The sequence below is a fragment of the Hyaena hyaena genome, unplaced genomic scaffold (assembly GCF_003009895.1).
Source record: "Hyaena hyaena isolate Hyena2069 unplaced genomic scaffold, ASM300989v1 scaffold_413, whole genome shotgun sequence".
NCBI lineage: Eukaryota > Metazoa > Chordata > Mammalia > Carnivora > Hyaenidae > Hyaena > Hyaena hyaena.
In genome coordinates, this window is record NW_024081047.1 from 1605150 (window position 1) to 1677238 (window position 72089).

Below are 72089 nucleotides of genomic sequence, written 5' to 3' on the forward strand. Positions count from 1 at the left end.
GATTTGCTAATTTGAATGGTTTCAGGTCCAGGATTATAGAGGTTGTTCGTAACTGGTAAGTACCTACCTACCTGGCCCTGGGGTTAATTATGGCTCTTATAGGAGCTCAGGGTCTGAGAGCTCAGTAGGGGGAGTAGTTTGGAGGATGAAATTAATTAGCTGTTCAAGAAGAGGAACTGGCCTCTAACTAGTCAGAACCTCAAAACTAGGTCAAGACAGCATGTAAAAAATAAAGAAACTATATCACATCTGTGCTTAGTATTGTATACAGGGTATAGCAGGTGTGTGAGAGGAAGCACTACTATTAAGCTCTAGAATACAAGGACTGATTTCTGGCAGGACCAAATTCCCATTTATACACAAGTGTTCTGCAAGGTGCACAATAAAGAGAAAATAAGGTATTGAAATTACTTCAGATTCTGCTTTAAAAATTCTGCATGTGTTTCTGCAGGCTATATCTCTCTATATACTTTATTAATTCCCTGGGAATATCTACTTCTGTCTTTAAAAGCAACCATATTGAGGGGTACCTGGGTGGCTCAGTTGGTTAAGCCTCTGACAGGCTGAGGTCATGGTCTCATGGTTCATGAGTTTGAGCCCCGCATCAGGCTCTGTGCTGACAGCTCAGAGCCTGGAGCCTGCTTTGAGTTCTGTGTCTCCCTCTCTCTCTGGGCTTCCCTACTCATTTCTCTGTCTCTGTCTCTCAAAAATAAATAAAAGTTAAAAAAATTAAAGAAAAAACTCCACCTAGTCAGTAGTAATTTTTAAAAAACCAAACATTTAAAAAATTAAAAAAAAACCCAGCTGTATTGAGATATAATTTACATATCATAAATCTTATCTGATTTAAGCATATAATTCAACAATTATTAGTAAATTTACAGAATTTTGCAACTGTTGCCACAATCTATTTTTAGAACATTCCTTCTATCCCAGAGAGATTTCTCAGGCCACTTGTCATCAGACTGCTTTTCCAGTCCCAGTCCTAGACAATCATTAATCTCCTTTTTGTCTGTATAGATTTGCCCTTTCTGGACATTTCATATAAATGAAATTATACAATAAGTAGTCTTTGCATCTGGATTTCGTGTCTAGCTTTGACTTAGTATAAAGTTTTCATGTATGGTATAACATATATCAGTATTTTGATTTTTTAAATGTTTTTTATTTATTTTTGAGAGTCAGCAGGGGAAGGTCAGAGAGAGAGAGAGACACAGAATCTGAAGACAGGATCCAGCTCTGAGCTAGCTGTCAGCACAGAGCCTGACCCGGGGCTCGAACCCACGAGCTGTGAGATCATGACCTAAGCCAAAGTCAGATGCTTAACCGACTGAGCCACCCAGGCACCCCCTATGTAAGAGTATTTTATTCCCTTTTCATTGACGAATAGAATTTCATTGTATGAATATACTGTATTTCATTTGTTCATTCATCAGTTGACACACATTTGAGTTATTTCCATTGTGAGGATATTATGAACAAGGCAGCTATAAACGTTTGTATAGAAATCTTTATGTGAACATATGTTCATTTCTTTTGGAAACATACCTAGGAGTAGAATTACCTGGTCATATGATATATGTTCCCACTAGTAGTCTACAAGAGTTCTAATTTTTCTACATTGTCACCAACACCTGTTATTGTCTCTGTGATTTTATCCATTCTAGTGCTGTGTGTGAACATTTACTTTTTAGCATTGATCTGATAGTGGGTTTGTAACATGTCTTTACTATAGAAGTCAATTCTATTCCCTGAAATGAGAAGATTATCTTCTGTCTTGGAGCTTGTTCACCAACCTCAAGGAAAGCCATTTGGTTCTGGGAGATGGGAGAGTACCTGTGCACTCTTCTTGCAGGGTTCCAGAACACATGAGGCACATTTCTCTATTGATGCCCTGGGTCTAACCAGAAGCTCATGAAAAGGTCATGTGATAGAGAGGAGAAAAGTGCTTACTTCAAGCTTCATCTTTGACAATGACGCAATGGTGACAAATACCTGAGAATTAATCACTTTTCCCTTATTGTCAATAGTTAATTGGCAGCATGTAGCAGAAATGCTTGGGAGTGATAGACGATAGACCTAGACAAAGTTCTTTGTCTAGGTTCAAAATGGACTTGTTAATGGGGAAAGAAGTTGGTGTAATCAAGTTTAAATTGGGAGTCAAAATGCAGATCTCTATTCATATTAGGTCACTACTTACTGCACCCTTGAACACGTTCTGGGATTTAGTTGCCTTAGTTGTACAATGTGAATGGTATAATAATCAGAAGATTTCATACTTGTGTTGTTGACAAGCCTTCCTACCTTGAAGCCCAATCTGTTAATCAGAAATAGGTACATTTCTGTGTTTGAAATGGAGTGAGAAGCCAAACTCTTAAATGTTTCGCTTTCTCCTGGGGTAGTGCCACTAGAAACCCCTAGGAACCCGCCGGAAGGAAATCACTGACGTTATCATCGGTAAAATCCCCACTCAGCAACCAGGAATGTATTGGAAATCTATCTTTCCAGTCTTAGGAAAAGTTTTCCTCTGTTATGTTGTATGGACTTTACTGCTGCAAGCAAACTGTTGGTATTAGGGAAGCTCAAAGCAACTCATTCATATTCTACATAGAATTCGTATGCTCAAAACAACTTATTAATAATATTTTGCATAAAATTCAAACAATACAATGCTACTAATAATCCAGACTATCTTGTAAGGCAGAAATTGTTCTGTAAAATGTTGAGAGAGTTTTACCCAACTTAACTCAAAGGGTTCGAATAGAAGTGCTTACAGTTTTTGTAATGAAATCTCTTAGGAGGAGCCATTTTTAACATCTCCTTCTCATAATGAGCGGACTTCTTTTCATAAATTTACCAAACTAGTTTTGACAGCTAATACACACCCATTCCTGAACCAGGTGCTGGGGAATCTATTTAATTGATACGTAATTTTTTTTTTTTTTTTTTATGTAGGGACAATTGTCTCAGAAGAATACTCTGGTACAATTTATTGGAAGAGGTCTAGCTATTGTTAATAATATTTTCAGATTTTGAGAATTATGATGATTCTCCTTTACTTATGTGATGAAATCAGCTGCTGGTTGGCACTCAGCTATCCTGGGAACATTCTTTGGGAACCCAGAGCAGCTGATAGTATCACAGCTAACGTAAGAATAAGAGGTGATTTGTGCTCCCTTATGGGCAAATGGGTATGATTAAGTGGAAAGATGTTGCAATTAATAAAAAAAAAGCGAACAAACAGAAGACATGATAAACAAAGGATTTTATATACGCTGGGAGATTACCTTACATAAGTTTTTCAGTCCTAAGAGAGAATTTAACTGTTTTTCCCATTAGTGCAGTTTGATTTTCTATGGTGTACTCATTAAAGTCCAAAAAATGCTAGAATGGCATTTTTACCCCAACGTACATTTCTGTTTTCTTTTTAAGAGAATGGGAGACTTCCTTTGGATTCTCTTCACTGTCTTCTGTGCCTCATCTCTTCACTCATCTCTAGTGCCTCAAGCTTTGTCAGGTATCTAGAAATAGGGAATTCAAATAGCATTTTGAGGTTCAATAAAATGTATATTTTATCCAATGAAATACATATATATATTTATGTTTACATATATATAAAACTTGTGTGTTCCTGTTTCTACCTTTATATATTTGGAATAATAAAATTTCCTAACATCAGATACCTTATAGAGATGCCATTGTTATTTTTTTAATTACTTGCAGAAAAGACTAATTTATGTAAAGCCCATTATTATTATTACCTTTAAGTTATATTATTCATTACTGAGGTAACTAACTTCTTGGATATGAAGTTATCTCATACCTTAGACTAGCAATAAAAAGTAGCTATGTTTTATTCAGTGGGCAGTTTTTTAATAATATTTTTTAAATGTTTATTTATTTTTGATAGAGAGAGAGCATGAGTGGGTGAGGGGCAGAGAGAGGGAGGCGGAGAATCTGAAGCAGGCTCTGTGTTGACAGCAGTGAACTCGATGTAGGATTCAGCTCAGGAACTCAGGAACTGCAAGATCATGACCTGAGAGGAAGTCAGACGCTCAACCTACTGAGCCACCCAGGTGCCCCTCAGTAAGCGCCCCTCAGTAGGAGCACCTCAGTAGGCTCAGTAGCCCCACAATTTTAAAGTTGAAATTGTGGAATGTTAAGGAAGTAAACATACACATGTTTACTTGTTCCACTGAAAAACATTACCAGGAAAAAAATATCTTGTCTTCTATCTCTGAGTTGTTATCTTATACCTTTCAAAGGGACCTGGTTGATTATCCGTAATCCAGTGTCTAGACTGCAAACAGTAAGGTTCACTCTCATCATTTTGCACTCCACTGAGGTGCTTTAAAATGTAGAATTGTTTTAACTATATAGTTGTTGCCTTCTTGATTTTTAATTTAAAGAATCTAGAAGAATATCACATACCATGTGGATGTCACCTCATGTCTTTTGAGGAACACAGGTTGTAGAAAATATGTTCATTAATCTAAGTAATTACCAGGAACAGCAGTCCCAAAGCAGGAACTGAATAGATATACTGGAGAGAGCACAGGATAAGGAGTCAAGACTCCTGAGCTCTCATTCTGGTTTTATGGCCAGCCAGTCACATGACTGGGGCAACAATACTAAACAATTGGCCTGGAACCCAAAATGTACACCATAAATACTTGGTGAGTGAATGGATTAACTCAGCCAATGTTTATTACGTGTCCACCATATTCAAGACACTGTTGTAGGTGTTAGGGTGAAAGTAGTAAAGATTCATAGTCCCTACTCTTATAGAGCAGAGATTCTGATTAAAGAAGATAGACAACAAAGCAAGTGAATCTATGGTGTGGCAGAGCCGGTAAGCATTGCTATGCAGAAAAATAAAGCAGAGAAAGGTGGTGACATAGATTGAATGTTTATGGTCCCTGCAAATTCACATGGAACAATCTCCGAAGTGATAATATTTGGAGGTGAGACTTTTGGGAGGTGATCAGGTCATGAGGGTGGAGCCCCCATAACTGGGGTTAGTGCCCTTTGAAAAGAGGCCCCAGAGGGCTCCCTCACCTCTTTTGCCATGTGAGGAGACAGGCAGAAGATAGCTGTTTATGTACCAGGGAGAAGGCTCTCACTAGACACTGAGAAATAAATTTCTGCTTTTCATAAGCTACCCAGTCTATGGTATTCTATTGTAACAGCCCAAACTAAGACAGGGCAATAAGAAATACCAGGCAAGGAACAGTTACTGTATCATATAGGGTTGTCTGGAAAAGTTGACATTTGAGTAGACACTTCAAGGAAGTGAGACAGAACACTGAGTCAGAGAGAACTGGTACATAGGCCCTGGGCAGGAGTGTTATAGGCAGGTTCAAAGAAGAGTAAGGATTTGTATTTCCCTGATGATGAGTGATGTTGAGCATCCTATCATGGGTCTGTTCATCATCCAGATATCTTCTTTGGAAAAGCCTCTATGCATGTCTTCTGCCCATTTCTTAACTGGGTTGTTTGTGTTTTGGATGTTGAGATGGAGAAGTTCTTTACAGATTTTGGATACTAATCTTTTATCAGATATGTAGTTTGCAAATACTTTTTCCCATTCCATCAGTTGCCTTTTAGTTTTGTTGATTATTTCCTTTGCTGTGCGGAAGCTTTTTGTCTTGATGAAGTCCCGATTGTTCATGTTTGCTTTTGTTTCCCTTGCCTTCGGTGACATGTCTAGAAAGAAGTTGCTCTAGCCAAGGTCAAAGAGGGTTCTGCCTATATTCTCTAGGATTTTCATGGTTTCCTGTCTCAAATTTAGGTCTTAATGATAGAGAATAAACAGAAGATTGATGAAAGAAGGTGGGTGAGAGAGGGGCTAGATGGCCAATGGATATTAAAGAAGGCATTTATGATGAGCACTGGGTGTTGTATGTAAGTGATAAATCACAGAATTCTACTCCTGAAATCAATATTGCACTGTATGTTAGCAAACTAAAATTTAAATTAAAAAAGTTTTTAAAAGAAGAGTAAGGACATCAATGTGGCTACTGTGTGATGAGTGAGGGGAGAGAGGAGGGAACTAGGAATGTGTCAGTAGCAAGATATAATACCTATAGGACCGAAAATTGACTTTCAGATGTAATGATATGGTGGTATTGGGCTATCTTAATGAGAGTGGTTTCAGTGAGGTACTGGGGAGTAAAAATTCTAATTTGGCTTTAGTATGAACTAAATAGAAAGATTTTGGGGTTGGGGGCAAAAGTCTGAGCAGAGAAGAATGATCTATCTGATTTATCTCAAGAAGAGGTTCTGAAGAAATAAGGACAGAAGCAGACAGGCTTTTACAGTGATGCAGGAGAGAGATGATAATGGTTTAGACCATGACAGTGGCATTGGATATGAAAGAAGTGGTCAGATTCTACATGTAGTTTGAAGGTACCTGCAGTAGGATTTGCTAATGGGTTAGAAGTTGGTTTTGCAAGGGGGAGAACTCAATGATGGCTTCCAGACTTTAGTTGTGAGCAACTAAAAGAATGGAGTTGACATTACTTGATATGGGGAAGCTTTAGGAAGGGCAGGTTTTGGAGTGGAGGAGGCCATATCAGAACTTTAGTTTTCTTTTTGCCATATGAAGACATCCACTAACCATCCAAGTGGATTTATCAAATAAACAGTTGGCTGTACAAATCTGAAGTTCATACAAGAAGTTGAGACAAGCACAGTAACTTTGCGAGTCATCAGCATACAGAGGAAATTTAAAGCCGAGAGACTAGGTGGTATTACTTCAGGAGTGAGTGTAGAGAGAGGAGATAAGAGGTCTGAGCACAAAGCCCTAGGCTACTCCAATGTTTAGAGTTTAGGAAGATGGTGGATATACAACAAAGGGAACTAAGGAGAGGAAGAGGGAATAATAACCCCAAAGAAGACAGTGTTTCATGAAAAAAAGAGTCATCATCTGTGTCAAATACTGCTGATAGATTTAGAAAGGGCAGAACACTGACCATTAGATTTAACAACGTGGTAGCCATGAATAAACTTGATAAAAGTGGATTTAGTAAAGTTATGGAGTGAAAAATTCCAACTAACTGCTGGATACCATACAAATGACATTCTCTACAGAGCAGTGCCTCTTTACCCTCTTTCAGTGATGCAATAATGAATGTAACATGGTATGGGCACTTCAGAAGCTCATCATTTAATCAGGAACCACACCATAGGCAATTATGTGGTGATATAACAGAAATATTTACAAGGTGCAATAGAATGACTGATGTTTTTATTTGTTTGTTGTGTTATTGTGAACGTATTGGTTTTTCATATATTTGATATGATTTGATCCATTGTAGTCATTTTTTAAAAATTGTTCAAATGACATTTCTTTGGTTGGTGGGAACCCCTTCAAGTTTGCTTCTAAGTCTTTGATAATTTCTTTGCACTCTGGTATTATAAGAGGTACGAGACTCATCTTGTAAATATCTTGCTTCGGAGCTGGAGTCATCATCTCTCTAAGGAGCGTTTGTTCTTTTCAGTGGCTAATATTATTTGGAAATGATTATCTGGGCACTTGAGGTTCATCTTGCTACCATGTAAACTCCTTATTTTTCTAGGAATTTTTAGTGGAATGATAGAAAATAAGTATTTTAAGAGAAAATACTCTGTGGGTTCATAATAATATTTCCAATGCGATATAGGATTCTGTAGTTTCTACTTAACTTCTTTGATTTAATATTTTTTTTCACCAAACAAATCATGGTTTCTAATGACATTGACATTAGGTTACAAGGCATTCAAATTGCAAAGTGAAGCTGAAAGGCCCTTCTTTCTATAGATCACTGTGGGGGTTAAGTGATTTGAAGACTCTAGGGTGCACAGTATTGTTTGGCATGTCAAATGAGACACCCCACTGGAGGATGGCCAGTAAGAGTTTTGAATGACACCAGCCAAGGTTAGTGTAGGTTGTTTATATGATTTGGAGCTAAATATGTTCTTATGCAAGCTTAATTCTGAAATTCATGCATTGTATCAGAAGGAAGGGCTGTACTCTGAATGAATGGAAAGAAGGGAAATTTTGTTGCTTATCAAATACTGGGGGCTTTACAGGAAATTCTTGTTTTTCTTTTTTCCCAGAAAATCAGACTTGTGAACATGTTGCAACCTGCTAGATAAAGGAGGCAGCTACTGAGTGGAGCAGTATTTTCTTATCCAGGGCTGGGTTTTTAAAATGCTTTATAGAGTTGGAGGTGGGGAGTCTGTTTGTATGTGCATGTGTGAGCATGTGTGCATATGTGCATGTGTGTGTGTCGTGAGGTAGACGCAGGATGGTACAGGTGATTTTAAAAATTCCTCCCAGTGCTCAATTTATAAGCATCGTAGTTTAAACAGCATGATTCGTGTGGCCGCTGGCTGGAGGTGGTAGTTAATAGCTTACTGAGACCAGCTTATTATTATTAGCAGATAGGATGGAAGGGACATATTTCTTCATATCCACATTTTTTAAAAGTTTATTTATTTATACTGACAGAGAGAGAGAGAGAGAGAGAGAGAGAGAAAGAGAGAGTGAGAGCACAAGCATGAGAGGGGCAGAGAGAGAAGGACAGAGAGAATCCCAAGCAGGCTCCGCACTGTCACCCCAGAGCCTGATGTGGGACTTGAACTCACGAACTGTGAGATCATGACCTGAGCTGAAATCAAGAGTCAGAAGCTTAACCTACTGAGCCACCCAGGCGCCCCTCTTCACATCCAGTTATCAGGTCCCTTTGCACACCACCTATTTATTACCAACCTCTAAAGAGGAAGAAAAGCATTCAGTATCCTCATTTTGTTTTCCCCTTTTGACTTGATACTAAATGTGGTCTTACTGCTTACCCCTAATTTTGGCACAGTTGATTTCTTAGGAATCACAGTATTTGGAAAAAGATAAACTAGAAATCCTTTTGACTAATTCATAACTCTTCTAAGTACTAGAGTTAAAGGTTGGGGCTAGCTCACTTCATGGGAAGTGCTTTTGAAGAGATTCCGCAGTTAAGGGTGAACATTGGGGATGGGAAAAGCAGGCTATTTCCCTTGCTGTCCTTAAGTGGCCAGTTGTATTAGAGGAAAGTTATCATAACACACAGTGATGGGTTCTCTGGATTGACACCAGCCTGATTTATTTGTTTCCAACTGCTGTTGTGAGCTGAATAGCTTATAATTTGTTTTGGATATATTGAGGTTTATCTAAATTTATTACTCTATTTTCTGTGCCTTGATCTATTGAACTGGTTTACATCAGAATGAAAACTTAAAGTTGACATTCAAAAAATAATTTCTCAAGCAATAGTCTTGGAAACAAATAAATGCTTTTCTCTATAGTGATTGTTTGGCTCACACTTTTCCTGGTAAAGGCAAACTTAAAATGTTTTTTTTTAGACAGAGTCCATGCCTGTTAGACAAGATATCTGTATGTAAAACATGATGTTCTATCTATAAAACAATGTTTTACAGAACAAAATAGAAAAATAAATCTAATTTCATTATAAATCACTTTCCTCTTCCATTAAAGAAAAGCCACTATACATCCAGGTGATCTGAGTTCAGGTCATGTTGTCCTATTTATGACAAGTAAGATGTGGTGTTTCCCTACACCACTGAGTTCAGAAGAGCCTTTGAGCTTGAGGAAAGATAAGAAGTGTACTACCAGAAGATCTCATCTCATTGCTCTCACTGACTGTAATCTATGAATGAAAGAAAAGAAGTCAGTTCAGTAAAGAATTATAAAACCAAGCAATTTGTTAGAGGGAAAAAAAATGTTTGAAAGGTTTCAGAGGATTGCATTATTTATCGAGAACAAGAGAAAATTTAAGACTGAAAGAACAATTGCTTAAAATTATTTTAGAGATAGTTGGAGAGAGGGAGGGAGGAAAACCATGAGAGACTCTTGAATGTTGAGAACAAACTGAGGGCTGATGGGGGTGGGCGGGAGGGGAAGGGGGGTGATGGGCATGAGGGAGGGCACTTGTGGGGATGAGCACTGGGTGTTATATGGAAACCGACTTGACAATAAACTATTTTTAAAAATTATTTTAGAGAGTATTTTTTATGGATGTTTCATTCACTCTCTCTACACTATTTGGCCCCGTGTACTAAGCGTACAATGGTGAATAAGGTAGACAAGGACCCTGCCCTTAAGAGGTTTGGCCTGGGAGAGCCCCCCACCCCCAAATCACATAAGCAATGAATAAAGAAACCACAAATTGTGATAAGGGCTGTGAAGGAAGCATGCAAAGGGCTCAGATAGAAAAGAAAAGAAAGAGTCCAATAGGAGAGTCCTTTCTTTTTGGTCTCAGCTTAAATGTCCGCTTTAGAATGGGTATCACCTCTTGAGAAGGTGGCGTTTAAACTGGGACCTGAGGGGCACCTGGGCGGCTCAGCCGAGTGAACATCCGACTTCAGCTCAGGTCATGATCTTGCAGTTCATGAGTTTGAGCTCTATGTTGAGCTCTGTGCTGACAGCTTGGAGGCTGGAGCCTGCTTCAGATTCTGTGTCTCCCTCTTTCTCTGCCCTGCACGCTGTCTTTCTCTCTCTTAAAAATAAATTACCATAAAAAAAGAATAAAACAACAAAAGTAAACTGAGATCTGAAAGGAGCTAGCCATGCAAAAAGTGGCAGGCGGTGTTGGGGAGGAACTGGTCTAACCTCTTTGTACATGCAAAGGCCCTGGGGCAGGAAAGTGGTAGGCTTTGAAGACCCATAGGAAAACTACTGTGCCTAGGTGATGGAAAGCAAAAGGGAGAGTGACTCAAGATGTGGGAACACAGGAAAAAATCTACATCATGCAGACATCATAACTCATGTTAAAGACTTTGGACATTATTTCAAGTATAATGAGTTTATTGAGGAGTTAAAGTAGTGACATGATCCTACATTATTTAAAATATTACAATTTCATGAATATGGAAGTGGAGAGACCAATCAATAGACGGATACAATATCCAGATGACAACAGTTCTCCCCGCCTCAGGTAGAGGCAAGGGAAGGAGAAGAGTTCATGGATTTGAGAGACACAGTGAAGTAGATCCCTGAGGTGGAACTTCCCAGTGCGTTGGGCATGAGGAGGAAGGAAAAGGAACCAATCGACCTTCTTTCGAGTTACTGGGTGGCTGGTGGGACTCTGCATAACAGGGGCCATACTGATAGTGGAGGGGTGGAAAGCAGGTGTGGTAAGAAAATGAAGAGTTTTATTTTAGGTATGTCAGGTGTTCTATGCCCATGGGACACCCATGCAGAGGTATCAATTAGGCTGCAGTAAAGAGAAATGTGAAGGGGTGCCTGGATGGCTCAGTCTGTTAGGTGTTTCAATTCTCGATTTTGGCTCAGGTCGTGATCTCATGGTTTGTGAGGTCAAAGCTCCGCACTGGGCTCTGTGTTGACTGTGGAGCCTGCTTGAAAGTCTCTCTCTCTCTCTCTCTCTCTCTCTCTCTCTCTCTCTGCCCCTCTCCCACTTGCATTCTCTCTGTCTCCTTCAAAAGAAATAAATAAACTTAAAAAATGTTTAAGATGGCAAATAAAAGAAAAGAGAAACATGGAGCAGTGGCAAGGGGTGGTGGCTGGGTTAATGATATAAATGTGGAAGTCAGCAACTTCCTCAGGGCTGTGGGAATGGGTTTAATCAGGTACAAAGAGAAGGGCAGAGGGAAAAGACCAAGGCTCAATAGGGCACAGTAGAGGCTGGGTCAGGAGCCAGAGGAACCTAAGACGGGATGGTCAATGAAGCAGGATGAAAACCAGGACATAGTGCACAGGAGTCACGGGGGGAGAGTTTAAAGGAGGGAAAGGTGGTCAGCCATGCTGGTTGCTTGTTAGAGGTCTCCAGCACGGTGTAAGAACTATTGAGTTTGACAACACTGAGTTTTGGGTTACCTTGACACAGGTGTTTCAGTGGAATGGTAAGGCTGGAAGACCATTTGCATTAAATTGAAGAATTAAATGGGAAAGAAGGTCATGGAAGATAACCTTCCATCCTACTCTTTTCAGACCCGACATGTTTGATACATGGAATAATTTTATGACAGTTAAAATCAATTTCCTCTTTAAAAGAAATGTAGACTCTCCTTCGAAAGCATTTTAAAACTACTCAGCTCCTAATGTATCTGGAGTGCTTAATGGAAAGTCCAGCTACCAAAATGTATTATGTTATGTGACTTAGAATTTAAAATTTGTCATCAGTTACTAATTGTAGAGTTTGCCTGCCTTACCCCAGTCATCTCACACAAAAAGTTAAATCTGCATTTAAGTGACACGAGCTGGTGAAGTTAGTAAAGAAAGACGCGGAAGCATACCCCAACTTCCAAGGAATTTGCAATTTAAGCTCAAGCGGCCACCTAATATTTATAGAAAGTGATTCTATCGGTAATTCTCTCTTATAATTATCTCAACAAATCCCTCGTTGTCCCTAACATGGTTTATTATGTATAAGGAAACTGGTCTACATAACTAACAAATTAAATAGAATGTTATTTCCCGCACAAAATATGATTTGTAAATGTTTGATTATATGTGTCTTTGTAACAACTTTTCAGAGGAAACAAGATGAGGAAACAAAGACAGGCACGAAAATTAACCAAGTTGTCTCTTTCCTCCTCCTTCTCCCCTCCTCCTCCTCAGTCTGTCCCTCTCCCCTCCTGTCTAAACCCAATCTCTCCTTCCATGAATCCATCTCTTCACACTTTCTCATATTTTTCTTCTCTCAAATATCTCCCTTCTTCTGTATCTCTGCCCTGTCCCTTGCTAGCGGTTTGCCCTCATCATTAAACTCTCTCAAGACTCTTGTGTGTTGATACAAAAAGTTGAACGCTTTACAAGCCCCTCAAGTCTAAGAAGGGTCAAGTTCAATTCACTTAAATACTTCTCTTTTCACTTCTAGCATACACATATGCACATCCTTTAAAATAATTACATGCTGCCCTCCAGTGATCCTGTTTGTGCTCTATAGTTAAGTCCGGAGGGGAGGTGGGCGGGGGGGGGGGGGGGGGGGGGGGGCTACTTGGGTGATGGGCATTAAGGAAGCACTTGTGATGAGCACTGGGTGTTATGTGTAAGTGATGAATCATTAAATTTTACACCTGAAACCAATATTACACTGTATGTTAACTAACTGAAATTTAAATTAAAAATTGGAGAAAGAAAAATAATCAAATAATTACAGGCTGAGTTTTCCTTGTGAATGGCATCACCCATGCTCAAGGCCTAGGATGGGGGTTGCCTGGGTGGCTCAGTCAGTTAAGTGACCAACTCTTGACTTTGGCTCACGTCCTGATCTCACGGTTTGTGCATTCCCCCCCACCCCTGCATCAGCACAGAGACTGCTTGAGATTCTCACTCTCCCTCTCTCTCTGCCCTTCCCCTGCTTGCACGCGTGTTCTCTCTCTCTCTCTCACTCTCTCTCAAAATAAATGAATAAACTGAAAAAAAAAGAAAACCCTAGGGTGTATCACTGACTCTCTCTTTTTTCTTTTGTTTATCACTAGGTCCAGTTTATTTATTCCATATATCTCTGTGGTCCAGCTACATCTTTCCAGGACAATTACCCTAGTCTAGGGCACAATCTCTCTTACCTAAATCACCTATGGCCTTTTAACTGGGTCTAGAACTTCACTTCTGCTCTCCCCTATTGTCTATAGTGCATCCATGGTGATCTTTCTAAATGTTCCTCCTGGATTGAAAGTCCTTAGTGTCTCCCCATTGCTACCCAGGTCAAATCTGAATATCTTCAGTATATAAATCCTTTCCTGAAAAGGCTTTTTTTTTTTTTTTTTTTTTTAACTCTGTCATTTTCTCCTTGCCTCCAGTGACACACATACATATACACACACACACATTCCTTCAGAGGTCATATCCTCTTTCATCTTTATGCCATGTACATGGTGTCCTCTCTCCTGGAAGAACTTTCTCTGTTCTTGCCCTCTTCTGGCTAACTTCTATTCACTCTCAGACCTCAGCTTAAATGTAACTCAAGGAAGCCATCCTTAAGTACCATGGACTCTGGGCTCCTCTGTGCTTTCCTTTCAGAGCTCTTACCAAACTCTAAGTTGTGAGATTGATTTTTGGTCTGCTGACAGACATAAATGAACAGCTCCACTTATTTCAGATTTATCACTTCACTTTCTCCACAATCTTTTAAATATGTACTGAAAAAACGAATTTCCAAACTTGGCAATAGTATCAAATGTAAGCAATTGAATTAAAGATTTTCTGGTCTGAAAGTGTACCAGGATTATGCTTATCCATGGATTCTTGGTTATACTACTTTTCAACCTCTTGAAAACATCATTTTTGTAATACCACCTATAATGTATTACAGTGAAATTCAGTTTCAACTACCCTTCATGGTTTTCTTTTAGCCCACTTCCTTTGGTTTGCTAAAAAGTTTAAACTTGCAAGAACTAACTTAGTAAGGCATTTGAATTTGCCTGTTTATTATGTTAAATGTATTGTAGTTTTAAAATCTGCTTTGGGATTTATTTAGATTTATTAATGTAATTAATAGATTAGTCAACATGACAAAACGGTTCTATATTTCATGTTTAATAAAGTAACCTGTTTATACTTCTGCCAACCTCAAAGAACCCAGATACTCAACATTATAATAAATATCACTGTGATTAAGAAGCATAAAAAATCTAACCATGAGAGACTCTTGAATGCCAAGAACAAACTGAAGGCTGATGGGGGGGTGGGGGGAGGGGAAAGAGGGTGACAGGCATGGAGGAGGGCACTTGTGTGGATGAGCACTGGGTGTTATATGGAAACCAACTTGACAATAAGCTATTAAAAAATTAAAAAAAGAAAAAAGAGAAAAAAAAAGAAAAAATCTAACTAGAATGGCTACAGAGCTTATGATCCAGAATGTGTCCACCTGCTTCACTGTACTGCTATTCTGTTTTAAAATTAGTTTTTATATTTATTAAACTAGTATGTATACCTAATTTACTATAATAATGCTTATAATGAATAATAGATGCTTCCTGTTCCTACCTCAAATCCTTTGCTCTCATGAATAAAATACCCCTAAAATAATAACATTTTTTTCTCATTTTTTCATAGATTTTTCATTTTTCATGTTTTAGTAGTTTTCCTTTCATACTTCTAAAGAATATATGCTTACTACTGTTTCTTGATTTCTCAATTGGATGTTATTTATAGGCTTCCTATTTCTCTTTACTTTTTATTTTTATTTTTAAATTTTTAATGTTTATTTTTGAAAGAGAGAGAGAGAGAGGGAGAGAGAGAGGGAGGGAGAGAGAAAGAGAGAGAGCACGAATAGGGGAGGGGCAGAGAGAGAGGGAGACACAGAATCAGAAGCAGGCTCCAGGCTCTGAACTGTCAACACAGAGCCCGATGCGAGGCTTGAACTCAGGAACCACGAGATCATGACCTGAGCCAAAGTCAGATATTCAATAGACTAAGCCACCCAGGTGCCCCTCTCTTTACTTTTTAAATTGTGAAATATAACACATATACAGGAAAGGGCGTAAGATATGTATACTTAATGAAATAATAAAGAATTTTCTAGCCCAAAATGTCAATAGTGCTGAGGATGAGAAGCTTGTTATAGAGCACGGCATTGTATGAGTATATCCTCGAATTTGGCTCTTTAAATGATCACTGATGGAGTTTGAGGGTTTTTTTTCAAATTTTTATGGGAATAAACAATACTTCTATGAATTTTCTGGTATCTATTTACTGGTCATATAGCAATTTCTCTACAAGCAGAAATTTTAGTCCTAGGCTAGCATATCTCCAGCTTTCCTAGATGGTTCCCAACTGTTTTCCAAATGGAGATTAGATTTTTATCATAGAAAACTAAGATTTCCTTTTCTTGCATCATGACCATAACGTACTACTTTCCATCTTCCTTTTCTTCCAGTTTATTTATATCACAAATCTGGCCAAAACAAACTTCCATGTTTATTCTAGCAAAGAAAATTTACTTATATCCAAGTCATGTATCAATGATTTTATATATTTTTTTCTCTACAAGAAAAAAACCTTTGGGGGGAGTGGATTAATAATTGCCTAATTACTTTTTGTTTGACTTTCCATGGAATCGTCACTCATTTATCTGTATGCTTTCCTGGAATCCTGGAACTACAAAGCCCTATAAATATGGTAAAAGAGCAGTCAGTCTTTATTCTATTTTTTCTTTGGAGATATCCTTTCTTTGCTCTTCTGCTCCGAACCAGACTGACTGCCTTGTGGACGGTTGGACATAAGCCCCCCCCCCCCCCCCTCGCCATCATCTTGAGAATCGTTTTTTGAGTCTTTCCTGTTCTGGACTCACCTGTTTCCTGGTTTTCTTAATTTCCTTCCTTAGTTTGCTTAAGCATCCCTTGGTAGAGTAGCTTTACATTCTATCTTTCCTCAGCTTCACCTTCAAAATTCTTTCATTATGTTTTATTTCTGTGAACCTATTTTCAATTACCCAAGGCACTTTCTCGATCTTTGAATGCTTCTTTTGTTCATATAGAGCATTCTGGTTTTGCTTCTTGTTTCTTATTGCTCTGGGAAATTTTATTTTAATTTTCTTGAATTTTACTTGAGCTCCCTGTGCTTTTTCTGTTTCCTCAGTTCCCCCACCTGTTTGTTTGTTTCAGGTTCTGTCTTTAACTTTAGGCGTTTTCCTAAACTGTCTACTGGCCTTAGTCTGCTCATTCATACTGAAAAGTGTGGCAGATTGAAACTTCTACTTATGTGGGTGCAACAGAGCAGGAGTAGAGCTCATTTCGATGAGAACCTTCCTTATCCCCGTATTGATACCTATAGGTATCTTCTTCTTGAGCTGATTTTTTTCCCCCTGGAATAGAATCTTTGGTCTTTTGTCTGGGTTGTCTAAGGCTGCTCTTTTGGTTGCCTCGTGTGAGATAAGAGGTGAGTTCTGATTGCCTATGAGGCAGATGTTTCCTTAGTCCCTTTGAATCCAGTAAGGGACCTCATTTCCACCTTCAGCCTGTCTCCATTGTGACCAAGTCCATGGATAATCTGGCACAACTCTCCAGAGAATAAGCCACATGTCTTTTAGCTGACTAGGGAACACCTACCCATTGTACAGGCTAGAGACGAATGCTGGAGTCTAATCCTTCAGATTTTTAATCAATTCTTTTATTTTTGGCCTCACTTTAGACCCTTGCCTCCAAAGATACCTGCCATGCCTGAGTTTCTTCTGAGACGGGGAACATGGCACCCTGCTTCCCTGCAGACATTTAGTAAAGAGAACTGAAATCTGAATGCTTTGCCCTGTACCATCTGGTGTTTATCTTACACAATTTTAGTAATGTTTCTAAAAGTCAGCTGGTGTCTGTCCTTTCATCTCTACCTTCATGGGTTTACACCACTTTTAAATATTTTTTTTGTCATTTTAATGGAGTTTTCGGAAGGATGAGGAGAAAAGCATATATGTTTAATACACTATTATTAACCAGAATCTTTACCCTTTGCTACTGCTAAGGTAACATGATATATGATCCTGTATGATCCTGTATATATAGGAGATAAGATTCTGTATATATAGGAGACATTACTGAATGAATGGCGGCTGAGGAAATAGAGATATGGCATCATCACACATCACGCACACGTGCAATAGTTTCTCTGGTTGAAGCTCGTTGTATCCCAATCAGAGTTCATTCTGTCCTCAGAACTCTTTTCTTCTCTCCAGTTCAATTGCTGTGTCTCTTTTCCCTTAATATTTATCTAAGTCAAGGGTCAGCACATTTTTTTCTATAAAGGCCAGATAGTAAATATTTAGCCTTTGTGGGCCATAGAGTGTCTGCTACAACTACCCAACTGTGCTGTTGTCGTGAAAGGCAACTATGGCCCATATGTAAACAAATGGGTGTGACTTCGTTCCAATAAAACTTTACTTATACATGCAGGCCAGCAGGCTGGATTTGACCCTGAGGCATAGTTTGCTGATCTCTGATCTAAGTTCATGGTCATTCCAGCCAGAATCCTCTACATTGAGCTTTATTTCCACATCAACCTGCTCAGTATGTCCTGATGACTATCTTTTCAACAGACCAGACCTGTTTCTAGCATCCCTGCACGTTTCCTTCCTCAGCCCCTTGGCATTTTGACCTGTTCGTTGCAGGGGCTGTTTTCCAGTCTAACTGCTTTCTGCCCTGTAGTCCTCTGATGCATGCGCCACACTGCTTCCAAAGTAGTCTTACAAGCACAGAGCTCATCTTGTTATTCCTTGTTTAAAATACAGTGCTTTGCACGTATCTACACTGTAGGGCTTCCCAATTTTAGGTCCGTAAGAGCTATTTGAAGTCTTTGTTAAATTAAATACTTCTGGGCCTCACCCCAGAGGTTCTGGTTGTATGGATCCAAGTTGGAGGCCAGGAATCTGTGTTGTAAACAAGACATCTCAGATGAGCCTATGGTGTGCAGTCTGCAGACATTTGAGAGATACTGGTCAGGGGGGAAGGGCAAACCCCACCGTGTGAAACACAGCCGCCCCAGGCTGGCCTGTCTCTCCAGCCTGACCTCTAATGGCTCCCCCTCAGCATGTGAGGGGTCAGGCCCTTTCCCTGAAATGGCCATGTTGGCCCACCCATTTTGCTTGTCCCACTTGTAGTCATTTAGTCAGCTGTGCCATGGACTCTTTGTCTGCTTGACAAACTTCCTTTAAGGCTCAGGTACTGACTCCTCTGGTGAGTTTTCCTAAACTCCCTGATTCTTTCCATGCATGTATCTATGTACCAGTACCTATAACTTGTTAGCTGCCTTGTTTGCTTGTTTCCCTTATTAGACTGTTAATTTCTAAAAAGCAGAGATTATGTCTTCTGCATTTGTGTATGCCTAAATATTAGAGGGTACATTGAAATTGTATAGAAGTGCACTAGAAATTTGTTGATTTGATATAAGAATTAGGGGGATATTAATATATATTTTTAATAATATTAACCTGAGATAATTAAACTGAGGCTCTGAGATGTTCACTGACTTGTTTGAGGTCATATTGTCAAAACAACCAAGGACATATTTTCCCTCCCTTCCTCCCTCCCTCCTTTCTTCCCTTTCTTTGCCCCTCCCCCCTTCCTTTCTTCCTTCCTTCCTTCCTGCCTTCCTTCCTTCCTTTTGGTGATTTTTCCATTACACATGCTGTCTTCTTAATATGATGCACTAATTCCCTGTGCTCATGTGAACCTTAAATCCTGGAAGTATCCAGTGGGATTTACCAATTTGGGTATATTTATTCAATCTGTTGATTATTTAATGTTGTCTTTCTGAGGATGACTAATGACTGAAAGCAAGTCATTCAGAGTCATTGCTTTTATAAAGAGATTGGCCTCTGCACTATTTGGATTTCTGGCCATTTCTATCTTTTGATTTTCTTCCAAGAATCTAAATTGTATTTATTCTGTCTACTCTCGATAATAAATTGTGTGCATTATTATTATTGTAACTTGACAACTGACTGTTCAGGAGAAGGGAAGCTTTTGTTAGTGACAGCTTAAAGAGAGTACTACCTATATTTGCCCTTCCTGTACTTCTCACATAGCCCCTGGAACTCCGAACACCTATATCTCAAATGCTCAGCTGAGATTAAGAAGATGAAATCCAGCAAAGGTCAGGGATCACTCAGAAGGCTCTAGAACACTAGGCTGGGTTTAACATCATTGTATGGGAAAAGAGTAAATGCTAATTCTTGGTTATTGTGGTCAGAGAAAGAGGGATCATGTGCTAAGAGATGCAACACATGAACCTCAAGGGCAGTGAGTATGTGATTACTCAGTGCTCAGTTCATTTTGCCTTGTATTAAAATTTTGTTATTATTTCTGTCTCCTATCAAATAGGAAACTTGCTTTTCATTAATTTCATCTTACTTCATACATAGCAAACACTCAAAAGAAGCTTGTGAAATGAGTGAGTAATTTCAAAAGCTCATTTCAACCTTTCACTTTTGACCTTTTGTCCAATAATGATTAGCCACTGAAATGCTCCACCAGGGATAGGAAGACGGGGGGGGGGGGGCGGGGGGAGGAGGATAATTGCAAATTATCAGCCAGATAATCAGCCTAGGAAAATTGAATGTCTATATGTATATTTGGTCACTCACAACAATAAAACACAACAACAATGCAGCCTGGAGACCAGAAAATTTAACAACTTTTACACTTCCATGATTATCGTATGCTTAACATAAATAATGTCTACTTGTAACATTTGTATAACCTTTAAACACTTCATCTATTGGTATTTAAGAAATTATTATCTGCGCAGTGAAAAATAACCTGGTCTTTTTTTCTTAAACAATTTAAAATTTTATTGATTCTGTTTACATAGTAAGGAATCAGCAACTACAGTAGTTGCCACTTTAAGTGACCACAGAAAAACAAAATATATATTTATTTTACAAGTTTATATTACAGTTTTATAGAGTTAGCTACAGCATACCCGTGTTTTGCTATAAACTGTATTCCTGTGGCCATATTGGCTTTAATTATGTCGAGAAATCATGTTTGCTTCTTACCAACTTTTATCAGCATGTTAAATTTTTGAAATCAAGTGTTTTTAGAAAAGCTACTGAATGCAATTTCATTATAAATAGTACATGTACATACTCTTTGTGTGTGGTTTCAAAGTTTAGCAAGATGATTACAGACCACAGTCTGATATGGAAAAAGGAAAGGGTATTGGAATGTAAATGAGAAGGAAGAATCAAAACTCAGAACATGGTAGTAAAAATGAGCTAAAACTTAAGTGGGAATAAAAAAATATACTAACCAACTGTGAAGCTATTAGTCATCCAAAGCTAATTTAAAATCTAAAGTTTGAAATGTCTTTTGGGTTGACCAGCATCTGAGAAAGATTGGGAAGAAATTAATAAACAAGACTGTGAGTGATCTGTAAATAGAATCCATGTGGCACACAAATTAATTATTGTCATTTCTTTTTGGCCACATCTTTGGGTTTTGGTTCACTGTATTATCACATTAGATGCTGGCAGAAGAGAACATTGCTGGCTCATTTCCAACATGTGGCCCAGGGTTACTACGCGAAAAAAAAAGTAGAAACTCTGTTATATTTTAAGATGGAGTTAAAGCTCTTGGGCCCAATTTATTCCTGCAGTCGCTCTGAGAACATTGCGCTGTGTTTTGCTGGAACAGAATCAGGACCTTTTGCATTGATGTGACGGGGCAATGACGAACGTCAGGCTAAGAATGGGAATCCGTCCCCGCGGGTTTCCTCCCACCCCACCTCGCTTCCTCTCTCTTCCGTTCTCTCTTGTACATATTTTCACACACTTATCATCCCAAGTTAACCTAAGGCACTTTGCTGGGGAGATGAAAGAATGAGGCAAGAATGTACAAAGTAAGAGGCCCTTATGGTCCTCCAAAGCCCTTTCGCCTGTATGTGACAAAAAAGCACCACAGCAGTAACTGTTTTCTATTAGTTATTTACAGAAATAATATAAAAATTAGTAATAAGCTTTACAGATAGTTGTTAAATTGATTAATTTTTGTGATTTCACAAAATAGTGTTTTAATTATCATATTACACCTAATGCCACAGACCATGTTAACTGCAGCTCATGGGACAGGACGCTGCTTTCTCCTGCGCCCTGTGGGCCCTGCTCCAGGGAACTCATGTCCTGTCCCGTTTGGGGTTACTGGCTTCTCTCCATTGTAAAGATACACACGCTGGGCCCAGCCCTTTGTTGAATCCTCTGCACATCCTATAATTGTAGCTAAGTATTTACAGATGACAAAACTAAACAAATAGTGTTTAAACTACAGTAGTGAAAAAAGAATGTTTTAATAATCTTGACAAAAACCATAAGTAGCATTTTCTTTGCAGAATCCATGAGAAGGGGATTTCAAAGCAGTCTTTTGGATAGCATTCCAAGCCTTCCCCTCTTTCCCTTTGTGACATTTGGTCTTACTGGAATGTAGAAAGGTGAATGATTTTCAAAAACCCTCAGCTCTCTGATGCTACCTCTTGATCCTTCAATTAGGTTTCTAATGTCAAAAAAAAAAAAAAAATACACCAGCTCAACTTGCTTTCACATTTTAGAGTCCAGCCAATGGTTTGACACCATTAATTAAAAAAGTCCTTTGAAAGGATTTTTAAAAATTTTTAAATTGAGTGATTTAAACTTAATTTAAAAATTTTGTTTTACAGTGACACAATTTTCCTTTATATCAGATTCACATTAGTTTAAAACATTCACCTCTTTAATGGGAATTCAGAGTACGTTCAGCCTAAAACTAAGCAGTACACGAATGTACTAGAAGTTATTAAGAGCGACATTGAAGTGCTGGCTGTAAAAAATTAAGTGCTTTCATGAGGAGGCTTTCTTAATTCTCACTGCTTTTTCTCATGTGATAAATAGCTTGTAGAATGTCATGGGTCACTGTGAGTGTTGAGAAAATAATCATTCTTACACTTTTACATTGTTTTGTGCAAGCACACAGGTGTTTTGTTTTGGCAAATGCCTTATTGTTTTAGTGACTTCTGTCCAAAATAAAGAAAATGAAATTAAGTGAATATTCCTTCTTCTAAGATGAGCTGTATTTATTACTGGAACGGAAGTTGTCATATCCGTGATCATTAGCTTTGAACTTCAAGCACGACTGCTTTTCCTCCAAGGACTGTTTTTCTTCAAATGATTGGCACCAGCAGCACAGACATGACTGTACAAAGCAAAGTAACTCGTTATCCATTCATATCAGTCACTATCATGACTCTTCCTACTTTCTAGGGTTGTGACTATCTGGGCATGATCGGGAGTTCTTGCCCACTTTCTTTCCATGCTCTCCTATTTTTCCCTTTAACAACATATAATTACCTAGGTAGTATATGATAATTTTTAAACTAGAAAATACAGAGAAAGAAATGCATATCATGACAGCTCACCTCTTCATTAAAATTAAGAGGGAAAACCACTCATTCTTGATATTTACTCTTGCTTATTTGAGAAATTCTCTTAATATTTGATAAATTTGTAACTCAAGACTTTTTCCTATGCAAGTGGAAATATTACCAAACACCACACGTCTAAACACACAACTGTATATGTGCATGTGTGCATGAGTGTGTATATAATTTATTTTAATAAAATTATACTATATGTGCTACTTTATAGCCTGCTTTCCATGTCAGTGAATTTAATATTGTGTTGATGTTTTCGTCAGCCTCATGTTATGCTCATGTGCCTTTTTAATACTGTCACACAATACACTTATAAAGTACATAAATGTCTCAGTTTGATTCATCCAATTTCTTTTCTTCTGTTCATACTTTTGCTTTCTGAGAATCTATATGTATAAGAAAATGGGAGGTCCATTGTTTTCTGCTATAAAATGAGGGAGTCAATCTTGGTGAATGTTCTCTTGTAGCTCTAAATCCATGAGTTTAGGAGTAGGCAAAGAAATTAAGACTGATTTAGATTTTTTGAGGAAGCCAAGTTCTTTCCCAGTAGTGAGCTACCAGAAACAAGTGGATCATTCCCATATAAGGGAAGGCAATACGTCATTCATGTTAGATTCTTGAAGGAGTGAACGAATGGATGGGTGGACGTTACAATGCAAGCGGCCAACTGAAGAATAATAACACATATTCCACATCAAGTAGCACATCTCTGCTATACAAGCAAGATGGCAAAGAGGAGGCAAAACCTGAATTAAATGTCTCTATTTGACTTGCCAATCTCATGTCCCATATGAAAAAGATACTAACTTAGTTATAATCCAAGCAATGCTGCCAATCCAAAACCTACCAAAAATGGAAGCAATGCATTTAACTCATGCTTAGCTCTTATTTTATCATATTGTATCTGTCAGACATCAATGCATGTCCTTTTTGTTAATTTTCTGAGAGTTTCTATGAGTACAACTGATTGGTTGAGGCAGTAGGGAGTGGTTGATGAAGATTTATAGGCAGAAATCAAGTAGAGTGATTTGTGAGCAGAAGTCATATTTTAAAAAATTGTCTGTGATGTAATGCAAGGGAATATTGTAAAATAATTTACTATATCTCTTTAGATATAAATCTGAATCGTTTGGAAAGGTTACATTTGATGCCAGGCAGAAAAGAGCTTTTTATTTTGAAATACTCTCACCTTAAAACAGTTTTTGAATCTTTTGCTCACCAAATACAGAGCTATAGGATTAATGCAGGAATTCAGGGAGGCCATGTTGATGCCAATGTAGTCCAACACCAACAAGAAGCTGTAAGAAACAATCCAAAACATGTCTTTGTTGCTTTAAGCCTATATTCCTTGCAAACTTCTCCGTTTGGGGGAAGAAAAAAATTACTCACATTCAATAATTTTTTGACTTTATTACTGGTATTTGCTCATAATGATCTCTCACTCCGTCTCTCTCTGTCATGATGCCCCTCCCTCCCATGCCCAATTCTCTCTTTGACAATAAAATCTCATTTGGAAGTGCCAGATGAGAAGGCTTTGGAAAATGCAAAGGAGAATCGGGGCTTATATTTTCACTAGTGCCACCCGCACATCATTTCGATCATTTTAAGATTGAATCGAGAGTTCTGCCTCTCAGTTCCCAGTGTTCTTATTAGTCTGCTTCCTCTGCAACAGGAGTGAAGGGGAAATAATGAGAATCTTAATTGTTACCTAAAGACTAGCAAAATGGTAATCTGCCTCTGAAAGGGATCAGAGGAAAAAAACTTTGGAATGGCATTTACCTACAAAACTTGGTCTACTTTACCTTTCTTACCTCAAAAGTTCACATCTATTAGCATCATTCTGATCATAAAGAGTGAGCTTCAAAATCCTGCTGAGGTGAAGGGGAAGCCAGCATAAGGCGAAGACAAGGACCAGGCAAAAGACTGTTTTGGCCACTTCCCGTCTCTGTAATAAAACCATAGTCAGAGACTAAATAGATGATTCAGATAATCACAGTGTTCTCCCTTCTCACACAGAATATTTAATATTGTTTACAAAAAGCCAGTGACATTTGTACAAATTCAGAACATCAAGGTTTAAATTGAATAGTTATTGTGAATTAGAACTAAAATGACTAGAGATTCATCTTTAAAAAGTAATGGCTCTTTCTAGATCTTTTAGAGTACATAGAATATCTCTCGATAGATAATATAAAAAAAAATTCTTTGTATTTTCAAATATACCAGAAGAAAAAAGAAGTATACTCTAGTGTATAATAATTTTAATTTATTGTCATTGTAATAATTTTCTCATTCATAATTATAATACAATCATGAGTGAACACATATTTCTATTTTCTTACCTGCTTTAAGTGGTCATTTAAAGCAATCTGCATGCCACTCTTCTTTCTCAACATTTCGCAGGTCATCAGAGTATAAAAAAATGCAGTGATGGCTAGTGGCAAGCAGAAATAGAAACTAAATAGCCACCAATCTTTAGCTGTCTTATAAAACTATGGAGAGGAGAGAATTCTATGATTAACATTAGTCTGTAAAAAACATATTATATACCAAATGCTAAAGTTAAAAAAAATACTCATCTACTTCTAAAGTAGATCCATTTCATAAACACTATATAGAATATTTCAAGCCACATCTACTGAACAAATAGTTAAATGAAATAGTTAAGTGAAAGAAACTTCCCCTAAAGAGCAGTTCAATTCTCGAAGGCAGTGTGCTGTAATTATGCACAAAAATGTAAGCAGTTGGGCAAAATTAAAAATATTTGGTAATTCAAATATTTTTGTCTTCACACAAGCAAATTATCCTTAAGTAAACACATCCTTAAGGTACTCTTTCTGTGAAATATCACATCTGAATGTGTAAAGATATCCTAGTGTTTAAGGGAAGCACTCACTTATTAACAAATGTGTTTCCTGGAAAAAAAAGATAGGTATGGAAAGGTCTGTTATTAATTAAGAAATGTATAAGTCTCACTTATCAATTAGAAAATCAAAGCTGCTTATGACTTAGGCCTTTTCTATTATTCTACTTCCGCTCTTTTTTTTTTTTTTCCAACTGTGTTGGAGCAGAATTTTTGTAATCTATGCAGTACTTTTTCCTTTTAACTAATAAGACACAAGAGGAAAGCAATCTCATTCTCAACTTCACATTAATGTCCCTCTTTTTCTTTTTATTACCAGGATACATGTATAATCCCTAATGTTGTATACGGTCTTCTTATATGTGAAATAGAAAATAACCATTGGTGACACCTGCATTAACACCTCTTAATCCATTCTGTTGGGAAGAGTCTTTTACACTTAAGATCTATCTTCAAATACCAGCATTGCCATTACGTCCCTTGTTTCCTGATTAAACATTCCTGAATAAATGGTCAAGATGAAAAGTTCTTTGCAATAGCAGCTTTCCCTTTAGAGAGAGGACCGGCTTGCCATTCTGAACCCTTCCACATCTGAGCATCTTCCCTACTTGATCATTCACAGAACCATCCACTCCCTTTGATGGTTGCTGTGTTGTCTTATGAAGAACATGTAGTAGTTGGCAGTCCTTCTGGAGGAGTTGAGCTATAAGTTCAAATCGAACCTGTCATGTGAACTTGCTTTACCCGTATCCCTGAACACCAGGGAATTCTTGCAGAAGTAGGGACCTAGCTTTCCACCGCATGGGTCATTAGTCACTGTTAGCCCCACAGTCCTGGGGCTTACACTCTTAATTTATGCCAAGGACAGTCATAAATCAATAGCTTTCCAAGTAAGGAAGATCAGGCAAAAAGTAGCTAAGTATTTACGAGGCAAGAACAGAATGGAAAAGGTAAAATGCACCTGCATGAAGGCTGTTTTCTGAGTAGGACGAAGCAAGCAGATTCGCAGGTAACGTCCTTTGTAGTCAATGGTTATCATATCAAAGCCCACGGCTTCAGGGACAGCCAGAACCACGGAGACCACCCAAATTAAAACAATTTCTACTGCTGTCCATTTTGGAACTCCGATTCCTTTAATTCGGCTCCAAGAAGCAACGGCTCGATATCTGGAGAACAAAGTAGAATTATTTGTCAAGCTGCAGAGCCTGCTTTCATTGAATTACATAGTTTATTTTCTAAGTAACATAGCAATAGTACGGTGTTCAGGATATACCCAGCTTAAATATACGCTCTTACCTGTCAATACTTAGAGCACATAGACTCAACACAGTGATTCCCACGGAGGCCTTCTGGATGAAAGGCACCAGCTTACACATCTCAACTCCAAAGGGCCAGTCCTCGGCAAGCAGCTGCATTGAGAAGACATGAAGCTCTGTTAGCAAGATTTTCACACGGTGCCCTCTGAACTGCATTACTTAGTGGACAGTAATTAACATGCAGAGTCAGAAAACCAACCCCAGTTCTTCTTTTCCTCATAGACTACTCCTTTGAAAAGCATCAGTGTTCGATATATGGATCAGGAGAGTGGTTGGGAATAAGGAAAATGCAGCCAGTTCATGAGAATTTGTTATGCATACACAGTAGCTTAGGATCAGAATCTCAACCATTGGGCCAAGTGGGGCCAGTCTTTTGAGTTCCCCTTAGAAAACTGAACATGATGCAGCAAAAACATCTCTTCTACTGTCATGGAGTCTCACATGCTCAGGTCATGGCCAATCTAAAATATAGATGATAAATGTTAAAAACAGATGATAACTGTTCTTCAGCTGAGGAGACTAGACTCTTCCTGTGGAGAACAGAGTGTGCATTTGTATATTTCTTCTTCTTTACTGTAGTCAACTTGACTACCCAGGAGCTCAGCAGGAATACGTACACTGCTCCTTGAAAGCCCCAGACACACTCCTGTGTTAGGGCTTTACTCTAGGTGTTTCCTTATTCTGGAAGGTTCTTTCCCCACAGATCCACTCGGCTCACTCCTTTACCTCCTTCAGAACTTCCTCAAGCCCCATCTCTTCAACATAGCCTACTTGAACCACTTTATTAGTATCGTAACTAGCCAGGTTCCAATCTCTGTTACTCTGCTCCACTTTCCTTTCTATCCATAGCACCTATCAACAATTATTGCATCTATTATAACATTCACTTTTTTATTTTGTTCAGTTTTTGCTCTCTGGAATCCTTAGAGTATAAGAGAATATGGCCTCTACAACTGCCTAATATAGTTCCTGCCGTGTTGTGGATGCTTAATATTCAAATCTCTAAAATATATAAGCACCAGCTCTACCACGAGTAAAAAGACATAAGTTCTTGCTATTATATATATATTTCTCTCCATCTGACTTTAGACTGTGCAACCATCTATTGTGAAAATCAGTTAATTTCTTTCTTAGGACAACTGGGTGTGCCCCACCCTGGTTAATGAATCACTTTAGGTAAACATCTGGGTTGAATGTTCATGAGGTTTTGAAAATAAAGAAAAGTATTTCACATCAATGTTTTTTAAAAATGCTTTAAAAAATAATCTTCCAAAAGTAAAAACTATTTTGAAACACAATTGAGTCTTTCCGTCCTTTCACTTTAGTGACGTTTTTTGTAGAGTCTGTCAAGCTGGGTGATTGTTCCAAAATGACACCAAAGGCTGAGCTGTGTGTCTCATGTGAATGTGACTTGGAGCTCCAACATGAGACCAATTTTGTTTCCAGGCTAGACACGAAAAGTGGCACTGACATGTAGGACAGATGTTTGCAAACTTATCACAGATATGTTTACTCTAGGGTCCTGAAGATCTACTGGGCCAGGCAGGTAACACAGAGGGGTAAAGAAGTCTGGTGTAAGAAAGTCATTGGTGCCAGGAAGATAATACAGAGTGGTAGGGTGTGGGGTAAGTCCTATCTAAAAGGAGAAGCTGCTTAAAAACCATGACATGATTTTTGCCAAGGAATCCCAAATTAAAACAACAACAGCAGCAACAACAAAACCTCTTGATTTTAATTTAAAAAATTGGAATTTTTATATAAAACCTCATAATTATAAAAGTTGCCAGCTAACTCATATTTAAAAAAACACTGTGGAATAACATTGTATTAACAAAAATATGTCTGTAGATCAGCCTAGTCTCTCCTTGTGACTTCTGGATTAATCAACTGAGTCAGAATTCTGCTTGTTCATTCATTCATTCATTCATTCATTCAATGAGCATTTACTGAGCATTCAATATATGCCAGACACCATTCTGAGTACAGGGTGCATATCAATGAACAAGGCAAACTCCTTGCTTTCCTAGAGCTTACAGTCTTGTGAAGGAGGCAGATTAAAAAACACACACAAATATTTAATATGGTGTCACATAGGTACTGTCATTATATGAAGAGAGTATGGTGGGATTTGGAGTAATTTCTTGACAAGCTTATCATGCAACATCTTTCTGAAGAGGCAGCATATGAGTAAAGGATCTGACTAATATAAGATAGTAAGCCATGCAGAGCATTCTGGGGAGAGGAAAGAGCAAATGCAAAGGTCTTGGGTAGAAAAATAAACCTAGTGAACTGACCTTTCAGGAAGAAGCCTATCAAGGCTATAATAGAGTGATGCAGGCCAACTATCTAAGAGATGAAGCTGTAGAGGGGGAGGTCTAAATAATTTCTAGAGGAAATTCACTGTCAGGTTTTAAACAGAGAAATGCCATGGTCATATTTATGTTTTTTAAAAATATCACAGTCAGGGGTGCCTGGGTGGCTCAGTTAAGCACCTGACTCTTGATTTTAGCTCAGGTCGTGACCTCACAATTTGTGAGTTTGAGCCCCACATCAAGCTCTGTGCTCACGGTACGAAGCCTACTTGAGATTCTCTGTCTCCCTCTTTCTCTTGGCCTTCTCTGCTCGTGCTCTCTCTCTCAAAAATAAACACACATTTACAAAAATAATAACAAAAGATCACTGTGGCTGCTCAATGTAGAATAGAATGTGGGGTCAAGAAAGAAAGCTCTAATGAGAGATTGTGGTCAGCTGGACCTTGTGGTGACTCGGGGAACAGAATACGTTGTAGACCAAATATTTTCTTATATTTGAAGGGAGGGCCAGCAGGACTTCTTTTGGTTCAGATATAAGATGTGAGAAGTCAGGAAACTAAGGGGTTTGTCATATAAATGGTGGAAGCATTTACTGAAATGCGGAAGACTCAGGGTGCCTCAGGGCTGAACTAGCTATGAACTCAAGATGCTTTAAAGGAACTGCCGATTGACCTTGGAAACATAAGAATAAAAAGGTTCCAACCAGTTCCAAAGACCCTACCAGACCAGCTTCTTACGAATTATCCAGACAATATTCTTTCTAATTCTGATTGTTCTTAGAGGTATTGGGGCGGGGGGAGAAAGAAAACAAAACTAACAGTTAGGCATTATTCTAAGTTCTTTGCACATACCATATCATTGACATCCCTGAAGAAATCCTATGAGATAGTACTACAGATCCCCATTTTATAGATAGGAACACTGAGGTGCTTAGAAGTTTATTAACATGCTGTGTTGGTTTTAAATACGTCCACAAATTCTTGGCTGCTCCTTCCTCTAAAATGTGAAACCTCCTTTCCCTTTCCCTGAATGTGGGTTGGCTTTAACAATTTGCTTTTCACAAACAGAATGGGGTGAAAGTGATGATGTGTGATGGCTGAGATTGGTTCACAAAAGGCATTCACATCTGGTAGATGGCTCATTCTTGGGGAGATCGCTGCCACATCAGGAGGACACCCACGTCTCCAGGGGCAGGCCAACATGGTGAGCGACTGAGGCCTCCTGGAAACGACCAGCAGAAGTTTGCCAGCTATACGAATGGGAGATTCCTCCAGCTTTAGGCAAATCTTCAGAAAACTGAAGCCTTTGGCAAATATCTTGGCTGCACCCTCATGAGAGACACTGAACAAGAGCCACTCAGCTAAGCGGTTCCTGAATTCTAGAGCCACAGACCGGGTGTGAGATAATAAATATTTACTGTTTCAAGCCACTGAGTCTTGGGGTTATTTGCTGTTCACCATTCGACAAGCAATGTATTTGTCCTTGGTTTACTCACTTGGTTACTTGTCCTGATAACTTGTTTTATTACTCACTGAAGTAACCGATCCACATTTGAACCCACATGTTCTGATTTTAGAGTCTATATCTGACCATAGAAGAAAGTTTGTTTACAATTAAATTGACATTAGTATTTTGACCCATAGCTATGTGTCAATAATAAAATATCTAGATGCAAAATAAAGTCTCTCCTTCACCTATTGTCTTATTCAGATAATATCCAAAAATTAAGATATTTCTAAATATCTTATTTGCCTCAAACTATTTCCAAAGATGCAACTACTAGTATCACCCAGGTGCAGGCATCAGATGAATCTAGATGAATGAGTGTCCAGGCCACTGAAGGGAAAGAAGTCTGGCCAATGGAAAGGAGTTCTGCAATGAATCCAGGCCCTGTTTTGAGGTTACTATTGTTTTTGGCTCAGCCAGGGATTGGATGATTGCTCTTCATACCACTGGGAGGCCTGCGGCTCGACCTCTGACCCAAGTTATCACAGAGGACAGGGAAACACAAACTAAAAACTGTAACCATTCTCTTCACATTTGACGCAGAGATCGTCAGGAACCTAATCATAACTGAGGGATTCCAGTGTTCTGATCTCCCCTTCCAAAGGGAAAGGATCTACAACTAGGGAGCATTAACCTTTGTTAGCTTTTAGCAGCCTTTCAATTCAGGCTGCTCATCCTGGGAGGGTGCAAAAGATGAGAGACAATGTGCCCACCGTCACTTCTATTATTTTGTAATGAGAAGGGTGACTTTGGCAACCCCTGCCTCTCTCCAATCAGAAGGCTTTGTGGAGACGCTGAGAAGCCAGACACCCAGTGGCAGAAACCATGCCCACTTCTGATGCTCATCTCAGTCTTAATGGCTTCCAGTAAGTCTTAGGCAATTTAGTTCTGGGAGTTTATTTAAAATGCAAAGACATTGGGATGCTTGGGTGGCTCAGTTAAGTGTCCGACTTTGGCTCAGGTCACGATCTCACGGTTCATGGTTTCAAGCCCCACATCAGGCTCGGGGCTGATAGCTCAGAGCCTGGAGCCTGCTTCCAATTCTGTGTCTCTCTCTTTCTGTGCCCCTTTCCAGCGTGCACTGTCTGTCTCTCTCTCTCTCAAAAATAAATAATAAACATTAAAAAAGTGCAAAGACATCAACCTCTTGCTTATCAGTGAACAAAACCCCAAGTGGAGGTAAGGGAAGATCTACTAAAGTGTAAAGACAAAAATCACTCTCAACCAAGATGCCATCTTTAAATTTTGGTGAAAGAGTATTCTTATAGATTTTTGTGATAACTGAAAATTAATTATTTTGCTATTTGTTGACAAAAATCATGACATCCAACACCAAATTTGAAGTCCAACAACATAGTTTTCCTCTTTGTAGGAGAAATTGATTCTTTTTACTGTAAGAGGAAGCAATTCTAACTTTAAACCCAACAATAACTCATTCTTATTACTCATGTTTAGTTTTTTCTTTGGACTTTACTCCATTCAATTAGATAACTTAAGGGCAAGATCTGAATAGTGAAGACAAATCAAGCATGTAATCAAACAAATCTCTCTAATCGTAAAATCAATGTTAGAGTTCTGTATTGTTTCTAGGTCGCTGTCAGAGGAATTAAAATTTTAGGTTCTGCCTAAAATTAAGTTTGAATATATGTTACCTACCATTTATTAAATGTGAGCCAGTTAGAAATTACCCCTATAACTACTACTAGTTTTCATATCACAGTGGCTCATACAACCAAGAGCTTTTGTTACCGTTAGGTCCTATAGCATGGTGTCCATTTGACACATGACAGCCCATGCTTTGGGATCCCCTTCCCCTATGGCTTATACTGTTTCCCTAGAACATTTGCTTTGTATGAATAAATACAAATAAATAAAATCAACAGTGGATTGAAAAAAGATGTGATCATACTGATTATAAGATATAAGTAGAAACTCAAGGATGACCATGACTGCATAACTTTGGAATGGCTGTTTATGAAAGAAAAAAGGCAACAGCATACAAATTCATTATTTTTATATTACATTTAACAATTATTTTTATAGCATATGGTTTTTCCCCTTAATTTCTAAAAGGATAAATAGCATGATCAGAAAATAAATATCTTTTTTTTTATAATTATTGTTAATGATTCCTACAAAATCTCTCCAACTGGGAGATTTACATTTTTATTTCTCTTTTTAATTAAAAATCACATTCTTGAGAAATTAAATGGAGAAAACCCTGTTAATACATACCGTTGTTAATGCCCAAAGGGATCAAGCCCCATAAAGTCAGGAAATTCGAAAGTTAACCGTCTTGCACTAACAAATGCCCAATCGCTTCATTAACCATAGATACTATTTTCTTCTCCTATTTTTTAAATTAAGAGTTTATACTGAGCTTTAACTGTTTTTTTGTTTCAGAATATTCTATCACATTTTTAATGTCTAGCGATAGTGCCAGGCGCACAGTGGTCATTCATTAAATGCTCATTGATTAAAGGTGAATGAATGTGCAATGAATGAATGAATGAATGCAATCGTAAGGCAGAACTGTAATAAAACTTTTGTCATGAACTTTCAGTTCTCGTATTTGAAACAAAAGTCTTTAGAGAACTGAGATGGTTATGCATTTATTTATTTTTGTAGGGTCTAGTCCATGCCCTTCTTTCCTCTTTCCAGAGGATCAAGCCTTCCTGACACCCCAGAGCCAGGGCCCTGAGGGATGGAGGGGTGATGGTTGGCTTTTTGGAGTTCTGCCTTCCAAGCAGGCTAGAAAACACGAAAAGCAAACGTTCCTCTCCCATCCTGTCGCTCCTACTCAAAGCTGCCAAGCAAATGACTGACATAAAACAGAACCTACTGTTTCTCAATATCTAATGGGATCCCACCAGGAGCTGTAGCTGTAAATTTGGCAGAGACGGCTGCCTTAACTGTGGAGATGCTGTAGGACATGATTGTTTAAAAGGCTGGGTGAGCAATGTATTTACAACAACAACCAGGGTTACTTTGCCAGATGGCTATGATGAAGTGTGAACATTTCATTCAAATGACTGGTATTATAGAAATGTTTTTACAGTAAGAGTCAAAAGAGGGAAATAACGGAGTGGTTGTGTTTCACAGCTTTGGGAAAGGGTGTATTCTTCTGTTTTTATCTCTGTTTCCTGCAGCAGATAAGAGTCTTTCTGCATTTGAACTGGCATTTTAAAGATAGAGCACGTTCTTCAGGGATTTCCATTTCTTTTTTCAATCGTATGTATGGACAGAATTTAAGGTAAGCTGCTGGTCAAGTGCCTAGAAAATATTTTCTTGACATATGTTGTACCTGTGCCCTTGGGGACAGATATCAATCACAAGTTCCATCCTGCATCCATTAAAATGCACTTAATCACCTAAAGATTAGGTCGTGAGGATTAGGTCGTGAGGATTAGGTCGTGGGTCAGAAATAATGCCAGTTTAACCCCTGGGGTGACACTTAAACAGACCACAGTGTGCACAGTGCCCCCTGGAGTTGTGCAAGACAGAGGCCTTGTCTCCAAGAATCTGTTGTGTGCACACCCACAGACCAGAGGGTTTTTCCTGCTCTGGAAACATTCCTGTGACTTGCTGAAATAGAACATCGACTCCATGAGGATGAATTCAGTTTCTTGAAACAAAATCTCCAGAAGCAAAAAGAAAAAAAAGATTTAAAAAAATATGCCTTAGGAGAAATTTAAGTTTACTTTAAATATATTTTCTACTAGTGTTCCAATGAAATCTTTTTCAAGTCTAACAGATCAATAAATAGATTGCTCATCTCCTATTATCTGCAATATGCCCACAGTTTGTGCTTAAAAACTCACTGACATGTTACATATTCTGAAGAGTTCAACTAGGAACATTAAGAAATGCTCTTTACAGACCTAGTGGATTATTTGATTCATTTATCTGAACTTATCTTTTACAATCACCGTGACATATGAAGAAATGGGAGAATTACAACCCTATGGTCTCAAAGCTCAGAAAGAGACTCTGAAACTTCATGAAGTCAACAAACCTTATTAAATAATTTCATGTCTTACTTAAACCTAACTCTATCCAGAAAATATTTATGGGACACTGGTAAGCTACTATGAGAAGACATTTTATTACCATGGAATCTAAAAGCCCTTTAAAATAATTTGAAAACACTGAGTGAGGGGGAAAGAAGATATGTACAATGTAAACATTCAGAGGATAGTTCTCCTCCTTTCTGGATAATACAATTGAACTAAAGAGGGCAGAAGTAGGGAGAAGACACAAGTCAGGAGTCATGAGTGTGGCTGTGAGTCTTTGGGACAGAGAATTGCTTGAGAAAAGCATCAGTCAACTTGGCTAATACATTTCTGACTAAAGCATGAATCTCTTTCTTGCTCTTCTTCCATCACACTTTGGCTATTTTCTTCTTCGTTTACATTTTCACCAGAGGGTCTATAGGGAAAGAGAAATAATCAATCTCTAAAATAAAAGCACTGGAAAGAGGAAAAGACAGAGGTCTAAAATTAGAGAAGTTGTTAGGTAAGGTGTACCTGATACACCACACTCAGCTGTCTCCCAAACATAACCAACCTCGTCTTAACTCCACAAAGTCTTGAAAGAGATTGTTTCACATCGTAAATTACATCTTGAATCTTATTTCAGCTCAGGCTTTATCTGTCAACACCCTTTGAAGCACTTAATCATTTATTAGCATTTGGCATGTTTCTCTAAAACTACAGCATATTAGCCACACAAAGATCACCTTATATGGGTTTTCTTTGCGAAATGAAGAACATGGCTCCGTGGCCTTGAAACAACAGGGTCCCGGCTATGTCATTCTCTTGTATAGCTAAGGAAATATCTTCTATCTGGAGCAACTCATTTAAAGTGAGCAAAGAAAAAAATGGTAAAGCCTTTGATAGATAAGCCTGACCACATTGAAAGTAGCATTGCCATGACGGTTTAAGAGTCTGGGATTCATGGAGTGGCCGGGAGGAGATCAAAAGCAAACACAAGAAGTACTGTGGAGTTAACCCAGGGAGGCTTTCACTGCTTAAGGCCAAGAGTTTGCCAACCATTCTGTCACGGGAATCCACGTATGAAGCAATAAGTCGGGAATATGAACCCTTGAGCTTCTGGATTATTTGAATTATGCTATTGACCTATTATTTAATTATGACCAATGTTCTCATACAGGAAGAGGAACAACTCCCTCCTTCTTTTTCATCTGAACAGTTATAAAAAATATGATTATTAAAAGCCCACGGTCCTTATGTTTTATGTATAACATATCATCTTTGTCCACAATCATCTGTCCAGTACTGACTGTTGCAGGCACTATGCTAGGTGGGTGTTGGGGTATTGGTTTTATTTGTTAGTTATTCTAGATCATTCAGAACTAATAGTCTAACAAGTAATACTTTTTAAAAGCTAACTCTTTAAATGTGTTTAATTGGCACTCCTTAAATTTTTTTCTTTTTGCCTTAAATAAATGAATCTCAAAATATCTAGGTTCCATTTTGGGTTCAAAGAGCTTCTGCCACTAGAATATCTCTAAACATTATAAAATGTTAGTAAAATATCTCAGTTACTTAACTAGAGATGAAGAGTGTTATTATCTTGGAAGGAATCAGACTCTCCTATCCAATGATACTTTTATTACTTCTTATATTGCTCTGCGTGCATAAGCCTCCATTTACTGATCAGAAAATTATAGCTTTGAAAGTTAAATTTGGTGGTGTTCCCAACTAACTTTTACTTCTAACTGTGAAACCAGTCAATTACACAAAAACTTGTTAATTACCAGCAATAGTCTAAGATTGGAAGTGAGAAAGGTAAATTTGTTCAGAAAGATAGGGTGTCACAAGCAGAAAATGTCCAATTACCTGACAAGGTCACTTCACTCAAAACTCATTTGTGGGTTCAGTGAAGCAATTCCACATTTTTACATGCTAGCATTTAAATATTAGATATACCCTACCTTAACTAGTTAAACATTAAAGATCAGCTATTTTGCCTTTCAGAACTACGAAGGCAGACTCTTTGCCTCTAATAGTAGCTTAGGAAATGTTAGCAGCAAAGCCATCCAAAGGCATTCCCCCACCACTGGACATCTGATTACATGTGGATCCTTATCAAACCAATGTCCATGCCGCTATCTGTCTTCCAGTTCACAAGCCAATTTGTTTACAAATGCAGTTTGCTTACACATAAAGGAAGTTATATTTGAGGATTAACTGTATCAGCTCAGTTACCCATGCCAACATAGCACAGAGATTGAAATTGTTAAATGAAATCCAGAGATAATTCAAAAACTCATTATTTGCTCAAGAATTTTTAATTTTTTGAGAAGTTAAAAGAAGTTAAATAAATTTTAACTTGAACTTGCAACCAACCTTTGTTAAATATCACTGCTAAACCAAGCTGAACAAACTAACCAACCAACCAATCAACCACCACCAACATAAAAACTTTCATGGCATCCAGAAGTATATCCCAACTCTTTTGCTTTCTACAAAGCTGGGACAGCTCTGACATCTGGGCTACCACAACTTGCTGGTCGATAGGTTCTTATAGGCCACAGACATAGGTTGCCCCATCACTGCAGACCATACAAGGAAGGACACGATTAGCCTGTGAGTAAGGAGAGATTCATCCTCACATCATATACTTATAAATCTGGCTTTAGGTATGGGTACGTGTACATAGACCATGTCAATATTGGCATGGTGAACCATGTATATATTAGAGATAGACATTAATACATGTATATCTGTATGGAGATGTTATATAAAATAGTGATTCAAACTAAGAGTACAATAATAGCTTTGGAGTACAATATACAGATATCTATCAAAATCACAAATGCATTATTTGTAGTCACATTTATAATGGCAAAACTGAAAAAAAAAGCCCAAATTTTCATTCTTACACACACATACACACACACACACACACACACACACACACACACCATTTAATCTTTTCTTCCTAGGTGCCAGGCACTGTGCCAAATGCTATTTACCTGTCCATTAATATATGTTTATATGTGTACACACCTGTGCACAGAGATACATATATAAAGATACATATATACCTTTAAATATCCTCTTTGGATGACTGCATTTTTCATTTTCATCTGGATGGACTTACATATGTAACATGTCAGAGCCTTCCCTGTACGCTGCTGGGAAGGAAAAGCCAGCCTCCTCTTTTCAGCATATTTACATGAATACGAGTAGGTGAAGTCCTTCAACAGCTTCCTTTGGCTGGGTGTCCTATGATACATTTGTGGCCTTCATCATAAGATTTCCTCTCTGGAAGTTTCCAGCGACCTAGTTTCTTAAGGGAGTCAACCTAGAACAGGTCTATATCCTAAGGTTTGTCAGGACCTCCCTGCGAAGTCCTGCCCCATTCTACAGCAGTATCAAAGACTATGACATTTTGGGTTTGTCAACATTTTTGAATGCTAGATTTACTAAACCCCAGATTAATGTAATAGGTTCACATTGACGTTGCTGCTCCCTTGGGTGCGCCAACAGATGGGTTAGGTGGGCTCTATGAAATTGCAAATGTTGTGTGTGTGTGTGTGTGTGTGTGTGAATAAGAATGAAAATTTGTTTGCATTTTAATATATTATAATTATTATACCATATTAATTATACTGTATATAAATTTTATATAATATATACAATTAACTGGATCCTGAAAGATAATTGTAATATCCCACAAAAACAACATTAGAAATCATTGGTTTAGGGGCACCTGAGTGGCTCAGTTGGTTAAGCGACGGACTTCAGCTTAGGTCATGATCTCATGGGTCATGAATTTGAGTCCCGTGTTGGGTTCTGTGCTGACAGCTCAGAGCCTGGAGCCTGTTTCAGATTCTGTGTCTCCCTCTCTCTCTGCTCTCCCCTGTTCACACTCTGTCTCTGTCTCTGTTTCTCTCTTAAAAATAAATAAACATTAACAAACTTTAGAAATCATTAGTTTAGAGATTTAAGTTTCCCAGTTTAGGATAAATTTAAACGGCATTCATAATTCACTTAAGTTTCTTTGTGTTAAGTATAATACCTGACTATGCTGAGGTTCTAAATGGATTTTAAAGAACTTACTTATATGGTTGGGCGGCTGGTGGTTCAGTCGGTTACGTATCTGACTTTGGCTCGGGTCATGATGTCATGAGTCGTGAGTTTGAGTCCCACATCAGGTGAGCACAAGCCCCGCTTTGGTTGAGCTTGAGCCCTGCTTCTGGTGAGCCCTGCTTTTCTCTCTCTCTCTGCTCCTCGTTCACTTGCACCCTCTCTCTCTCTCTCTCAAAAAAAAAAACCTTACTCATATGGTATCACAATTATTTAGGGTAATAAATGGTTTTTAACTAGTCTGAATTGGGTGTTTTGGTAAATAAAGCCTTTAAACTAACAGCGATATTCCATATTATGTACTATAGATCATCTGACGAGGAATTTCAGGAGATAGAAATCTTCACGTGACTCAAAGCTGAAAATGTTTACCAAGCATCCCACTGTGTGGGAGTGTATCATGTAATTCCATAAGGGCAATCAAAGAGGTCCTAACAACACTGCACGAGGGAGAAGGGCATGCTGGGTCTGAGCTGACTCAGTGAAGAGGGACAGGGAAAACCCCAGGTTTTAGGGCCCAGATGGTCTGGGCTTAAGCCCTAGTTTCCTCACTGTCCAGGGGCGTAACATTGGGCAAGATGCTTCTTCACCTGTCCAACGTGGAGTTTTCCTGTAAAACAGGGATGACAACAGTACCTCCTCCTTGGGGTTTGCTGCAGTGATTTGGTGATATCACCCGAGAGCCTAGTGCATGATAAATGGTAGCTATTATTATTATATTATGCTTCACGTGACACATGTTTATGCCCATTATAAAAAAAACCCAAAAGCTACTATGTAGCACCCCACGTTGGCAGACTTAGCAGCGGGCAGTGGGAACTTATTCTTTGTCGTGGATGTGTTTATGATGAATATAGATGAACGGAGGGCCAGATTTGTAGTGACTCATGAGTCTGTTTACTTCAGAAGTAAAAACACAGGTTTAACAGATTGAATGGCTTCAGGCAAAATGATGTAATTTCCTAGGGAAATCATTAAGAAAATTGAAATGAAAGTAAAAACTGTGTGCCCTCCACCCCCACCACGGGAGCCAGATATTCTCCAGTTTATCAAATGTAAGCACTTGATCACACAAAGAAAGTAAGATGGTGCTGGAAGAGCTGATTTCATCTCGCCTGGATGCAACCCATCTGATGGGAAATGTCCTCAGCCCTCCTTGCACACTGCACTGCGGCTGCTGGCTCACTTGGGGAGATACGTGATGGAGCTGGATGCGTGGGGTTTACTGAGATCTCCCCAAAGGGACCTTTCACACAATTCTAGCAAAACTAGATTGTAATCTTCCTTTTCAAAAGGCTCTTACTTCACTCATTTAAACATTTCTCAACACCCACTCCACAGTTTCTCCAGTTAGTTTGGATGAATTGAATTGAAATTCCTTTGTCCAACTGGAATGGTAAGACTTGGTCATTGGGACTCACTCCTTATGATGAAGAAGTAAGCCCATCACTTCTGGCTCTAACAGAAACACGACTGCATTTAAGGGACCCATTTCAGATTGTGCTCCTCACGGGAAACACCCAGACTTCCTAAGAACAAGTTGCCAGGCAGGATTTTGGGATTTCTTCTATTCACCACCCCCCCCATTTGTGGGAGTGTTTCTTTCTAGAGCCTGGATCTTAATCTGAATCCTATAACTAAACCTCAGAAATGCTAGAATTCCCTTAAAGTATGGTTATTTGGATTAGGATTAAAGGCATGCCTTATGGTGACTCCTGCCACAAAGATAAAAGCATCCTACACCACCCCTTTCCAGCCCTCCATGCCACGTTGTCCCCTTGTACTGAGCCCCGGATTAGCCTCAGGCCAATTCCCAAAGCCCATTCCCATTCCCTTACACTTTGGTTCTGTTCTTATGTGTGACTTTCTATTGCCGATCATGCTGGGTAAGCAGAGTTTTAGATACGTGAGTGGGCTCTTAACATTTTCTGGCTCTCTCACCCAGGCTCTTTTTCTTAACACCACAATACCCCAGCAGTTGGGCACTAATAGTCTCATTGTAGAGTTGAGGAAACTAAGGCCCAGAGATATCAGGATGTGTCTAGAGTTCCAAAGCAACGTGGAGTCAAATAGCGTGGGGGTTTATGTCCTGCCCTAACTCTCTGGCCCGGTTCCTCTGATGCCTGGGGTAATCACAATAATGTTAGCAACTGAAACCATTTAGAGACTTCACTCTAAGTGCTCTTTGATTTGTTCTCAAGGCAGTGGTGAGGGTACAGTTTGCATTTTGAACCTGACAGATTTGGGCTTGATTCCCACCCTCCATCTCTTACTAACTGTGAGACTTCGAACATCTTGTTGATCGTCTGTAAGATGGAGAAATGTCTACTTGTGGGTTGTCAAAAGTAGTAAAGGGAAGTAACCCATCCTTTCCAGTGCTTGGCCCCGCTGTAGATGTGTGCTAAAGAGCAGATGCAGTATAATCATTCACAGCAGGTGAACTGTGTTGGTGTACTCTCTAATCTGGGTTTCTTTCTTCTACCCCATTTGTTTCCTAAAAAACCCATTCCAGCCCCTCTACTTTTAGGGCCCCCCACAAAAGTGCTTCCCAAGGTTAGTGTGCATGTGAATCGCCTAGGTATCTTGAGATGTGGATTCTGCTTTTGTAAGTCTGGCCTGGACTTGCAGTTCTAACAGGCTTTTGGGTGATATCAATCCTGCCAATCTGTGGGGCACAGCTTTTTTGCAGAGACTGTGGGCGCACTAAGCTGGTTTAGGGACTAAACAGTTCAGGGCCAGTGGTTCTCAAAGTTTACAGTTCATCATCATCACATGGAGGGCTTGTTAAAATACAAAATACTGAGCTCCCTCCCAGAGTTTCCGAATCAGTACGTCTGAGGTGGGGTCATAAAATGTCATTTCTAACATGTTCCCAAGTGATGTTGATCCTGCTGGTCTGGGGATTAAACTTGCTCTTGGCTTAGCCTAAGGTTACTGAAGACCAGTAGGGAATCTGGTTCCAATGGTAACTGACTTTTAGGAGGCTATGAATCTTCTTGAGTAAGCATCTCCAAAGGCTCTTCCATCCCCCTCCCACTAGCGGGGCCCCGTCCCGTCAGTATCAGCCCTTTACCTTGTACACCGTGATGGGTATGTCAATGATGATGTGCAGCAGGTCTCCCAGAGCCAGGCTGGCTATCAAGATATTAGGGCCGTTTCGCATGCACTTGTTCTTGTAAATGATTCTCAGCAGTGTGGAATTCCCGATGATGCCCAGCACGAACACTAGACAGGACACCACCGTGTTGATATACTTGAAAGTCTCCTTGATCTCAATGGATTTCTCGCACGGAGGAGGGGAGCGTGGCCGGGCTCCAGCTGTTCTCCCTCCTTGAGGCATCTGCGGAGGTGCAGAAGTCAGCGGCACGCTGGCGTTGGCATCCCGCGGCCAGGAAACCTCAGTGGGGGGCGTCATGATCTCCCCGGGTCCCGGAAGTGGCAGAGTGGCCCCGGTGGGTGGGAATCCCCTCTCGTCTCCCTGGACCCCCGCCACGCCGCAGGCGATGATCAGCGCCAGCAGGGCGCGTCCGCTCAAGCTTGGCAGCACCCGCATGCTGCTGTCTGCTCCAGTGGGCGTCGGGTGGCCGCTCTGCTGCTTTGAGTCTGGAGAACAGCAAGGGAAGAAAGACAGGACGCTTGGGTCAGCTACCCCAGCCACGCCCCTGCAAACAGCTAGCGCAGAGCGCAGCCGCGCGGCTACCATCCGGCGCAAATGTAACTCAAGTTTGCGCGCTAGTGGTGAACTGGCGCGCGTGACACTCCTGAGTCGCTCGACTGTCCTTCCCGATCCAGCTTTCCCTGTGCTTTTTTCTCCCTTGCGTTCCCCCGGGGGATAAGTGACTCGCAGTGGGGCGGGGCATTCTGGAAGGGGTGTGCCAGAGAGAGAAGGATGGGTGTTAGCGTTTAGCTTTGAGTTCTTTGGTGTGTCCCAGGGAAGCACAGACGCTCTGGCTAAGGATGCGCGGGAACTGGGGAAATCAAGTCACCCAGAGGCCAAGGGCATATGCCAACCTCTGCATTTTGCTCCACAGGGAACCCGGATACCCGGTGTCTAAACCTCGTCGAGACTCCTCCGGGCGGGTGAAAGCCGCTACTCCCCAGCCGCCCGCGCTCGGATTGCCCGGGAGGCCGCCGCCGGAGTGCGCACGCTGACCCAGACGCTTCTCAGCTTGCCCGACTTGGGGGAGTGTCAGCATGAACTACGAAGCGTCTGTCCCCGCTAAGTGGCTTCAGACTTTTATTTGCTCTCCTTTACTCCAACCTCATTTTAATTCATTGTATCTGTATGTCTCTCTCTCTCTCTAAATTAGATTTAAAATGATATATCCCCAAACTACCAACCCAAGCCGAAGCCCCAGGAGAAGGTTCAATCGCTGATTTTAACTCAACACCAAGCCTCGCGAATGGAAAGCACCTGGAGCAAAGCGATGAGCAGGGGACCTCCTTCCCAGGACGCGGGGCTCGCAGGTCGGTTCCAGCCCGCTCCAGGGGGGCGAGCACGCCTCCCTTCCGGGCGGGCGGGTCTGGCCCCGACTAAACGCGCAGGGAATGCCAGACCAAGGAGCCTCCACAGCTTGCTTGAGGTCTTTGCCGTCCAGAGACAAGTACTTTTATTCATGCGTCCTTTCCCCATCAATCACCGCCAGACTCCTCCCGCGCCTTCCGACAGCTCTGCAACCTTTCCCTCGGGACGGTCCCTGGACAGCATCAGCGGGAGCTGCCCGCTGGCCAGGGCGGTCCGGTCCCGGCCAGAGACGCGTCTGAGAGCCTGCTGGTTGTCAGAGTCCTGGGTTCTCCAAACCACCGGCCTAAACCAAGGACAGGTTTCCACGCACCAGGCTAGAACAGGGTTCTGTATTTAACTAGTTACCCTGGACTTTCAATGCGGAAAGTGACTTCTCTTTCCGTTAAGTATCTACCCCGCGGTGCTGTTTAAGACCTGGTTGATTTGGGGGCTGTGCTCTTTGTCGGTTTTGGTTTGCCCTCAGATTTCAAGTCCACATCGCTCCCAACACACTGCCCTGAGAGAGGATTAAAATTCCTCCGTCACGTCTTCTTGCAGCGACGACTCTTTCTTCCAGCTATGCCCTGCAGTGTTGTTAGGCCACGACAGGGATTTTTATTCTGTCGAGGGATTTGATACCTATAAGGGACATATAAAGAACCAGAAACCTGCCATTCAAATTCATGGTGTCATTTCTTTATCAAAGCAGAGCAAAAAATACATTCCGCCTACCTGTTCTTGAACTCCATTTTTATGGGGGTAGAGAGATATAATGGTGGCCAGCAGTGTTAGCTGAAGATTGTATAAGACAGGTCAGATGCCAGTTGTGCAATGCACATCGGATATTCCTCTGCTTTACTCCACCCAACTAAGTCCCTGTTTCATCTGTAAACTTTTATGCCCAGGAGGACCCATTCCATGCTGAGATTCACTAGAGATTAGGCGGTTCATTCATGGCTTCACAGCTAATTGGGAGCCTAGCTGGGACAGGAATCATAGATTTTTGACCTCTATGCAGTGCTTCCTGGAAGTGGAAGTAGGATGTCAATATCTATTTAAAAGTGTGAATTTTGGGGGGGGGGGGGGGCACCTGGGTGGCTCAGTCAGTTAAGCGTCTGACTTCAGCTCAGGTCATGATCTTGGGTCTGTGAGTTCGAGCCCTGTGTCTGGCTCTGTGCTGACAGCTCAGAGCCTGGAGCCTTGCTTCTGATTCTGTGTCTCCCTCTCTGCCCTCCCCCCATAGATCTTTGTCTCTCTCGCTCTCAAAAATAAATAAACATTTAAAAAATCTTTAAAAAGCGTGAGTTTTAAGTGTGAAGTATAGTCTAAAGAACATAAGGAAAGTGAGAGTAAGGCTAAAGGAATGAGAAATACAGTCTAGGGTTGTGGGTGCTAATTTCAAAACTGGCTATTTTGGGTGTAGTACTTCTCCTCCCTGTCTGGGGGAAAAACAAGGTCAGGAATCAATTGCTTCATAGCTGAGATGAGTTAAAATAGAGTGTTACATGAATGAAGAATCATATGGATGCATTTGCTGCTTTGGATCTGCCCTTCTTACAGGAGATCCCTTGTACTGCCTCTTCCTTGTAGACAAAGCCCCTTCCTTCCATGATCACCATCACCTTCATTCACACTTGCTCCACCTGGTGCTGGATGCCTTGGCATACCTTAGAAATACTGCAGGTGCAGCTCCAGAACCCCGCCATAGAGTGAATACCCCCAATCAAGTGAGTCAAATGGATCTTTTAGCTTCCCGGTATATGAAAGTTATGTTTATACTATACCCTATTAAGCGTGCAATAGCACTCTATCTAGAAAAAAGTACATACTTGATTTAAAAATACTTTGTTGCTAAAAATGCGAGTTATCACTGGAGCTTTCAGTGAGTAGTAATCTTTTTGCTGGTGGCGATGTTGACGGCAGCTGACCAAGGTGGTGGTTGCTGAAGGCTCTGGTGGCTGGGGCAATTTTTCAAATAAGGCAGCACATAAGATTTGCCACATCAATGGACTCTTCTTTTCATGAATGATTTTCTCAGTAGCATGTGATGCTGTTTTTTAGCATTTTATCCACAGAACTTCTTTCAAAATTGGAGTCAGTCCTCTCACACCCTGTTATTGCTTTACTAACTAAGTTTATGGAGTATTCTAAACACCCTTGTGTCATTTCAACAATCTTCACAGCATCTTCACCAGGGAGGATTACATTTCAGGAAACTACTTATTTTGCTCGTCCATGAGAAGCAACTCTTCACCTGATAGAATTTTACCCCAAGAACGTAGCAATTCAAATGTAGTGATAATAAAAAGTTTAAATTGCTGAAATGTGATAAGGAGACAGGAAGGAGGTGAATGCCATTGGAAAAATGGTGCCAATAGATTTGCTTGATGCAGGGTTGCTACAAACCTTCAATTTGTAAAACATGTGGCATCTGCAAAGTGCAAGAAAGTGCACTGCAGTAAAACGAGCTTTTCTGGTAATCTAAGCCTCGTTGAGAGATCTATCTCTTCTCTTTTAAGACTGTTAAACAGGACTGAGCACTTGATTGCATTGAGGCTTCTATGGGTCACTACTGATTTCTTGTCAATCGATGTCCTTTTCAAGACAGGAGAGAATGACAGGTTCTTTCTGTACCATCACAGTACCTGCCACCATTGACCTCAAGAAATAATTTTATAGATCTGATAATTACATTTTGTTATTTAATTTAATTTTATTACTCTAATCATAGGCTTTAGGAAGAAAGCCAAATAATTTTAAGGCAAACATACAGATTCCACACTTGGAATTTAAAATGCAATATTGGCTACCTACCACCCGTGCTGGGCACCTCATTTCATAGGATCTCATTTATTTTCTCAGGAAAGTCTTTGAAATAAATATTGTTTTTCATGATATTATGGGAAGTGAAATAGTCTCAGAAATTCACTCAGTTCACATGGCTGGTTAGGGTTTGAACCTAGTTCCTGAGGAACTAGGATTTGAACAAGAAGATCTGGTTACAGAGACTGTGCTTTAGATTAATTTAATTGCATAGAATCTAAAGATTTTTTTTTTATTTTTTAAATGTTTATTTATTTATTTTGAGAGAGAGAGAGAGAGAGAGTAAACATGAGCAGGGAAGGGACAGAAAGAGAAAGAATCCCAAGCAGGCTTGGCGCTGCCAGCACATAGCCTGATAACGGGGTTTGAACTCATGAACAGTGAAATCATTAACAGAGCTGTTATTGAATTTGATGCTTGACCCACTGCGTCACCCAGCCTCCCCCTTTTTTTCTGATTTTGGGAAATCAGTGTTTTAGACCTCAGTAATATCCAGTTGAAGCTTAACCTGAAGTTGAGTGAAAATATCAAGGCAATCATGTAAAAGATTTATTATTTAACCCTCATGAAGGACCTTAATCAAGTCACAAGAAATTGAGTCTCAGTTTCCCCTTTTGTAACATGGGGGGAATGGATTGGATGATGTCTAAAGTTACTTCAAAGATGTCAGTCTGATGGACAAACTGACTTGGGAGGGTGGCCTGAAGAGCAGCAAGGTGAGATCTTGTGCTCGACGTTTTCCCCCCTTCTTCTTATGTTCTCTACTTGTGCCTTGGGCAGTACTACTACAGATACAAGGTTTTTTCACCTTATGACTTAAAATCCCTTATTGATAAACTTTATTTATAGCTTTACCAGTAAAGCACTGTGTAAATTTAATTTGTAAATATAAGCAAAAAAGTTTTATCAAATTTTAAGAATCCTTTCCGGGACATTTTTGAGCGTGAACTGATCTTGAATTTAGTATTTATAAGAGATTTCTTTGTTGTTGTGTTTACTTAGGAAATGTGGAAACTTTTACAAAGTTGCTTTTATGAAGACACTTTTTCAAGAGTCCTAAGAAGTATATCAAAATCCTAGATTGGCTAAGATTAGCCATCAAAGACAGAAAAAGGTGGCGAAGGACAATGTCCCACCATCCCTTTTAAATACTTTAACTAGAAGGTCATGAAGACATGGTTGAATGCACTTCAGAATTCATTCCTCAAAGAAGTTTGCCAGGGGGAGCTTGCCCAAAGCAAACCTTTTCACTTGGTAAGAGAACAAAGAAAAGCCCTTTTAGCCACAAAAAAAGTGAATACTTTCATGTAATCCCCTTGATATGAATGTACCCTTCGAAATCTACCTTGCATTCTTTAAATCATGAATGCTGAGGGACAAGGTGTGTGAAACACACAGAAAGAGTTGGTTCAGTTTCTTCTCCATGCATTCCCCTAGGAACAGATCCAATGATCAAATAGTGGTTGAAGTAAGGGAATAAAGATTAAAATGGCTGCACAAATCAATAGCAAACAGCCTGGGCCTTTCTATTTCTTGGATTTTTCTCTTATGATTACGTGACTATAGCTCTTTGGGCCTTAGGGGTAAGGATACTTTAAAAATTCTTTTTCTATTAAGGTATACTTTATATATAGTTAAATGGACAGGGCATAAGCACCCAGTCTGGAGAGTTTTGACAAGTACACAGCCCTGGGACCCATACTTCATGAACCATTTTGAAAATCCTTTTATTCTTCGAAAGCAGCGAAATTTGAATAGTTGGAACTTGGGCACTATTCTTATTAACATTTTTATTAAGACATTTTTCTGTTTAATCAATTTGTTTTATACAGATCATCCGCTGCTATAACAGAAACATAATTCATAAATTAGAGGTGAACTTATAAATGAAGGAATCTAAGATTTGAAACTTAATTGATGGTTACTCGATAGTGACCGGTTGTAGTCCAGGCTCCTACAGTCATGAAAATTTGATAGACTTATAGTAATTAGAAATAAGACACAATTAGTTCTTTTCTGCTTAAAAGAAATATGAGAAACAGGAAGGTCACGCTTCCTTTCTTCTGAGGAAAGCAGCATAGTTCGGCTACTTCACACACTGGCCTACTTTAATTAAAGATTCAATGAAGGAATTTGCTCTCCTGCTTATGGCTTAAGTAATTTTTGTATTTCTTTCTTTGATGTATTTTTTAATACCAGCATTGACAAAAGAAAAAATGAGTGTAATGTGGTCTACAGACTCTTTAAATCTGTTCACAAGTGCTCCTTGGCACAGCTTTTAAAATGTATTAGAAATTCCAATCGAAGCAAGCAGGCAGTCCAACTCTTGCATTCTTCGTCTGTCAGTGCACGCTTGACGATTATGTAAATTACTTTCAGTCCATTCAGTCATGGAGCAAATGCTACCATTACTTTTTATTCGAACAATTCTAGCAGGTGTAAGCCATCCTCTTGATGGCTGCTATTTCAGATGGGAAATGGTTTCTGATGAGTTTATGGGTCATCTCTACCTCCAATTTTTACCTTTCTTTATTTTCTTTAATTGTTACCTTTAATTTTTCTTTTCTTTAATTTTTATCTTTCTTATTGCTGCCTTTCAATACCCTAATGGGGGGTCCCAAAGAAGGTGAAATAGTCAAAGGAGGTTAGACATAAAGGAGAAAGAAACATTTGGAGATTCAACAATCTGCTGTTGAATCAAGGAGAGTTGCTATTTCTTTAAAGAAAGGAAAGGTCCTTTGCAGTACAATCTAGAATATGCTAGAAGGCACAGAAAAGAATTTCCACAGCAGGTTTCTTTTACTTTTTAAACCATTCTATTTTATCAGTGAGATATTTTTATTCCATTTCTGCTAATAGTTAGGGAAATCTTAATAGTGAAAATCTGCTGATATCTTTGAAAAGTTTCCTAATTTTAAAAACCTAGTTGTAGGAAGATAGAACTACTTGAATCAAAATGTCAAGGGAAACAATGATATTCCTGAAAGCTTCTCTACTGTGCATGAGCTGAATACTTTGATTTCCAGCCACATCTAAAATAAATAGCTCAGCGAGGGTATCTCTTTGTCAAGGTGAGGGATCATCAGGGGCTTTCAGAGGTGTGCCCGATGTGTATCAGGCTGCTTCTGGGGATGTCCCTTAGAGATGCATAAACAGGAAAGCACCTCTTCTCTTTCAGGCCTTCTAGGAAGAACACTTATTGCTACTGCTTTTAATTCTCCTGGACAAACACCCAGACCTGGGATTGCTGGATTCTGACATGACTTTATCAACCATGGATTATCCAAATGAAATTGCTCACATAATCTTATAGGGAATACTCAGGAGACACATTTCCCAGAAGGGCAGCCAGGTGATGTGAGGCTGGCATTTGAGGGGCCACTGAAGAGGTGGGGGTACCAGTAGCAAGCAGAGACCCAGGCAGGAAATAGAATCCAGAGAGCGGCTAACCCTTTGAATATCAACATTGTTTTGGTTTGTTTTATTGTGAAGAAAACACATAACCTAAAATTTACAACATTGTGTACAGTTCAATAGTGTTAAGTGTATCCATACTGCTGTGTAATCTAAATTGATGACCTCCATATCTTTTTCATCCTGCAAAGCTAAAACTCTGTCTCATTAAAAAGCAACTCCTCTTTCGTGCTGCCTGCAGGCCCTGGTAGTTACCGGCCTACTTTGTTACTATGAATTTGAACACTTTCGATAGTTCCTACAGGTGGAACCATTCAATATTTGTCTTTTTGTGGCTGGCTTATTTCACTTAGAATAATGTCCTCAAGCTTCATCCATATGGCAGAACGTGACAGGACTTCCCTTTTAAAGGCTGAATAGGGGCGCCTGGGTGGCTTAGTCAGTTAAGCGTCCGACTTTTGCTTAGGTCATGATCTCGCGGTTCGTGGGTTCGAGCCCCGCGTCGGGGTCTGTGCTGACAGCTCAGAGCCTGGAACCTGCTTCAGATTCTGTGTCTCCCTCTCTCTCTGACGCTCCCCTGCTCGCGCTGTCTCTCTCTCCTAGAAATAAAAAATAAAAAAAAAACATTAAAAAGAAAATTAAAGGCTGAATAATATTCTGTAATATCCCATTGTATGTGTGTGCACTACGCTTTGTGTGTCCATTCATCTGTCTGTGGCCATTTGGGTTGCTTCCACCTAGGCTATTGTGAATAGCGTTGGGCTGAATGTATGCTATAGACTGGGTGTTTATGTGAATTAGAATCCCCAATGTGATGGCATTGGGATTTGGGGCCTTTGGGAGGTAGAACTCTCATGAATGGGATTAGTGTCCTTATAAAAGAGACTCCAGAGAGCTCCCATGCCCCTTCTATCATGTGAATACACAGCAAGAAGACAGTGGTCTATGAGCAGGAAGTGGGCTCTTATCAGACATTGAACCTGAAAGCTTTGATCTTAGATGTTGCAGCCTCCAGAACTGTGAGAAATAAATGTCTATTGTTTATAAGCTACCTATTCCATGGCTTTCTTGTTGTAGCAGTTCCAACATAAGTGTGAAAATATCTCTTCGAGAACCTGCTTCTAATTCTTGTGGACATACACTCAGAAATGGGATTGCTGGGTAATACAGTAGTTTTAATTTTTGGAGGAACTGTTATACTGTTTTCCATAGCAGTGTACCATTTTACAATGACAATACCTATACTTTAAAGTAAACTACCTTTCAGGGGCGCCTGGGTGGCTTAGTCGGTTAAGCGTCCGACTTTCACTTAGGTCATGATCTCGCGGTTCGTGGGTTCGAGCCCCGCGTCGGGCTCTGTGCTGACTGCCAGCTCAGAGCCTGGAGCCTGCTTCAGTCTGTGACTCCCTCTCTCTCTGACCCTCCCCTGCTCACGCTGTCTCTCTCTCTCTCTCTCCTAGAAATAAATAAAACATTAAAAAATTTATAAAGTAAACTACCTTTCAGAAAATAGTTCATAATATCATTGAATAGAAAAATATGAATGGTTAAAATATAAAGGGACATAATAAATCTATCTTGAAATGTGTCAGGATGAAATCGCTCTTTTCTTTGTCCCCTCTCGTTTCTTACTCTGATACCATGGAGAGGATTGATGCCAAACAAATGAACAAATAGATAAGTTAATTTCCGATGTAAATTGCAACATCATCCTTTATCTTTCAGAGCTTACATGAGAAAAGAAAATCTTTTGCTTGTTGCAACAGGAAGGGATTTACCCTTGGGCAGTGTGGCCTGTGATTGACTTGATAACATGGTTATGACGTCAGGACTTCTGGGAAGATTTACCACTTGTCCTCACTGCCCCTCAAATGCATACCTTTCCCTCTGGCTTCCTGATGTCTGGAATTCCACATTCAGGCACTAATGTGTTCATGATCATTTCATGAGAGCAAATTTTTTTGTATTAGGAAGGTAAATTGCTGGGTGGGGGGTGGGGTGGACAGGGCAAAAAACTAATTCCACTCTGCAGTCAGACAGTGGCCAGGCGATGGGAGAATGGAACTAGAGAAGAATCTTTGAGATGCTGTGTGCCATATACCAGGCAGCCTGGGAGGATAGAGCAGAGGGGAGCTGCGGATGGTCCACACTGGCTCCAGGTCCCCCTCTAAGCCACAGTGAAGTGTCACCAGGGACTGTAGCCTTCTCAAGTGTCACCTGGGATGGATGGGAAGATGCGCCTCCGCTCCCTCAGTGGCAGGCCTCACCTGACGCACTTCCAAGCCCACTCGTGGGGCTGTTGGCAGAGGACAGGTCTTCCCTGGCCAGAGACATCAGTTTCTTGCCGTGTGGGCTGCTCCAGAGCATAGCCCACAGCCTGGCACCTGGCTTCCTGCAGAGCAGGCAACGAGAGAGTGAGAGGGTCCAACATGAAATCTACTGTCTTTGTAAGCTAATATTGGAAGTGACATCTCATCACTTGTTTGGTATTCTACTTATTAAAGCAAGACACTAGATCTAACTCACACTCCAGGGAGGAGATTGCACAAAGGTATGGATACCAGCACGTGGGGATTATTTAGAGCCATTTTCGAGGCTGCCTTTGACGACCACACAGAGAACCCTAAAGAATACCTTTGGGCTGAGAGTTGGCAACATAGGTCACCATTTAGAAACAAGGGATCCTCCCCAAGGTGAAAGGTGCGGTCGTGGCACACTCTGTGGTAGAGAAGTTCACTGGGTTGTCCTGAGCCATAGCTGGTCCCCATCCACGGCGGAAGTTGGTGAGCAGGAAGCATCCTGCTAGGGAGAAGATGGGGTGATGCTGGGAAGCAGGAAAACACAGGCTGGGACTGATGAGCAAAAAAACCTTGGACCAAGACTGATGAGCAGGAATTATTTGCAAGAGTTTCAGCAAAACTTTCCTGAGGGTGGGAACCGCCAGTGTTCTGAATGCATGCCGATGATACTGTTGTGCCCGATTCGCAAGTCCCCTGAGACCCCCAAAGAGCCGACACCGATGCAAGTACAAACGGGTCTTTATTACAAGCTCGAGCAGGGACTCCAATGCACCCCGATGCAGCTGTGATGGTATGGAGTCCCGAACTCGTGATCGCAGGGCTTTTTATTGTGATTACAGTGGAATTTGGGGCGTTCTAGCTTGGCAGCCTCCTGACAGGTACAGGCTGTCTTGTCAGCACCCGACTGGTTTGGCCCATCTGGCCTGGCTGCAAACTGCCAACCAGAACGCCTTGGGATATAGGCACCTTTTTAAACTGATTGGCTATTGCTGTTCCTAGGGAAGTAACTAAGGGCAGAACCTGGGACTGGGTTTGGGCTTAGTTCACTCTCAAGATGGAGGTTTATTCTAAAATGGAGTCAGTTAGATTTAGGAATTACATTCCCCCCTCTTCTTGAGACTTCTGTGGACCCACTCATGGGTCCTCTAGGAGCTCGAGCTCTATTGAGATATCTATGTTTTGGGGATGTTGGTATTGTGACCGGAGGACCATTAATTGGATGGCCCCCAAGGTTCTTTCATAAATGTAACTAGTCTATTAAGAATGCAAGGTCCAAAGGTTAGTAACAGCAATAAAATCAATAGGGGACCTAATAACGTAGAAATCAGGGTAGTTAGCCAAGGGGAGTTGTTAAACCATTTCTCGAACCAACTCTGGCTCAGTTCATACTCTCGTTTTCTCCTAGCCAGGCCTTCTCTTACCTTAGCTAGAGGTTCTTTGACTATTCCTGAATGATCAACATAAAAACAGCATTCTTCACTAACAGCAGCACATAATCCACCTTGTTGGAGGAATAAAAGGTCTAAGCCCTTCCTGTTCTGCAGTACTACTTCTGCTAGTGAGGTCAAAGATTCTTATAAATGGGCAATAGAGTTTTCTAGGTTCTGGATGTCAGCATCTATGGCCATTCTTAAGTCCTGATAGTTTTTACGTTGGGTTGCTAAGTCTGAAATACCAGTCCCTGCTCCTGTCACTCCCAGGCCCAGAAGGACGGTCAAAGTAAGAGCAGTGATAGGCTCTCTCCTGACCTGCGTCAGGTAGCTTGACCCAGTCAGGGATGTTATAATTTCTTCATTGGCATGGTAGAGGACTCGGGGCACTAGCTGGACCAGGACACAGAAGTCTTTGTTGTGGTTTACGACCGCACTGTGTACACAAGGGATGAGCCCCGTAGAGCAGGCCCACCATGCTTGGTCTGGTGGGATTATGTATCCATTGTCCCTAATCTGTTTAGTTTGATTGCAAAGGTGTGAATGTGAAGCCGGGACCTGTCCCATGCATAGGCCCTGTCCCATTATAGACTGCAGGGTTAGCCTACCGGTGTTTGCCTGCTGCCACTGGCACTCAGAGGACATATTAGAAGGGCAATATTGGTCCAGGATGGCTATTCCTTCATAATAGGGGGGTGGGGGGTTGGGATTATAGCATAACCAACAGGACTCGGTTAAATCAGTCCTGGTAGAATTGAGAACTTTAAAAGTGTGGACCGTCAGGTCCCATAAGGGCTCTGGCTCCTTGAGGATGGTGGTTGCCACGGACTTAGTAGTAATGGGAGTAGTGTTGGATTGCCTGTGGGTCAGGTGGATTGGAATTAGGGTCTTATCAGGGCCTATGGTCTCTCTTGATTCTGATTGAAAGGGGGCAAGGACCGCTTGACCATAAACAGTACTCCTGTATTATACCCTGATTTATATAGTCTTAATCCCCAGGTTAGACCTTTGTCCCAGTCCTTAGTTTTTTTACCCTTGTCAGTGAATATTAATTGTAAAGGATTACATCTAGAGCCAGGCTTACAGGGGGTGGTTGAGTGTTTGAGTCGGAGGGAAATGAGAGATTGAGAGTCCTGGATCCAACTGCAAGATCCCGTGGTCTCACAGCCCCATCCCCGACAGTAATAATCTGATTGGTCCCCACATTGAGCCGCCTTGTCATTAGAAACTGGGACCGGACATACATAAAAACAGGTTCTATGTAACTCCTGCAGGGCAGTATGGGCAAAGGAGTTTTGAGTTCGAGTACATCCAGGGACTTCTGGCCATCCTGTCCCTGGTTTAGGTAATGGGGCTTATTCAAATAAGCTGCAAAGGTCAAATTCGAATGTAGGCCATCATGTATCTGGCGGATGGGGCTCAACCTTAGTAACTATGGCTTGATTTGAACTAGGCGTAACGACCTGCCATGTTACTTGGAAGGGTGGGTGAGGAGTTCGGTTTTGGTTGGCCTGACAAGGTAGGGTACATACGGTTAGTAGTTCTAAGATTAAAGGCCAGTTCATGCTTTCTGCTGTAGTTTGAGCTTTAGTGGATTTTCTGGGTCCTTGACGGTCCTCCAATCTGGATTTGGAGTCAGGTAGTTGTCCTTGTTGGCAAATGGGTCAGCTGGTTTGGCGTGGGTGTAGTGAACCCAGGTAGCAATGCCATCTACCTTTAGTGCCGTTGGGGTGGTCAGTAGCACAACATAAGGTCCTTTCCAGCGTGATTCCAAGTTGCCCTGGCAGTGTCTCTGTACGTAGACCCAGTCACCGGAGCAGTACCTGTGTGGCTCCGGAGGTGGACCTGTTTCATAGAGGGCACGCGGTTTAGGCCAAACACGTTTATGAACCCATTGGAGGCCTCTGAGGTCTTGAAGGAGACGGGCTTCTTTGAACTCCTCAATGGCCTCATGCTGTAGGCGGGGTATGATAGGGGGTGCTTTGCCAAACATGATCTCAAACAGAGTCAATCCCATTTGATATGGGGAATTATGCACCCTATATAGGGCAAAAGGGAGGAGGACCACCCAGTCACCTCCAGTCTCAAGGGCCAATTTGGTAAGGGTCTCTTTTAAGGTTTTATTCATCCCCTCTCCTGTCCTGAGCTCTGGGGTCTATAAGCACAGTGCAGTTTCCAATCAATCCCCAGGGTTGTGGCTAGGCTCTGACTTACCTTGGACACAAAAGCCGGTCCATTATCTGACCCTATCATCTGAGGAAATCCATACCTTGGTAAAATGTCTTCCAGAAGCTTCTTTGCCACCACCTGTGCAGTCTCGTATTTGGTGGGATATGCCTCAGTCCATCCTGAAAAAGTGTCTACAAAGACCAGTAAGTACCCGTAGCCATACCTGCCAGGTTTTACCTCAGTGAAGTCAGTTTCCCAGTAGGCCCCCGGGTGTCTTCCTCTTAGATGTGTTCCAAGATTATGGGGATTCCGGGTAGCGTTGGTCGGTTGACAGGCTCTGCATTTGCTGACGATTTGTTCAGTTTTGGAGTTGGCATCTTTAGTTTTAATGTGTGACTGTCTCACCAAGTCTTGTAGTCTTCTCTGTCCCATGTGGGATGCTCGGTGTATTTTTGACAGAACCCTTATTCCCATTTCCTCGGGCAGGATGATTTTGTTATCTGAGGACCTCCACCAGCCCTTAAGGTATTGGATCATAGGCAGTCCTTTAATCCATTGTAGGTCCTTGAGTGAATAACAAGGACTCTCTGGTAGGTTGGGGTCTCCTGGATCTATGAGTTTGACTGTCAGGGCCGGGGTGCCTTTGAGGGCTGCTTTTTTAGCAGCCCGGTCAGCCATATTGTTGCCTCTGGCCATCTCAGTTATGTCCTTTTGATGGCCTGGACAATGGATGATAGCTACTTTTTTTCAGGAGCCATAAAGCTTTGAGGAGAGCTAGGATCTCCTTTTTATTTTTAATAGTCTTTCCCTCTGCAGTGAGGAGACCCCTTTCTTTATAAGTTGCCCCATGGATTTGAGCAGTGGCAAAGGCGTATAGACTATCTGTGTAGACATTTAGTTTTTTTCCCTTGCCCCAGAGTTAAAGCTTTAGTGAGCGCAATTAGCTCAGCTTTCTGTGCTGAGGTCCTGGCTGGCAGGGGCTCCGCCTAAATGACCTTTTCAGTGGATACTACTGTGGCCCCGGCATACCTCAGTCCTTGCTGTATGAAGCTACTGCCGTCTGTGTACCAAGTGATTTCCTCATCTGGCAACGGGACGTCCTGCAAGTCAGGACGGGTGGCATGAATATGAGCCAGGATCCTGGCACAATCATGGAGGGGAGCCTCTAAGTCCGGGTCAGGAAGCAATGTAGCCAGATTTAGGGCGGTCAGGGCCTGGAAAATAATTCTGGGAGGGTTGAGTAGCAGAGTCTGATAATGAGTCATGCGGACATTACTGAGCCATCGATCTGGTGGTTGCTTTAGAACTCCCTCTATCACATGAGGGGTGGTGACTGCCAGCTCTTGCCCCATAGACAATTTATCTGGGTCCTTAATCAGCAAGGCCACAGCCGCAATCATGCAGAGGCATGGTGGCCAGCCAGATGCCACTGGGTCCAGTTTCTTGGAGAGGTAGGAAACAGGCTGACACCAGGGGCCCAAAGTTTGGGTGGGGTATTACAATACCTGACTTGAACTTGAGTTTCAGCGCATGTGGGAGCTCATTTACTCCTGACCGACCCTTACCCTGAAGAAAGAATCCTCTGAGCCACAGCCTAAAATGGTGACCTTTATCCATGCTCCCACCCTAGTGTGTCCTAGATTCCAACTTTCTTCTCCTGGCTCTGCAAAGCTGGAAAAAAGCCTGCCCCTTTTCAGAATTGAGTGTCCAAGGCAGCAAAAGTGATCTCAAAATCACAGGCTCATTTCTCTGGATGTCACATTTCTCTGAGAACCTGGGGATTCGTTACTTTATTAACTCTTTGATGGCTTCAAGCTAATTAAAATATATTCACACGCACAAGATAAATATCTATCTATCATCTAGCTATCTTTCCTCTTCAGCGGAAAGGTTGTTCTTCATTATCTAGTTCTCTATTCCTGGTGATAGAAGTCTGAGAGTCAAAGATCACCCTGGGAGCACTGAGCCCTCAAGTCCTTGATCTGGGAGCTTGAATGCATTCAGAGATTTCTAAATTGAGGCAGGTTAAGGATTAGACTCTTGAACAATATTCTGCCTTGTTCTGGACTGGTATGGGAACTGGACAGACCTGAAATTGTACAAGAAGGGTGTTAGCTGACCCATTGTGGGGGAAGGGTGAGAATTGGGAAAGTCTGTGTCTAGGAACTAGGTCAAGGGCCACCAAGGGTAGGGATGCTCAAGGCAAATTTAAGACAAGTTCCTCTTCCTTGAGAGTTTGGTAAGAGACTCATCTTGGCATTTAGTAAATTTGACAATCAGGAACTTCACGGGAATATTTTCATGATATTTTTCCAATTTCAAGGTAGTTGAGAAACTAGATGATGATAATCATCATGGGAGCACTGGATAAAATTTATCCCGAGTAAAAGCTATAATTTCTTAAGACTGTCACAATTTCTTTTCTTCTAGCACCTTTATCCATCCATCCATCTAAACATTCATGGTGAATAATCCCAATCTTGTGAGGAAGTCAAGCATTTATTTAAAAAAAGCAATATTGCTACTTAGGTATATCTTTTATTTGCAAGCAAATAAAGAAGCAATTGAATTAATCTTTTATAAAAATCTAGAAGATAAATAAGATATCTCTTTATTATATGTATATGTATATGTGTGGATTCATATTTTCAAAGCTGTAATGTGAACCACCATTTTATGTCAAGACCAAGTGACCTGATCTTCATTGGTCTTCATTTACCAACAAGAAATATTCTGAGGAAATGTTTTGTCCCTTTTGTTTGTGGTTTCAGTATTGTTACCAAATATTTTATATATTTTTTTTCATGACAGTGTTTTTTTGGTATAAAATTAGCTGGAGCACATGATATTTTAAGGAGCTTTGTTTTCAAGGGGAATGTCTTTTCCTGAAAATGTTTACCACTGGAGGCATCAAGAATGTGTTTGGCTTAAAATTAGCTCTAAAAACACACATTTAAGTTATTTAATCTAAAATATATAAATGCAAATGGATTTGCCTGAAAAACAAAAATGCCCTTTTTCCTTTGGAATTCCAGACATAACACAGCTTCTGGGAAGTCAAGAAAAAATCAAGTCTGAGAACAGTGCAATCTTTACCTTTACTCCAGGGAGAAGCTGAATTTGCTCTAAGGATAAGAAACAAAGGCAAAAATGTCATTGTCTTAGTAACATTTTCACCAAATTATTTAAGTATAATTTCCTAAAAATTTCTTAAAATATTTCTGATGCTTAATTGAACAATGACAACCCCCAACTTTTAATTTCTATTAGTATCAAATTTACTTAGAGCCTATCCCATTAGTCAAAGATGAAGTAGGATCCAAAGTAATCATGGTTGATTCAGCAATAAGCATTTTCAGTTGAAAAACTCAGTTATATTACAACATGTGTCAGCTTTAAGTTTTGGGTGCCAGACACTGATGAAGGTCAAAAGTTTAGTGATTCATTTCCTGCACTTGTCACTATGCTGCTGTTACAACAGATTTCTGGAAGTGACTGACAAGGGAAATAATCATGCAAAAGTCTTGTTTGTGTAGTATGAGCAAATATAATGTGGGTCCAGTACCATAAAGTGTTTTGACTATTAGAAGCTCTCATAGAAGTCACTCATAGTATATGAGTGAGAGAATCACAGTATATAGGACTCTATCTTCCCAGACAGTCACAAGTGTGATGTAAGGGGAAAAGAATACAATAAACATGTAATGGTTGGTCATGGTGGGATGTACCTTTCCATCCACACAAATGTGTCAATATTTTTTGGATATGTACCATTATATTGGCTTCAGCCTGGTCTTATAATATAGCTTCTGTTTTTTTTAAGTGACCTTTATTTATTTTATTTATTTATTTATTTATTTATAGTTTATTATCAAGTTGGTTTCCATATAACACCCAGTGCTCATCCCCACAAGTGACCTCCTCCATGCCCATCACCCCCCTTCTCCACCCCCCACCCCCATCAGCCCTCGGTTTGTTCTCGGCATTCAAGAGTCTCTCATGGTTTGCCTCCCTCCCTCTCCCCCACTATTTTTCCCCTTCTTCTCCCCCATGGTCCTCTGTTAAGTTCCTCCTAATCCTCCTATATGTGAAAACATATGGTAGCTGTCCTTCTCTGCCTGTCTTATTTCACTCAGCATAACACCCTCAAGTTCCATCCATGTTGCTACACATAGCTAGATTTCATTCTTTCTCATTGCCATGTAGTATTCCATTGTATAGATAAACCACATCTTCTTGATCCATTCATCCGTTGATGGACACTTAGGCTCTTTCCATGATTTGGCTATTGTTGAGAGTGCTTCTATGAACATTGGGGTGCATGTGCCCCTATACATCAGCACTCCTGTATCCCTTGGGTAAATCCCTAGCAGTGCTACTGCTTTGTCATAGGAGAGTTCTGTTAATTTTTTGAAGAACCTCCACACTGTTTTCCAGAGGGTCTGCACCAGTTTACATGCCCACCAACAGTGTAGGAGGGTGTCCATTTCTCCATATCCTCTCCAGCATCTAGAGTCCTCTGATTTGCTCATCTTAGCCACTCTGACCGGCATGAGGTGGTATCTCAGTGTGGTTTTGATTTGTATTTCCCTGATGAGGAGGGATGCTGAGCATCGTTTCATGTGTCTGTTGGCCATCTTTGGAGAAGTGTCTGTTCATATCTTCTGCCCATTTCTTCACTGGATTTTTTGTTTTTCGGGTGTGGAGTTTGGTGAGTTCCTTATAGATTTTGGATACTAGCCCTTTATTGGAAATGTCATTTGCAACTATCTTTTCCCATTCCATCGGTTGCCTATTAGTTTTATGGATTGCAGAGCAGAAGCTTTTATTTTTTTATTTTATTTTATTTTATTTTTTAAATGTTTTATTTATTTCTAGGAGAGAGAGAGAGACAGCGTGAGCAGGGGAGGGTCAGAGAGAGAGGGAGTCACAGACTGAAACAGGATCCAGACTCAGAGCTGGCAGTCAGCACAGAGCCCGACGAGGGGCTCGAACCCACGAACCGCAAGATCATGACCTAAGCGAAAGTCGGACGCTTAACCGACTAAGCCACCCAGGCGCCCCCAGAGCAGAAGCTTTTAATCTTGATGAGGTCCCAATAGTTGATTTTGGCTCTTGATTCCCTTGTCTTTGGGGATGTGTCAAGTAAGAAATTGCTGCGGTTGAGGAGTGACCTTTATTATTTTTAAAGGCACATTACAATAGACTTTACCTTCTGTGGCTAGTATTTGCTATTAAATTTTTATTCTTTAAAAATCTTTTATTTATTTTTGAGAGAGATAGAAAGTGTGAGCAGGGGAGGGTCAGAGAGAGAGGGAGACACAGAATCCAAAGCAGGCTCCAGGCTCCGAGCTTGTTGTCTGCACAGAGCCAGAGGCGGGGCTCGAACCCATGAACCGGGAATCATGACCTGAGCCGAAGTCGAACGCTTAACCGACTGAGCCACCCAGGCGCGCCTGCTGTTAACTTTTTAAACTAAGACCTATTTATGTTGGAGCAACAAGATATCAATTGTCTTAGTTTTGATGTGGGCTAGATACTTGTCAAGGCCCTGAAGACTGAGTCGTACATGTCAGGTCAATTTTCTAATAGCTTTCTGATCACAGCTTTCCTTTCAAACCTCTGGACTAAAAACAGGAGAGAAGCATGCCCCTTTTAAAGGGAGGTGGCCTGGAAAAGAGAAGAGAACGAACCTCTTGGTCATTTCTTAATCTGAGAAGCCTCATGTGAATCATTTTACCTCCATGTATCTCGTGGGTAAAAGGGAGAATAAGACTACTGCCTCCATTGAGAAGTTTGAATTTGATGATGGGTGTAAAACATTCGGTACAGTGCTGGGAATAAAATGACTATCTAGGAAATATCAGAGATCATTTTTATTAATACATTTTCTGGTTCCTCAAAAGTAGATCTTAAGGTGGATACACTTGGTAGACTGCATGACAGGGTCTCTTAAGCAAAGGCTTGCTCCTAATAGACTTGATGTATTTTGAATTGATTGATGGGTAAGTCTGTGCCATCATTGGGTTTGGCTGTTGTGCTGGGTTACCGTCTTTTGATGAACAGCTGTGCAATGATTATGAAAGGAGTGAGACTGACCACCTCAGTGATTGTTTCACTAGTCCTCAAAGATGTGGTCATGGTCTTTATGACTAACTCAACAATAACCAGGAAAGACAAGAAAATGGAAAGCAGTGCAAACTAGTTACGTAGATAGCATATTTTGCGTCAGTTACAGAGCTACATAGACTCAGATGCCTTGTGAATTTCAGCAACTTCTTAAAATGTACTATCATGCATGAAGTGTGTGCCCAATAACCGACTTTTGGAGAGGAATATATTGATAACTGGAGCACAACAGTATCAATTCCAATTTATACTTCAGAATATTTCTTTTTAATTTTATGCTTAATATTATTAAATATCTGTAATGTGGCACCACAAATTATTATAAATGATTTCTACATTCTTTGGATGTTTGTTCTCAGGAAGACAATAGTGTTGTGATAGAGAAATGATTTCAGATAGAAACTTCCACAATGGTGGACATAGACCATCCGCATTAGGACATATCAGAGATGAAAATCATGTCAGAAATTTTGATAGTTTGTAACTTATTAACTTTTGAAAAATACATACAAAACATTATTTTTAAAAATCCAGTATTTATTGGTTCATCTGTTATTCGCCAAAAGGGAGCTTTTAGCAATTCTGAGCTGTTCTCATAAACAGAGAGACTTTGCTAAATACATGCAGTGCCTAAAGTTTTGTCTTTGCAAAGTTTAACATGCACAGCTGGGTCTTATTATTGGTCTCAGTGGGATTTGTAGCCCTCTCTATTTTATGACACTTCCACACCTACTTTTACCTTATAAGGTAAGACCCAAACTCTAAATGTGTATTATACATAGGCCTATATTTAGCAGCAAAATAACGATTTTTGCAAGCCAAAGAGAAACAAATTCTGTCTCCAGATGCTGTTTTTGACAAGCAGCATCTAAATAGTTGCTGCCCAATGTCATGGTAGTTGATGACTAAGATGACTCTATCCTGTTTTCCTACAGCCACTATGTAAAGCCAGATTCTATTTTTTAATACAGCATCAAAAATTCTTCCATGCATAACTGAGACTAAAATAAGATGAAACTTTAAGTACTATAAGGACATTGATGAAGTGGCTAGGTTTATTAGACTTTATGTTTAAAATCATGACCCCAAATCTGACTCTCTTCACAGTGTTGAGGAATTTCTCAAATTTTATATAGCAAGTCCTATTTTTAAAAAACCAAAAACCTTTTAATCAACCTGATTATAACTGATATTCTTGGAGAAGCTTTCTGACCCATACGTGTTTCTTCCTTTCTGGGAACTTTCTTGAGCATACTGGGTCAGATCCCCCAAATGTCCTTTTGTACCATATGACCCAGCCTTGGTGGCCATCGCTGATTGATGGGGAGGAACAAGACGTAAGCTGTCCTAACAATGCTTTTTTTATAGTTTTGTTCTTGTTCTTGTTCTTGTTTTTGTTGCTGTTGTTTTGAATAGATCAGGGAAATAATTTTCTCATAAGAGATCTTGGAGGCCTCCATCAAACAACAGAGGTCAGTGCACAGTTAGGAATAATCTAGTCAACTAGCCAAGAGCAGTAGGGAAGAGCTTTTTTTAACTTTGAGTTTTTCCATCTGGCTTTTTTGAAGCCTAACAATCTCCCTACCTTTCCTTCGATTTGGCATAGTGAAGTATTTTTACAAAATCAATTTTGTACAAAATTACAAAGCTACAAAATTAGTTTCAGCATGGTTGAATTATTACTATTCAGTAAATATGATAATCCAGATAGTTATGACTGATACAAAAACATGAGTAAGAACTGTACTGGCTACCTATCTAAAATAAATCCTATTCTAATACTTGTCTCCTCTTACTCTAATTATATTTCTATTTGATCATTTATCCTACTTCATTAAAATATAAGTTTACACAGATACAAACTTTTTCTTTCTTATTCATTACCAAGTTCATGGTGCCTAGAATAGTGACAGGTGCATGGTAGGCTTTCAGTAAATATTGATAAGTGAATAAATTGCCTAAATATAAAGGTAGTATCCATTAGTGTATCTCTTTTCTGGGGGTTGGGAGGAGGTATTTAACTCTGAGAAATATTAGTGGATTAAAACTGAATGCGTATGTTTGTTTTGATGCTGGGTTGCCTTAGCTGGGAGTCGGGAGTGCCAACAAGCAGTGCAGCAGGATGGCATATGAGTGATGGTATGACTACTAGTTTTTAAATTACATTTCATACCTGAGGTGGAAATGGTTTGTTACACTTTTTCTTTGTAATCTGTCCTCTATCTAGTAATTATTTTCTTTGATGCTTAAGTTTATAATAAAATTATTATTCAGTTGGATCCAATTTATGCATTCATTTCACTCATTTATTTATCATTTTAAGTGTCTTCTGAGACAATTTTGAGTGTCCATCAGGTCCATAATTATTTACGTAGCTGTTCCTAATTTGATACTACATCTTCACATGTTTCCTTTCACATCTTTTACTCTGTATTTACTCTAGGTTTGAATACTTGAATACATGCCCTGCCATTTGGGACGATCATTTCATTTTTTGTTTGTTTTTAAGGAATTATCTTTCATCTCTTTTTAAAAGTTTATTTTATTTATTTTGAGAGAGAGAGAGAGAGAGAGAGGACGCACAGGAAGGGCAGAAGGAGGAAGTAAGAGAGAATCCTAAGCAAGCTCTGCACTGTCAGTGAGGAGCCTGATGTGGGGCTCAAACTCAAGAATGAACCATGAGATCATGACCTGAGCCAAAATCACGAGGCTGATGTTTAATGGCCTGAGACATCCAGGAGCCCCCGGGGCAATAATTTCTTATCTGGGAAAACCTGGCTTGTGAATGGATTCTACCTGGTCCTAAGTACCTTACACAGTCAAAAAACCAATAAAGGAAACATAACTAGTTATGAAGATCTCCAATTATTATAGCTAATAAACCCACACACAGATAGTTTTTGTTTTTGTTTATTTTTAATACCCCTGTTTTCTGAACTTTGGCAATGGTTGACTAGCCAATTGATGGATGCAGTTCTTGTAGATCCTTCCTCCCCATCTCTTTGTTTTAATTATGTATTCAGTAGATAAGTGTTAACTATCCACATGCACTGTAGGAATAAGATGATGAGGTGGGCAAGGTCCAGGCTGCTCAGGAGCTCAATCTTATTAATGTGTCTTTGATTATGTCTTCGTATTTCTGCTGACATTTTATGTTGGAAGACTTACCTCTTGGTTAGAAGCTTCTAGACTACCACAGCCATTAGAGCTTGTTTATTTCATAGGATTGGCAAGGATTTTTCTGTCTCTTATTGTTGGCTATGGGACTTTGGCACATGTTGAGTGAGATGATGCTTCTTTCCAGGACTTAATTCTGATGAGAAAGGCAAACTATCTCCAAGATAATCAATTTTCGTAGTGCTAATTATGTTCATAATTGAGAGCAACTTTGTTATATCTTACATTTTAAAATTTACTTTGGGATTATTGGGGGTTCCTGGGTGGCTCAGTTGTTAAAGGTCCAACTCTTGATCTCAGCTCAGGTGACGATCTCACAGTTTGTGAGATCAAGCTCCATGTCAAGCTCGGCACACCTGCTCTCTCTCTCCAAATAAATAAATAAACTTTGAAAATAAATAAGTAAAATTTTCTTTGAGATTTTTATATTTTGAAGGTTCTATCTGTTTCTTTCTCACCTGTGGTGGAAAATCATGTCCAATCACAAATGTGGTGCCATTGATCAAGGTCCACTGTGAAGAGTGGGTGACTTTGTTTAGGGTGTTAGGAGGGAACAGAGACCTGACCTGCCACAACATTTTAGGACATAAATGATATTTGAAGATTCTGGCTTTCAACAGAGATGTTAAGAATTCTACTGTCATGGAACTCTTGTGAAAATTCCTATAAAGACTTATATTAAGTAATTAAAGCAGAGAGGGAATCCCAAGCAGGCTCCACACTGTCAGAGCAGACCTCAACAGAGGGCTCCATCTCACAAACCTGTGAGATCATGACTTGAACTGAAATCAAAGAGTCAGGCACTGAACTGATTGAGTCACCTAGGTGCCCCATCCCTATCATTTTTGGATTTATTTTGAATTATCAGATCACACACTACATAGGTATGACCCACAATACAACTAGTTTTTTTTCCAGACACAAAATACAATAGTAAATTGTCCTCAGCTCATAAAGATTGAAAATAAGATTATTTAACCATCCGAACAGAGAAAACACAAAATGGCATAGAATGTCCTCTTATAAAACAAATATTTAAAGAAATATGCATGTAGGAAATATTTGGAACCTGGTCACTAATCCCTATCTTACTAAGAAGACTTAACCATGATCTTATCATTAGTATCCGTCAGCAAGTTTGTTTATTAACTCACCCTGAAACATGTCATTGTGCCAAATCTTTGACATGATTAGGATTTACCTCCCAAGTCTTTACAGCCATTTAGCATCAGACTCCCTTCAGACTGCTTCCTGGACTGTCTGAGTTACTTAAATAGATGACATTTGTTTGCACTTCTGCATATATGGTCTTTAGTACTTTCCCAGTATCATCTCTGTCCTTTCTTCTAAAAGCTGCTTTCTCAGTATCTAAGAGATGAAGGAAGAAAATGAGGGGAAGGAACCGCATGGGTTTTCTCTATTCTGAATATATAAGATTATTGGTTATGTCTTTTTTTAAAAAATATTTTTATTTATTTCTAGGAGAGAGAGAGACAACGTGAGCAGGGGAGAGTCAGAGAGAGAGGGAGTCACAGACTGAAACAGGCTACAGGCTCTGAGCTGGCAGTCACCAGAGCCCGACGCGGGGCTCGAACCCACGAACCGGGAGATCATGACCTAAGCGAAAGTCGGACGCTCAACCAACTAAGCCACCCAGGCACCCCTGGTTATGTCTTCTTGAAATGAAATAATTTCCACGTTAATATTAAATAGGAGTTAAATATTCTATCATCATCTAAAAACAGTCACCTCTTTAAATATAATGGTTACGGTAGTAGCTCGGATCATACAATAACTGCTCTCTTTAATTAAGAGGTATTAGTTCACAAACTAATTTTTATTCAACTGTGTCCTGAAAGATTCAATTGTTTCTCTTATAATATGAGAGAAAATAGTCTCAGTGTCCAGTTTTAAAATGCAGACATAACCACTTTGGTGAATTAGATTAGCAGAGAAATGTGCAGAGAGAACCAGTTGAGAACAGGATAGGAATAGAGCCAAAGGCAGGGACTGAAGTACTGAAGTGTAGACACTGTCTCAGAAAAGGAAGGCTGAACAGGGTCAAACGTGAGAGGATGAAGCCAGGATTTGAAGGACTAAAGATGCTCAAAGATGCAGACGATTCTGCAGTAGAGTGGATAGCAGAGACAGTATGACCTCTTTTCCAGTCTTTTCAGTGTCTCTCCCTGGATCCAGTTTATCAGATATGCTTACATACTGGCATATGAAAAAGATATGAGAATCACCAGTTTCTGTTGCTTCTTTAACAAGGTATATTTTTAAAAATAATAACAGTAGAAATAGTTTTGATGTATTGAGTGGTATCTCAATGATGTATCAGTCACTTAATTTCCTTATGTGTTTTGCTTTATTAACATCTTATTTAAAAAACACAGTGAAGTAGGTATTTCCCCAGCATTAAAGATGTAGATGCCGATGCTCATAGAGGGTAAGTCTGTGCCTATGGGCATAGTGCAAGTAAGTGACAGATTAAGAACCTGAGACCAAATCCATCTGACTGCAATCCCATGCTCTTAACCAATGTTTTGATCATAGTCATACTGACACTACATGTCAGCGTCTATTCTCAGCTTCCTTTCCTGTCTTCCACTGACATACTTATTGGAAAAGACAATGAATAAAATCAACACCAAAATTATTACGTGAATCTTTCCAATGATAGATGTTAGCCAAAATGGTTTTTTTTTCAATCATTTTTTTAGACAGATCTTAACTTTAATGGTTTAATTACATAAATTTAGAATTCAGTTCAAATCTCTCCAAGATCAAAACAAATGAATAAATCAGAAAGCATAATGACTTTTGGAGAACATCCAGTTGTCATAAATCTGTCATGACCAACTAGAGGATACATCACATTATAGAAGCAAACTTTCATGTTTTGCCAAGTATTAAAACATGCAAATTTCTCTCGTGCTGTGTTATATATATTTAAGAAATGTTGATGACAGGGCTATTTTAAAGGCTCTGCAATATCCTTTTTTGGAAATATTTGTTTCTGTAGCAACTTCAGAATGCTAGCAACTCATATGCTGATTTTAAAACACTTGTGATATCATGAAAAGGTTAAACTTCAAATTTCAATTTGTGGAACATTTCTTCTGGTGGACAGAAAACTAGGCACATTTCATTTGGGTGACTTTCAGCAAATTTTCTAATCTCTCCAAGCTTTAGTGTTACCACTTGTATATTTGTCAAAATAATGCCTTTTTCAGAAATTTGTTGGGAGGATTGAATGAGGCCATGAATAAAAAATGTCTTGTACATTGTAGACACTCCATGATGCCTTTTGTAAGAAGTTGTTGTGCAAATTAAATGATATAATTATGCTAATGAATTTGCACATGGTGAGTGCTCAACAAAGATATGTGTTTTTCCTCCCTAGATATTTTAAATTATGATAGCACTCTGGACTTAAAATTCTCCTGCACAGACTTATGTTCTCATGGACTGCACAACATGTTGGCATTGACCATTACTACAGCTATTTATTCATTAATTTATTCATGCAGTCATGAAATGTTTGTTGATTGATCACTAGGTTTTGGGTATATCCAACATTCAGACAAAAACTGGCATATTGCTAAGTTTTTTCCTATTTGTTGAAGATGTCTAGATAGTCGAGAAGATGCTGACTCAAGTCAGTTTTAAAGGAAACTGAGAATGGAGGCATTTTCAGGAATATTATGATTAAGCCAATGTTATTTGTTTTCTAAATCATACAATCTTTTCCTTAACGAGCTCTTAAATTACCCTTAAATTATTTTATGCTACTTATATTAACAGATAATATTAGTTCAGAAAGTATTATGCCACTGCAAAGATCTGCCTGATACAAGTAGTCATTGCTCTCATAAAAGTGCTTTCTTTGATGGAAATGGTTAGCCTAATATTTAGGCAACATCAGTCTAAAATAGAAATTGATTCCTGACTTAAGCAACTGCTACATATTATAGTTATTATGTTCTAGTTATATACTCCTCTTTCTCCTACAAAAGCTATTCTTTGACTTAACTTGCTTGAAAATGTATAACACGCTGTCCTGTACAGCAATATTTGGTGTGTGGATATAATAATTGAGCACGGTGATTTACCTAAATTATCTCTAGTATACAGGCAGACTTAAACGTATTATATTATCCATCTCTCATCAGATTAAATGTCTATATATGACCTCCACTGTTGTTGAAATCCATGCCATTAAAGAAATCTATTTGGAATAATCTCCAAAATGGAGGCTTCTTACACACTCATGATTTCATCTCTTTCTTTATAATCCTTGGAACTCATCTACTGCTTTACTGAAACTCTTGCTTAGCCTAGTTAATTTTCCGTGTGGGTTTATTGATGTAATTTTTACCAGTTTAAATGTTTCCTAAATGGTAGTGCTTTTGATTTCAATGAAACTTCAAAAGATATTCCTTAGTTTTACTGTCTAGAATTTAGTCACTCAGCCATGTTTGCTTTATTTAATAACTTAGTGGTCTTATGCATTTTTATCTCATCCTCTCATCCTCCTCTCAGACTTTATCATTCCGGATTTATGATATCTAATTATTTTTGGCCTTTCCTCAGAGAAGCCTCAACTTCCCCTTCATTATCTTATCTTTTCTTCCATGGAATTTTCCAGCTTCATTATTTATTTGTTTGTATGACCACAGCCATCAGAAACATATCCACTATTCTGGGTTATGATACGATATGTTTTTGTTTTTGAATAAGCAAATCGATTTTTCTAGAAAGTTTCTAGACATTTTCCTTTAATTTTTTTCTAGAAAGTTTCTAAAAAGTTACCAGCACTCTGCTAAATTTCTGTAATATAATTCTTTTCTTTCACATTGAAACAAATTTGGCAGAGACACAGGAAATTTCAGGAAACCTGAGAAAATGAAACCCTGACACTCACTGGAGATGGTCAAGCTCAGGCTACATGACCACTTAACGGAATCTACACAGTGCTCATGGAGCAACCAGTCTTATTTGTTTATCTGATAATTAAACAGATTACAAAATGAAATCTTCAACATTTCAAATTCCCTGATCCTTTGGGTGCTGAAATGCCAATCTTATGAGAGTTAGCTTTCAGAGAATTTACCAGGTTATGGGACTGAATCGAAAGATAAAAATGAGCCTCAGGATGAACAATAATATTCCAAGAGTAATATTACTCAAAGAATGTTAGAGACTTCTTGGCTCTGGATATTGAACCAATGTAAAATCGGGACCTTATTATCAGTAGAATCCATTCCCTGAATGTATTCATCTAACATGTTGCTTTTGACATGTTGGAATTCCTAACTTTGAAATGATATAACTCTATGAGCCTTAGTAACTCACTGTTTTCCAGCACAAATTAATATCTTTCCTTTATGCATTAGATTGATGATTTTTTTCTACTATGTATAAGGCACGAATGTATAAACTACTTCCTAGAAGAAATTAGAGGCGCCTGGGTGGCTCAGTTGGTTAAGTGTCTGACTTTGGCTCAGGTTATGATCTTGCAGTTTGTGGGTTCGAGCCCTGCATTGGGATCTGTGCTCACAGTTTGGAGCCTGCTTCAGATTCTGTGTCTCCCTCTCTCTGTCTGCCCCTCCCCTGTTCATGATCTGTCTCTCTCTCTCTTAAAAATGAAATAAACATTAAAAATTTTTTTAAAAAGGAAAAGAAATTATAACTCACTTTCTAGAGGAGATTAAATTGGTGGACTTAAATTTAAATAAAAGGCAGAGTATGTTAAGTGCATAATAGTTTAAACACAAAGTCACTAAATTGAGTAAATTCATAAAGTTGTTATTAATTAAAAGATGAATTGAATTTCAAAAGGTGGAGTGGAAGACATTTCCAGGCAGCAAAGGCTGAATGAATAAAAATGCAAAGACATATTTTAGCGAACAACCAGTCATCCGATGGACCTAGGTATCAGAGGATTGGTGCTTGCAAGTTGGGTGGGAGTCAACACCAGAGCTAGAATGAATTTAACCTAACTACTAGGCCCTGGAGTGGATTTAAGAAGCCAGTAATAAAGTACTATTGCTATAGCTGCTTTGGGTAAAGAAGTGGAAGCACTGGCGGCTAAGGGTTTTGTATTTTGGTCGGGTAATTTCCAAGTGTGAGATCTTAGAAAGGAGACAGGTGTAGAATGGCTGAGTAAATAATTTTGGTTATTGTGAACTCAATGCTCTTTAGCTTAGAAGGGTGTTGAACTACAACCAGGGGCTGTGGTAGGGCAGCTGTCCTGTCTTGATACCTTTGATCTCAGGGACTTATGGATTTATTGACTTGTTTGTGTGTATGATTTTATATAGCTGTTTTTCATTTTTAGCTTTGGAAACATGTAACTCCTCGCTAAGGCTAAAAGCAAAAAGATAAAAGACAAAAACTGTAGAAAGATCTTGGGACAATCACTTGGGTCTTTTACATTAAACAAATAAAGGAACCTACTTGTGCATTTTGAAGACTATCCCATGGACTTATGGTTTCAGCTCCAATATTTTGAAAAGAGCTTGGAAGTCATCACTCCCATCCTTACAGAAAAAAAAAAAAAAGCCAAAAACATTGAAAATCAACAACTTTTCCAGAACCCATCAGAGAACTAAAATCACAGGACAAATTGTCACACCGGAAGCTGGAGAGGTAAGCAAATCCAGAGAGGCAGAGCCACAATCTGCTTCCGTAGAATAGGAACCACATAAAACTGGGGTCCCTATAACAGCAGTGAATTCTAACTGAGATCTGCAAGAGTCAGACTCCCTTTCAGGAAGAATATTTAGAGAAGCCTAAGTCAATAGAGGATACAAAAATCAAGGGCACTAGAAGAGTTGGAAACCTCTGACCCACAGTAACAGCAAGAATTAAATAGAGCCCAACTTCTAAGTTGATTAACAGAATATCTCACATTAAAGGCCGATTTCTCTCAGCACCTATTATCTCATACATTATGTCTAGCTTACAACAAAATACTACAAGGCATGGGAAAACCAAGGGAAAAAAATGCAGCCTGAAGAGACAAAGCAAGCATCAGAACCAGATTCAGATATGACGGAGTTGTTGGAATTGTCAGACGAAGACAGTCAGTCATGCTTTGTCACTATTTGGCATTACTACTCATTCCTTGAGGTTT

General features: G+C 39.8%; 1 protein-coding gene across 1 annotated transcript; it reads right to left on the bottom strand.

The window, feature by feature from the left end:
- Positions 1-21388: 21388 nt before the first annotated feature.
- EDNRB (endothelin receptor type B) lies at positions 21389-43464 on the bottom strand. Its single transcript, XM_039252461.1, has 8 exons — positions 43399-43464; positions 42076-42605; positions 27048-27160; positions 26713-26917; positions 25231-25380; positions 24700-24833; positions 24078-24186; positions 21389-22650 (listed from the first exon to the last, which is right to left on the bottom strand). The coding sequence occupies exons 2-8, from the start codon at positions 42553-42555 to the stop codon at positions 22516-22518; spliced, it is 1326 nt and encodes a 441-aa protein (XP_039108392.1). The 5' UTR covers positions 42556-42605; positions 43399-43464; the 3' UTR covers positions 21389-22515.
- Between the last annotated feature and the right edge of the window lie 28625 nt (positions 43465-72089).

What these genes read in the sequence shown, in the direction of transcription:
- EDNRB (XM_039252461.1), bottom strand. Translation starts at nt 42,555, where the DNA reads ATGCGGGTGCTGCCAAGCTTGAGCGGACGCGCCCTGCTGGCGCTGATC. An exon ending in AGAAAACAGCCTTCATGCAG is followed by an intron (nt 25,381 to 26,712) that starts GTGCATTTTACC and finishes TCCTCTCCATAG; the next exon opens with TTTTATAAGACAGCTAAAGA. An exon ending in AATAGATGTGAACTTTTGAG is followed by an intron (nt 24,187 to 24,699) that starts GTAAGAAAGGTA and finishes TGTTTCTTACAG; the next exon opens with CTTCTTGTTGGTGTTGGACT.